Source organism: Juglans regia, chromosome 3 (assembly GCF_001411555.2).
Source record: "Juglans regia cultivar Chandler chromosome 3, Walnut 2.0, whole genome shotgun sequence".
NCBI lineage: Eukaryota > Viridiplantae > Streptophyta > Magnoliopsida > Fagales > Juglandaceae > Juglans > Juglans regia.
In genome coordinates, this window is record NC_049903.1 from 17,007,334 (window position 1) to 17,079,422 (window position 72,089).

The 72,089-nt window shown below is 36.3% G+C and overlaps 2 protein-coding genes across 4 annotated transcripts; one reads left to right on the forward strand and one right to left on the reverse strand.

Moving 5' to 3' along the window:
* Positions 1-1,770: 1,770 nt before the first annotated feature.
* LOC108996949 (alpha-glucosidase) lies at positions 1,771-8,504 on the forward strand. The gene is made up of 5 exons (XM_018973004.2): positions 1,771-2,091; positions 3,691-4,415; positions 5,886-6,116; positions 6,205-6,851; positions 7,467-8,504. The coding sequence occupies exons 1-5, from the start codon at positions 1,802-1,804 to the stop codon at positions 8,343-8,345; spliced, it is 2,772 nt and encodes a 923-aa protein (XP_018828549.1). The 5' UTR covers positions 1,771-1,801; the 3' UTR covers positions 8,346-8,504.
* Positions 8,505-22,531: 14,027 nt separating this feature from the next.
* On the reverse strand, positions 22,532-59,361 carry LOC108996942 (vacuolar protein sorting-associated protein 54, chloroplastic). Of its 3 annotated transcripts, none has more exons than XM_018972990.2 (18): positions 58,087-59,359; positions 57,037-57,099; positions 51,596-51,675; positions 41,218-41,335; positions 40,185-40,259; positions 38,684-38,840; positions 38,501-38,589; positions 36,183-36,436; positions 34,204-34,375; positions 34,030-34,113; positions 33,516-33,937; positions 33,070-33,223; positions 32,727-32,808; positions 29,597-29,838; positions 25,130-25,197; positions 24,601-24,681; positions 24,202-24,465; positions 22,532-22,858 (listed from the first exon to the last, which is right to left on the reverse strand). In XM_018972990.2, exons 1-17 carry the CDS (start codon positions 58,867-58,869, stop codon positions 24,327-24,329), a joined length of 3,063 nt encoding a protein of 1,020 aa, XP_018828535.2. In that variant the 5' UTR covers positions 58,870-59,359; the 3' UTR covers positions 22,532-22,858; positions 24,202-24,326. The 3 variants fall into 3 exon arrangements, with proteins under 3 accessions (XP_018828535.2, XP_018828534.2, XP_035544298.1); XM_018972989.2 differs by having other exon boundaries at positions 40,185-40,262; XM_035688405.1 differs by lacking the exons at positions 22,532-22,858; positions 24,202-24,465; positions 24,601-24,681; positions 25,130-25,197 and having other exon boundaries at positions 29,706-29,831; positions 40,185-40,262; positions 58,087-59,361.
* Between the last annotated feature and the right edge of the window lie 12,728 nt (positions 59,362-72,089).

Here is a 72,089-nt window from a genome sequence, read left to right on the forward strand (position 1 = left end):
TAGCCATTTTTCTAAGCAATATGGGATTTGTTCATATTATTCCTTTATTTAATTGTTGGGATGATGTTCATTTTGTTGTACCCTTTGTTTGTATTAGGAACGAAGTCATGATTTTCTTCTTTTATTTTTTTTTAATTTAACATGAATTTGCGATTATATATATACCTTATGGGAAGATAATGTCTCTTCCTATTCTAAGACTATAAAATCTTTTACGACCATATGAAATTACAACAAAGTAACAACATTTAAACATGAATTCTCAAAGTAATTATTTAAGCAACATAATCTAAAAATAACAATCAGATGAAAAATCAGAATTTTATATCTTAAACAATGAACATAAAACACAATATATATATATATATATATATGTATATTTCACATTTTTCAGTTGATTTGAAGTTTTCAAACTTTTTGTAAGAGATGAAAAATGATGGGAGTTTCTTTAAACGTTTTAAATGTCAAGAAAAATGCTTAGAAAAAAAAAATGCCAAGAAAAACACTTAATATTTTTTTTTTGGAACTAAAGCATTGCTTTTAGATTTTTTTAGAAATAAAAGAAACTCCATACCCCTCTATGATGTCGTAAATGGATCGCTAAGTATGTGAATAAACTCAAATTTATTTAAAAATAAATGAACTAATCATGAACATAAAATTATAATTTGATAATAAATTCAAATTTGTCTCGTATTTAAATTAAAAGAAAAAAAAGAAGGAAGCTTTTTCATTTAATACTCCACTCGATTCAATTGCAGCCCTGCCACACCCTCATTGCCCTAGTTTTAAAATTCTTCTAAAGATAATATTTCAGTACTGAGGCACTTAAAAAAAAATACTAATATACCCACTCTATTTGACACTTCCATTTGACCGTTTGTCTTTTTTTTTTTAATTAATAATTAAGGAAGTGATTTTAAATGTATTGATGTATTTTTTATTATTTTTTAAATATATTTAGCGGTCAAGATGGGATGGCATAGTAGCCGCACCCTAAAAAAAAAACAAAAAAGTAATATTTTATATATATACTCACACACACACTTAGGGCAGGTTTGGGACACAAAATAAAATACAAAATTCTCATCTCATCTCATCATTACATTTTTTTCAAATTCTCATACGAAATATGATAAACAATTCAACTTTTTCAAATCTCAATACACATTTTTCAATTCCTAAAACAATAATAATATTAAAACATAATATTTTAAACTTCAAAACAAAACACAAAATTCTCATCTCACCCTCCAAACCTGCCCTTAATGTTATATTTGACAAGAACTTAGATCTCTCTTCTTGCACAAACATATTGGAAGATTACACAACTTTTTGGTACTATGAACTCACCAAAAGAAACAAAAATATTATTATTATTAGAAAAATGCTAGTTTGCCTCTTTATTTTAATCTCTCATTTTAACTGCTTATGTATTTAATCTTTTTTTTCAAATTTATTTTCTACTTAATGATTAAGAAATTAATTTTTAGTGCAGAGTAACCCGACTCTTATTATTATTATTTTTTGTAAATTAAAAATGTCATCTTTGAGAGATTTGAGATTTGTATAATAGATACGCACAAAACGACCCATGATTCCAACTTGTCTCCATTGTCTCTTTCTTGATCCATCCAAGACTTTATGGATAAATAATAATCATGGATTAATGCACACAATTGAATGAAAATGACAAAAACAAAGACTTTGAGGGCATGAAGCTTCCGGTGGACCAGATTTCAGTGTGTATATATAGACAGACAGAGTCACTTTAATTTCCTCAACAAACAGAGAGAGGGTTATGATGGGGGACAACAATATAAGAAAACAGAGGTCTTATCCACAGCTTCTCCCTCTTCAAAACCACATGACCCTGCTTTTCTTCCTCTTCTGCAGCAGCATCTTCTTCCTCTGTTTCTTGGCTCCACCGCTCAGCGCAGAAAAGGAAAAGAAAACGCCACTTGGGTACGGCTACACGGTTCGATCGGTGACCGTTGATCCCTCTGGCAAGTCCTTGAATGCTCACCTTGACCTCATCAAGAGCTCCTCCGTCTTTGGGCCCGACATTAAGAATCTCAATTTCATCGCCAGGTATGTATGTATGTATGCATGACTTCGTTGATTTCCTAAGTTGTATTGTCTTTTCGGAGAGGAAAATTAAACTTTTTGGGTATCGCCAATGGAGTAAATCCACCTAGCACGTTTATTTGATGCAAAGGAATGCTTTCATAAATGGAAAATGCTATTCCTACAGAAGTTTTCCACCGAAAACTTCTACCGAAATTGTATTTTATTATTTTTTATTTTTTTATTTTTACTTAGTGATTAAAGAATATTTTTAAATGAATTTATGATTTTTTTATATTTTTTAAAAATATTTAAAGTGTTTAAAAAAATGATTGAAAAAAAAGTAAAAAAAAAAAAAAAAAACGTTTTGCCTTTCGGTAGAAGTTTTCGGTGGAAAACTTCTGTAGGAATAGCAGTACTCTTCATAAATATATATATATATTTATATATATATATTAAATTATGTTTTAAATTAAGAATATTTTTATAATTTTTTTTATTTATTTATAAGTTGAAGTATATAACACAATTCGTAAAATATTTACATAATTTGATTAAAGGAGAAATTTTAAAATCCAAATGGTTAAAACTTACTATTTATGTAATTTAGATAATTAGTTTTATACATCAATTTAAAAATAAAATATTTTTTAATATTAATTTTATAAATTATTTTATAAAGATATCATAATTATTTAAATAATTATATATCTATTTTTCTTATATCTTCTTTAACTTAAAAGTGGCTATAAATGATGTGAATAATAAACAGTACACAGTATTACAATAATAAATAGTGTTGAACAGTCCGAGTAGTATGAAACATACTACAGTAATCAACAGTGCCAAACAGTATTACAGTAATATGCTACAGTGATGAACAGTGCTCATAAACAGTAATAAACAATACTAAACAGTAAAATAAATGATAGAATTTTATTAAATATATTTAAAAAAGTAAAATCATATAAATAATTAGAGTTTTTTAATATAATTTAATTCTCATAATATTCTTAATTAACTAAAATTATTCAGATAAAATAATTTTCATATAGAGTAATATAAAAATAAAAGATTCTATATTTTTTCAATTCTCTTTGAGTCATTGAGTATTGTGGTTGAATTCTACACAATTCATATATTTTGCTAAGAAAACTATTATTAAAATATCTAAAATCTTTTAATTTTTATATTACTGTAACGTTTTGTTATCATTATAATGCTTGTTAAAATTTATTTTCTTACTCCTGTGCATTAAATTATTAACTAACTAATTTTTTTAAAATATATTATTTTTACCCATCATATTTTTTTTTGAACATATCATTTTCATTTAGATAAATGGACAAACATGCTTTGCATGTTATATAACCACTAGTGTGTATAGATATATATATATATATATATATATATATATATATCAATAAATTGTTTGTTATACGTATTTTTTATATATATATTCTATTCTTGATTTAATTTAGTTAGAAATCAAGATGTTCTTTCGCTATACTTATTTTATTTTACAATAAAGCAATAGTTTTCCGATAAAAAAAATATAAAGCAATAGTTTTATTTCCTAAATTGTAAGTGATTGTGAGTATTATTAATTGATCTGGCCCGCAGCTTTGAGACCGGAGATCGGATCCGAATTAAAATAACCGACTCCGACCACCATAGATGGGAGATCCCTCAAACCATAATCCCCCGCGAAACCCACTTTCCACACCGCCTCCTCCCCGAAAACCATACCCCGAAGAGGTCCTCACCGTCGAAAACCCGCTTCGTCCTCTCCGACCCAACCTCCGATCTCATCTTCACTCTCTACAACACCACCCCGTTCGGCTTCTCCGTTTTTCGGAGATCATCCGGCGACGCCATCTTCGACGCCTCCCCAACGGCAGACTCTTCCACCTTCCTCGTTTTCAAGGACCAGTACATTCAGCTCTCTTCCTCGCTCCCCAAAGCAAGGTCCTCTCTCTATGGCCTGGGCGAGCACACCAAGAGCTCCTTCAAGCTTCAGGCCTCCAACGAGGCGCAGACGCTCACTCTGTGGAACGCCGACATTGCCAGCGCCAATCTCGACCTCAATCTTTACGGTTCCCACCCGTTCTACATGGACGTCAGGTCGCCGTCCGAAGATGGCAGAGTGGCGGCTGGGACAACTCATGGAGTCCTGCTTCTTAACAGCAATGGCATGGATGTGGAGTACAGTGGGGATCGGATCACGTACAAGATGATTGGTGGGATTATTGACTTGTACATTTTTTCTGGGCCGTCGCCGGTGATGGTGATGGAGCAGTACACGGAGCTCATCGGCCGGCCTACACCCATGCCGTATTGGTCTTTTGGTAAGTTTGAAAAATGTCTTTTCTCTGGTTTTTACCTGTTGAAATTCTTTAACTTTTGGGGTGCCAAGTATTCTTCCATATTGATGCATAGATTTGTGTCAAACCTGCTCAAAGTTGCTCCAATTGCTTAGTCTCACTCTTTAAAAGCCATATGGTAACCAATCCCGAGATAGCAATCTCCATTCTTTTTATGAATGCCACAACGAGGAATCTTCTTGACAAGCTAATCCCATTGGGCTTTTGATAATGCCTTTTGTTTCATCTGTTTTCAATCGTCCTGCAATTGACATAAACGCAATAGTGAATATATATATATATGTGTGTGTGTGTGTGTGTGTGTGTATGTTAGCCCTACTCAAAACAGTGTCTTTTGGATCTCTAATTCCACTGATTGGCATCGCCTATTACTTTCAATACTTCCTCTGCTATCTGAACCCTTTTGGTTGGAAATGAGTTAGGAAGAACAATAATATGGTTTTATAGCCAAGTTGTGTTTTTGCTCTTAAAACTTATGATGAAGCATTGGGTTTGTCATGTTAGCTTCTCTAGTTTATTGAGAAAAAGGCTTTGGCCAATTGGATTAAAAACGCAATAGTAAAATCATTGTTTTCAAAGCATGAAAAAGGAGCATACTTTTTTTCGTAGAAGATATCAATTTGTTTTTTTGATAACCGAGGGTGTTCGGGCTAGCTTGCGCTTACCTTGACTGATCCCACAGGGCCTGAAGTTAATGAACAGGTAAACCTCCAGTGGCCCTAAGGGGACTCGAACTGGTGACCATTAGGGAGCAAACGCCGGACCAGTTGAGCTACCCCTCAAGGTTCGTAGAAGATATCAATTTTGACGAGGACTATAAAAATAGCCTTATTTTCCTTTCTGAAAATTTGTTTTGTGAAACATTTGAATGGAGCATATAATTGTTCTAGTTTCCAATAAGTATGGATCATAAGATAGCTTGTTATCAAAATGCGAGCATATTATTCAGTGCAGAGTCCTTTAAACATATGAACTGTTTTACGAACATAAAAATATAACTTATAAAGGCGTGTTTGACATGAGGATACAATATTAGGTTTATGTCATTTTTTCCTGAGTTAGTGTAACATTCAGTATAAACTTAGTGATAATATATGAGCTACTGCCCTGAGCGGTGTAAGGCATAGCACATGACAAAGTAGAGAGGGATGTAAGGTGATACTAGGTATCAATATGTGCAAAATGTCAAATTGCTGTAAAAGTTTATGTTCATGCTATGATTGAAATACCTATATACACACTTGTCCTTTTCTAACATTCAATATTATGTTCTATGTACTCTTTAAAAAAAAACATACTACTCTATATCATACCCTTTATAGGGATTTTCTCGATCTGACCAAACTAAGCATGCCAATTATTTATGTTTTTTTATCATGAAACAACTTTATAAGAAATTCTCACCCTCTTGAGGATTGTTATCCATATGTGAAGGATTTCATCAATGTCGATATGGTTACAAGAATATTTCCGATATTGAAAGCGTGGTTGCTGGCTATGCAAAAGCTCATATACCTCTTGAAGTTATGTGGACAGATATTGATTACATGGATGGGTACAAGGATTTTACCCTTGATCCCATTAACTTTCCGGTAGAGAAAATGAAAAATTTTGTTGATACTCTTCATCAAAATGGTCAGAAATATGTGCTTATCATAGATCCTGGTACGTTGTAGTCGACATGTAGTTTTTCTCAGCTGAAATCCCTCCCCTCTTCTCTCTCTTAATTGATGTAAAATATATTACTTCACAGGTATCAGTGTGAATAAGACATATGGTACCTACATTCGAGGAATGCAAGCTGATGTCTTCATAAAACGTGATGGTGTCCCGTACTTGGGTGAAGTTTGGCCTGGCCCAGTCTATTTCCCTGACTTTTTAAATCCAGCCAGTGAAGTATTTTGGGGTGGCGAGATAAAAAATTTTCGAGATATTCTTCCTGTTGATGGTCTTTGGCTTGACATGAATGAGATTTCCAACTTTATAACTTCTCTTCCCACTCCAAATTCTACTCTCGATGATCCTCCCTACAAAATTAACAATGCTGGAGTTCGCCGGCCCATTAATTATAACACTGTACCTGCAACATCCTTACACTTTGGTAATGTTACCGAGTATAATGTCCATAACCTATATGGACTCTTAGAGTGCAAAACCACTAATGCAGCCTTGATCAATGTGACTGGGAAAAGGCCCTTTATACTTTCTAGGTCGAGTTTTGTTAGCTCTGGCAAGTATGCAGCACACTGGACTGGAGACAATGCTGCCACGTGGAATGATTTGGCATACACAATTCCATCAATTTTGAACTCTGGGATTTTTGGAATTCCAATGGTTGGTGCAGACATCTGTGGTTTTTCTAGAAATACAACTGAAGAACTCTGCAGGCGCTGGATTCAGGTAAAAAGTTATAGTAAGAGTGAATAGATAATTTACCATCTTGTTTTGGTTTCTTCTCAGCTTTTAATGCGAGTATTATACATTTCTTAGCACTTGGAAGGTCTATGCAAGTATTTTAGACCATTTTTGTTTTGATTTTACCAAAGAAGATTGAAAGGGTTCGTCATTTTTTAAATTGCCAATAGAATGTAGCAAGTCAAATAAAGGTTTATCTTCCTCATCTACAAATATCCAAATTTTGATGCATAATACCTTGTTTATATTTTGAGTGGTATAGGAATAATAATCAATCTTCAGCACATGAAGGATTGTACACCTTTCTGATTTTGTGAAACCTTTTTTTCCCTTACTTTATTTTTTTACTTTTTATTTTAATTTATTTGTCAATATTATAAAAGTGATGCTTCCAGATTTTCTGTTCATATTTGTGGTTTTATCCCATTCATGTATGTCTGTCCTTTTTACTGGTATTAGAAGTCATTTTGCTGTAAAATGTCCAATATCTTTGCACATGCTATGGGGAAAAAAGTGATAGTGGGAGTTCCATTATTTTAAGAAAGAGTAGCGATTATAAAAATTAGCACTAATATCACTATTTTTTTTTTCCAAATGCAGCTAGGAGCTTTTTATCCCTTTGCAAGAGATCACTCAGAAAAGTATAGTATTCGTCAAGAACTCTATCTTTGGGAGTCTGTTGCTGCAACAGCCAGGAAGGTTCTTGGGCTCCGCTACCGGCTTCTACCCTACTTTTACACATTAATGTATGAAGCACACCAACGAGGAACCCCCATTGCGCGTCCCATTTTCTTCTCGTTTCCTCAAGATATCAACACGTATGAAATCAGTACTCAGTTTCTGATTGGTGAAGGCGTAATGGTCTCACCAGCATTGAAATCAGAAGCAATTTCAGTTGATGCATACTTTCCTGCTGGAAATTGGTTCGACCTCTTCAACTACTCGCATTCTTTGAGTGTTCATTCAGGAAGATATATCAGGCTCGATGCACCGCCTGATCATATAAACGTTCATGTTCGGGAAGGTAATATTTTGGCCATGCAAGGAGCGGCCATGACAACGCGCATAGCTCGAAAGACTCCATTCCAGCTGTTGGTGGTGGTCGGCAGTACTGGAATTACTACTGGAGAAGTTTTCTTGGATGATGGAGAGGAGGTGGTGATGGGAGGAAAAGGAGGGATATGGAGTTTAGTGAGATTCTTTGGTGGAATAGTGGGCAACAAGGTATCAGTCAGTTCAGAGGTTGTGAATGGAGGATATGCTTTGAGCCAAAAGTGGATCATAGATAAGGTGACTTTCATAGGACTGGAGAAGGGTAATAGATTGAAGGGAACAAAATTGAAGGGAACAAAATTGAACGGAAAGCCAGTTGGAAAGACAAATCTCGACAGCCATGGACAGTTTCTTGTGGTCGAGGTCTCAAAGCTATCACTTCTTATTGGAAAGGAATTCAAGTTGGAGCTAGAATTTCTTAAATAAATCATTATTAGCGGCATATAATTATTGCTCGCCTAAAGTGTCAACAAAAATCGATTTGCCAATAAGCATTTGTGGCTTCGAAATTATATCTTTGGCATATGATTAAAAAATAATTACCTCAAGTTAAAATGCATTTCTTTGTTCCATCTAGCTTAAAAATTTGTGTCCAAACGTTGAGAAACTTCAAAAATTTCACATCCATCTTGTCAAGAATGGAAACGAGAGGGTGAGGTTATATGTTCATCCCATTCGATCATGGCACATCTTTTCAATTATTTTTATGTCGAACTCAAGAACTTTAGATTGGTGTCAGTAACCCACTTAACCCTATTTACCCAATCTGTATACCATGAAATGGATTGATACGTAGTCCAAATTCTAATAACACCTAAATTACATCAAATTTAGTGATTTCTCGAGTTCACTAAAAAATCATAGAGAGACGCTTCCAACCCAATGTCCTGAGCATCCTCGTTGGATTATGTAAATGCAAATCTAATGAGGAGTTTGGCTAATAGACCTAAAAAATAGTCTATATTGGATTTGCAACTTCAAAAGGATATGACTTTTAGCTACAGTAATTTGAGATTGGTGGTTATATTTGGTGGTCACTATAGCATGACCAAAAAGAATAAAAAATATTTTCTTCCTTGCAATCTCTCTCTCTTCCCTCAATTTTTGCTTCTAATGAACTTTTTTTTTTTCTTCACGTGTTCTTCCTCTCCAGCAACACTTGTGTTTCGTTGTCCTTTTTTTTTTTTATCTTTTTTTTTCCTGTTGCATTAATAGCAGCAATTGCTAAACCCAATTTTTTCCTTGTAGCATTAAGAGCATTAATTGTTGTATACTTAACAATTGTATTAATTTTTCAATTAATGTTTGTCTCATGAATGGTTGTATACTCCAAGTCTCATATTGTATAACATTAATATTTCTATGTAACTCTTAGTTTAGAAAAAAAAAAAAAATTAATAGAACAAAAAAATTGAAATTTTTTTTATTAAATTTATATTATTTTATTATTATTTTGACTAATAGATGAATAATACAATGTAGGAATAAGTTTTGAGTGGAATATCCAAATGCAAAATCATGTCGTATTATGTAAATTTTACATTTGCATTTGCATAATCCAATGTTAATGCTCACAAATCCATTTTTACACTTCAATAAAAAATGGACACAAACTTTTTATATTACTTGCAGTAGAACTGATCTTAGGTGATTGTAACAAACTCTCTCGAGCTTTTCTCTTCCTGCGTATTCACTCTCTCTCTCTCTCTCTCTCACACTCTCCTCAACACCCGCACCGAAGGCTGGGAAAGAAAAGAAAAGAACTCAAGACTTCATACTTCATGAGCATACTATCAAGACTACTAGAAATGAGGTTCACAAAATGTAACAATCGGGCCAGGTGAACCATATGATGAGGAAGATTGCGGAAGAGAGGCTTGGTCTCGCGAAAGGAATGAGAAGAATAGAGTTCGGGTTCAAAAGGGAAGAACATGTGTCGGCTTGTACTTGCTGTCGAAGAGAAGTGAATTGAAGACTCTGCTTCGGGAGATTAGGCATATGAAGATAAGGGCTTGGGATGGACCAAGTTTATGATGGGCTTGATGGGGGTTGTCGTGGGTCACAACCAGTTTGAGTCTTAAGAGTTTAGTGGTCTTTAATTAGTAGTACTGTAGATAAATTGGGCCTTGGGCCGTAACATTGGGTTTGTTTTTATTATATTTCCTGCTTTTAGTCTTGTAGAGTAGGCCCACGTTGAGGGCATCAGTATGTAAGGGTTTGTCTATCTATTTGAGGGCATCAGTATGTAAGGATTTGTCTATCTGTTTTAGGGTTTTATCAGAAAAGTATCAGAACTCTCTATTTCTTTCTTACAACTTTCTCTGGAGGTACTCACCTTCGAAGTGAGATTTGCTTGCTATTAATACAAGTTTATTTTATAGATCTGTTACATTTTTGGTATCCAAGAGATACGATCTTTGTGCAAATACAAGCTTTTTCTATGGTTGAAGGGACAAGACTAAACCAGCTCCAAGATGGCTTGACTGCTCTGAACAAAGCGACTGATGCTCAATATGGCAAGATGGAGAATTAGTTCCACAGCCTGGAAGGTTAGTATCACAACTTGGAAACTGAGATGGTAGCCCTGAAAAACACTGTCCAGCAACAATTAGCAGCTTTAACTCATGAGCTATAGAAAAAGAATCAAGGCCCTCACCAAGGAGAATCTTCCTCGAGGCTGCATTATCGAGATGAGAATAACTAGTCACATGGGGAGGTGCACACAAGGTTAGTCCGCCTGGATTTCCTGGTGTTTCAAGGAGAGGACCCAACTGGATGGCTCTACAAGGTAAATCACTTTTTTGCTTTTCACAACACACCACCCACCCAACACATGAGGTTAGTGTCTTTTCACCTGGAAGGACAAGCTATGATTTGGTTCCAAGGGATGGAAGAATTGGGCCAGATATCTGATTGGGATGCTTTTGTGAGGGCACTAGTAATAAGATTTGGTCCTAACCCATATGATGACTCCATAAAGGCCTTAACTAAGCTAAGACAAGTAGGGTCAGTGGAGGACTATAAGTCCAGGTTTGAAACTTTATCCAATAGGTTAAGAGGCTTATCTGACACCTATAAACTCAATTGCTTTCTGAGTGGACTAAATGATGAAATAAGGATGTATGTGAGGATGTTTAACCCATCAACTTTGTCTACTGCCTACATCCTTTCCAAGCTACAAGAAGAAACCATGAACTTGTAAAAAAAACCTAACAAAACCATTTTTTCCCATCCACCAAAACCTGCCCATTCTAGCCACCAGAAAAATCCTTACCCATAGAAAACCTCAATACCCATCCAGAAAATCAACCAAAACCAAATGAAAGAGAGGAGGGATAAATGATTATGCTACCATTGTGATTCTAAGTGGATCCCTAGTCATAGATGTCTAAATCCTAAGTTATACCTCTTGGAAGAAGTATTACACGAACTCAAAGAAGACATTGGGCATAACTTAACCACCCCTGAGATGGAAGGAGAAATGGAAGTGTTGAGGTTAGATCCTACTCAGGATAATCCGGAAATCTCTCTATATGCCATTATGATTATGGGGTCACACAACTCCAAAACTATGAGGGTTAAGGGGAAGATAGGGGCCACGTGGGTGACCATTCTCATTGATACTGGGTCAACCCATAATTTTTTAGACCCTGCCATTGTGGAAATAAGTAAGTTGTCTCTAAACATTACTGAAACAGTTAAGGTAAGGGTCGCCAGTGGAGAATTACTGCCTAGCTGGGGCAAAAGTGAAGGAGTAGGAGTATGGATCTAGGGTGTGAAGTTTCTCTTGGATGTGCATGTTTTAACCTTGGCAGGTTGTGATATGGTAATGGAAGTCCAATGGCTCCAAACATTAGGCCCAATCCTATGGAACTTTGCGTAGTTAGCTATAGGGGTGTAACCGGTCCGGTCCGGTCCGGTCCGGTTTTGGATTAAATCTAGGACCGAACCGGTATGTACCGGTTTTGTATTTTTCAAAACCGATTAGGCACCGGTTACCCTCCTAAACCGGTACTTCCGGTTTTACAGGTTTCCGGTCCGGTCCGGTTTTCCGATTTTTTTAAAATGTAAGTTTCACAATTTATCATTAAAAATTTATTTATAATTTTTTTTATTTAAAAAAAGCTGTTTTATACTTTTATTAATATATTAGACTATATAATAGTATTATTATTAGACTATTGGTATAATTATAAGTTATATATTAGTATTAGTTATAAATTTTTAGTGATTTAGTATTAACATTTTATGTAATAATTTATAAATTATAATAAGAAATTATTTCATATATGAATATATATATTATATATAAAATTTATAATTATACATTATATATATAACTTATATATATTAATATTTAATATATATAAAATATTTTGTATAAAACTTATATATAAAAATATTATTTTTTTATTTTTTTTAATCAACCGGTCCGGTCTGGGCCAAAAAATCCTAGAACCGGAATCGGCCAGTTTTTACATTTTAAAAACCGGTTCCGGACATGATCGGTTCAAAACCGGTAAAATCGGTCCGGTTCGGTTCGATCCGGTCCGGACCGGTTTTTCGGTTTGAGTTTACACCCCTAGTTAGCTATGAGATTTTCTTACAAAAGAACAACAGTGCAGCTAAAGGGTCTAGTTGCGATTCAACTAATAGAAGAAGGGTCTCTAAACTAGGGGAACAAGTTGGAAAATAAAGGGGTCCTACTACACTTGATACAAGAAACTGAAAATGGTGATTTGCTGGAACAAGAAAGTCTAGCAGCTGAAATACAGCTATTGCTGGAGGAATTTTTTGTCATTTTTTGTGAACCTAAGGGATTACCCCTACTAGATCATTAATTTGTTACCTGGAACAAAGCCAATTTCAATAAGGCCCTATCGTTACCCCTACTACCAAAAGGATAAGATAGAGAAGATTGTGAAGGAACTCTTAGCTTCAGGGGTTATACAACCTAGCCAAAACCCTTTTTCATCCCCAGTTTTATTGGTGAGGAAGGCGGATGGCACATGGTGCCTTTGTGTGGACTATAGGGGACTCAATAGCATTACCATTAAGGATAAGTTTCCAATCCCAGTAGTTGAAGAGTTAATGGATGAGCTCCACGGTGCTAAAATCTTCTCTAAGCTGGACCTAAGGTCGGGTTACCACCAAATTCGGGTTAAATGCGAAGATATTCAAAAAATAGCTTTTAGAATCCATGAGGAGCATTATGAATTCTTGGTAATGCCTTTTGGGCTAACCAATGCCCCTCTACTTTCCAAAGTCCCATAAATGAAGTTTTCAGACCACATCTAAGGAGATTTATTTTGGTCTTCTTTGATGACATATTGGTGTATAGTAAGAGTGAAGAGGAACACCTGAGGCACCTAAGAGTGACCCTGGAGATCCTAAGGCAGCACCAACTCTTCGCCAAGAGATCCAAGTGCAAGTTTGGTAGTTTGGAAGTGGCATACTTGGGACACAATCTTTGGACAGGGGGTTAAAAAAGATCCTGAAAAATTGCTGGTTATGAAACAATGGCACTTCCTATCATATTCTCAAGGCTCTTAGGGGTTTTATAGGCTTAACCGGGTGCTACCGAAGATTCATCAAGGGATATGGGGACATTGCTACCCCACTTACAGAAATGTTAAAAAAAGACAGATTTGTATGGTCTGAAGAGTCTAGAGAGGCATTTCAGAAACTGAAGGAGGCCGTTATGCACCCTCATGTACTTGCCTTATCGGATTTCTCATTATCCTTTACCATAGAATGCGACACGTCAGGAATAGCCATAGGGGCAGTTCTAATGCAGAGGGGACGGCCCAAAGCTTTTTTCAGCCATGTCCTAAGGGGGAGGGTTCGGGGTATGTCAGCTTACGAGAGAGAATTTTTTGCCTTGGTGTCGACAATGCAAAAATGGAGACCCTACTTATTAGGAAGACCCTTTGTGGTGAAAACAGGCCAACAAAGTTTGAAATATCTGCTGGACCAGAAAGTGGGCACTCCAATACATCAATAGTGGATAACCAAACTGCTGGGATATGATTTTTTTTTTTAGTACAAGAAAAGTTTAAAAAATAGGGTGGCTGACGCTCTGTCCAGAAAAGAGGAATTGGAGGAATGCTCTCTATCACTTATATCCTTTCCCACTATGGATTGGATGGATGAGTTGGAGGCGGCATATGGATGTGATGAACAACTACAATTGCTCATATCTCAGTTTAAGGAAGGGAAGTCAACTTCAGTTTTTTCAATGATGGATAATATCCTACTGTATAAGGATAGGCTTTACATTCCCAACCAAGAAGCCTTTAAAACTAAGTTGTTGGAACTGATGCACAGTAGCCCATGGGGGGCCATGTCGGGTTTGACAAGACTATTCATAAGCTCAGACGAGAGTTCTATTGGTCAGGTCTAAAAAGGGAGGTCAAGCAATTCATCCGGAACTGTGATGTATGCCAAAGGGTGAAGATTGATAACACCATTCCAAGCAGACTCTTACAACCCCTACCGATACCCCACCAACCTTGGATGCACATCACTATGGATTTTGTGGAAGAGCTCCCTATCTCTAATGGGTGGTCGTGGATAGGCTAACCAAGTATACAAGTATAGCCACTTCACCCCACTCAAACACCTCTACACAACCATGACAGTAGTTGAACTATTTTTGAAACACGTCTACAAGCTCCATGGGTTGCCCTCATCTATAGCGTCGGATCGGGACAACACATTCACTAGTAACTTTTGGAAGGAGCTTTTTACGCTTCAGGGGGTCGAAATGAACATGAGCACATCTTACCACCCTCAAACAGATGGTCAGACTAAGTCAGTTAACAAGACACTGGAAAATTATCTGAAATGCTTCACTAGAGACCATCCTAAAGACTGGTCACAATGGATCCCACTTGCTGAGTGGTGGTACAACACCACACAAATCCTATCTACGAAAGTTAGCCCTTTTGAAGCTTTGTAAGGATACCAGCCCTAGTGGATCCTTAGCTACGTGCTTGGAGCAACAAAGCTGGAAGCAGTGGAGACCACTCTGAGAACAAGGGGTCACATATCCCTTTTACTGGGGCAAAACCTACAAAAAGCATAGGAGAGAATGAAAAAGTACTCTGATCTAAGGAGTAAGGAACAAAATTTTGAAATAGGTGACTAGGTGTACCTAAGGCTCCAGCCCTACTGCCAGATCTCAGTCGAGCACCACTATAATATCAAGTTAGCCCTTAGATATTTCGAATCTTACCAGATCTTGCAAAAAATTGGTGCTGACGCAAAGAGGTTAGATCTCCCTCCTAATTCTCGAATTCACCATATGTTCGTTTCACAACTAAAGAAGAAGTTGGGATATAAGATTACCGTGGTGCTGTCATTGTCTTCCGTTGATCAGTTTGGAATCTCGAAGCCCAAACTTGTGGAGGTACTGAAATGCCGCATGTTGAGGTTCAAGAATAGACCCAAGGTGGAGGTCCTCGTGCACTGGCAAGGGCAAACCGAAGAAGAAGCTACATGGGAAGAGTTTACGCATATGAAAGAAGCCTATCTCGACCTTTGGGCAAGGTGCTCTGATAGGGAGGGTACTGTAACAATCGGACCAGGTGAACCATACGATGAGGAAGATTGCGGGAGAGAGGCTTGGTCTTTTGAAAGGAAAGGGAAGAATGGAGTTAGGGCTCAGAAGGGAAGAACGTGTGTCGGCTTGTACTTGCTGTTGAAGAGAAGTGAACTGAAGACTTTGCTACGTGGGATTAGGCATCTAAAGACAAGGGTCGGGGATGGGCCAAGTTTATGATGGACTTGTTGTGGGTTGTCGTTGGTCATAGCCAATTTGAGTCTTAAGAGTTTAGTGGTCTTTAATTAGTAGTATTGTAGATAAGTTGGGCCATGGGCCGTAACATTGGGTTTGCTTTTATTATATTTCCTGCTTTCAATCCTGTAAAGTTGGCCCATGTTGAGGGCATTAGTATGTAAGGGTTTGTCTATCTGTCTTAGGTTTAATCAGAAAAATATTAGAACTCTCTGTTTCTCTCTTACAACTTTCTCTAGAGGTCCTCACACTCAAAGTGAGATTTGCTATCAATGTAAATTTATTTTATAAATCTGTTACACAAAAATACAGGTAGGGAAAAATTACATAAAACAAATAAAGAAGCGGATTGAACTACTAAGAATTGGTAGTTACCTCAGTTTTTACTAGTAGGGGTGTAAACTCAAATCGGAAAACTGGAAAACCGGACCAGACCGGACCGGTTTTACCTGTTTTGAACCGGTCCGGTCCGGAACCGGTTTTTAAAACTTAAAAACCGGCCGGTTCCGGGATTTTTTGGACCGGACCGAACCGGTTGATTAAAAAAAATAAAAAATAATATTTTTATATATAAGTTTTATACAAAATATTTTATATATATATTAAATATTAATATATATAAGTTTTATATATAATGTATAATTATAAATTTTTATGTGAAATTTTATATATAACATATATATTCATATATGAAATAATTTCTTATTATAATTTATAAATTATTACATAAAATGTTAATACTAAATCACTAAAAGTTTATAACTAATACTAATATATAACTTATAACTATACCAATAGTCTAATATTAATACTATTATATAGTCTAATATATTAATAAAAGTATAAAACAGTTTTTTTTAAATCAATTTTTTTTTATAAACAAATTTTTAATGACAAATTGTGAAATTTACATTTTAAAAAAATCGGAAAACCGACCGGACCGGACCGGACTGGAAACCGGTAAAACCGGAAGTACCAGTTTAGGAGGGTAACATGTGCGTAATCGGTTTTGAAAAATACAAAACCGGTACATACCGGTTTGGTCCTAGATTTTATCCAAAACCGGACCGGACCGGACCGGTTACACCCCTATTTACTAGAGACAGATTGGATCTGAAAAAAGGTAATAAAGTAAAACTAAAAGAGATTCTGGATGCTAGAGATAGATTGGAGAGGCGTACATAATCTAAAAAATCTGGAGTTAACCTGGGGAGTGGTTCGGCCATTAAAGTTAGAAGAGCAGCCCTCCAATAGCCCTGCGACATGGAAGAGGTTTATTGTGTTTATTCTACATCTGCATACACCCTATTAGAGACTCTACACCCCTCCCTTGCTCCATCGTTTTCCATGTCTCCCTCACTCCTTCGATTATCATTCTCAGGCCTTGTGTTCAAAATGATAGGTCCTAATGTTTTTCATGATTCAAAAGCATTTTCATGGAAATAGCAAAACAAGAATAGTTCTGAGAGCATATATCTTGGCAAGCCGACAGATTCACATGATGTTCCATAGGGCCATTGAAATCATTAGCAAAGTAGCCATATCGTAGGCCAGTTGAAGATACGAAACTGAGGAGTTGAATTGATTGCCATTTCTATTTGCATTATTCTTACAACTTGAATGTAGAAAAAGAGAAGTATCGGTTGGAATGCATTCACCATTTGCTTGAACACGAAATCCCGACAGACAAGAGCAAGTTCCACTCGGAGGCTTTCTCGTGCAGAATCCAATTTTCCCACAAAAGAAAGGAATATGGCAATCATCGACCAGACTAGATAATTTTGTCACCCAATTGTCGCCGATGAAGCTGATGATGACAAATTTGCCTTCAGATCCCAACTTTCCAATCCTAAAATCCGATGGACTGCTCAAAGGTACCTGAATCACAGTCATGGATCCATCACTTTGTAACAAATACAAACAGGTACCATTTATAGCCAGGAACGAAACCTCCCCATATGAGTTCTTGAAAGCCTTTTCACGTATCAAAAGCTTGAAATAAGTCATCTTTTTCCATTGCAGCAACAAATCCCCGTTGGTCACCAGAAGTCGATAATCATCGACTGGGTGGTGCGAAATCTGTGTGGCCGAGAGCTTGGAGAACACGATTTCTGTGACTTTCTTGTGATGATTGTGTGGTGAGGTCTAATTAGTTTATTGTGTTTTTGTCTATGTGTCGCCGTGTGAATGGAGGGCTGCTCTTCTAAGGTTAATAGCCAGACTGCTCTGCAACGGCTTTGAAAAATCTGCCCTTCTAAAAAATCAGAAGAAAAAAGATCCGGTCATGCGAAGCACTAGCCTTGATGTTAGATTAAACCAACAAGATCCCTCTCCAAAGTCTCCCTACAGATCAATGACCGAGCTTTTAGGAAAATAAAGGAAAAAAAAAAAAGAAGATACCGAGAGAGAGAGAGAGAGAATCTTGAGAGCATTTCATGCAATCAATTCTACTGTAATTACTATAGAAAGCTTACGTGTCCAAATCCTATTTGAAGGTGTAAAAATGAGTTTATCACCTCATCTTGTTTAAAGATCATTTTCTCAAAATCATAATATAATGCGTATTCTCAAGAAAAAAAAAAAAAAAAAAAAAAAACAGGGAAAGGAAAAAGCTTCTACAATACATATTGTATATTAGGGCTGACAATTTATAGTATGAATATATGTTGAAACCTGCAAAGATAGAGATACGAGTGCCAAAATATGAGATAAAAAAGATATTTACAAATTTGAGTTAAGATACACATGAAAAAAATAAAGGGGTAAAAAAGTAAATCGAAAAAAGAGTATACGGAACAAATCTAAAAGGAGAAAATACACAAATTCCTCAACTAGCAGATGATAACTATCAATTTTGACAACAATCCCCTCAAACTTATAACTTTTATAAGAAAAATAAAAACATTGAAGAAACATCAATAATTTTTTCAAATAAAAGTTCAGAAAAAGAGAAAATAGATCATTTTTTGAAAATATCTTTTATTTAAATAACAAGTTCAAAAATAATTTTAAAACTTAATAGGTTATACTGTCTTCTTCAAGAATCTTTGTAGTTGTCTTTAATGAGAAAAAGGGGTACATTGAAGTTTTTGGTGGTTTAGTGGTTATTGTAGGAATTGATAGTTTGGGAGGTGATAGTTTGAAATTTGAAGAGAGTTTGGGTATTTTTTTTTCCTAATTTAAAATAAAAAAAATAGATAAATGCCATCCAAACTTAAAATAACAGAAATTACATCGAGTTAAATAAAATTACAAGAATACCACTTCAAATTCGAAAACTCCAACAGCACAAATTCTAAAATAGACTTTAAGTTGAAGTTTAAAGCAAAACAAAACAAGGGGTAAAATATCTCAATTATTGATACTTTGTAAGATAACAATTTTATTTAAATTACACTTTATGTTGAATACGGTTTCATGCATGAAATTAGGCTGAGATTCGTTTTAGTTTTCCGAATTTAAAGGGTCAGTTTCATTGTGAAGTTTAAAAATAAAATATGTTTTTCCTCTATTAATAAGTCACTAATAAGTAGAAAAATTTTACTCATCATCCCCTACACCATACATCAACATGTGATTTGTTATTTTTATCATTCTATTTAAACATACACATATTGATGTGTAAATATGTGTTTAAATAGTACAAAAATAACAAATCATATATTGGTGTGTGATATGAGAATGATAAGTATAAGTAATATCACGAAAGATTATAGCCTTACCACACCAACATCTCGGTTGCCAAGTACAAGTCACTTCGTAGTCTGTACCTTTTTTTTAAACAAGTATATCATAGATATAATAAACAATTACAAGAAACAAGACTCAATAGGGTAGGAGCCCTCAACAATCATCCCAAACCAGGAATTACAATACAAGAAAAATAAAACAAAGAGGGATCTGGAGCCAATGACTTGGCTCCCACCCATTTCTCACAAAGGAGAGCTGGTTGAAGCGGTTTTGACACAGTCTGATAAACAGACTGTAAAAACTATGACTGGAAGCCACAGAGGATTGTTGTGTGCCGCAATTTGCTGGTCTGGGTTGGCTGAAGGAGACTTTCACTACCATTTTATATTGATCCTTAGTTAGGAAAAATGGAAATATTGGAAAATAGCAATTGGAAGATGGGTCGAATTGTAGGCCACACGCCACTCTTGGAGAGAAGATAATGGTCGGATCTAAGAGATCTGAGGTCATTGACCCTGATGGTGCCACGCGTGGAGGCGATAGACTCCCCATGGTGAGGTGGCGCGTGAGTTTCATACACGGTGTGAGTCGCGCATAAGACGCACACGCCGCTCTTTTGGTCGATTTTCTTCTACCTTCCAAAGGAGCAGCGGTTAGAAAATCTAGTGGTGGGGTGCGTGGCTGTTGTAAGAGGTCGGTAGGCAGCAGATTGGCGCATCTTGATGCTATGGACGGAAAACAAACAAAAAATTGGAAAAAAACCGATGGATAGATCTGGAGTGAGCCAGACAGGGGGAGGGTGGGTGGAGCTTTGCTGAAGCTCAACCCCCCTCCTCTGGACAGAGATGGGAGGGTTATTCTGGTATATGCTGGAGAGAAACTATCAAGTGGAGAGAGAGAGAGAGAGAGAGAGAGAGAGGATGTTTGTTGGTTGAAATCTAAAATTTTCAAATATTTAGGATCCAAACTATGAGTGCAACTAAAATAGTATCTCCACCATTCTTGAGGTCGAGGCTGTTCAGATCGCTTCTATAGACTATGACTAAACTCACAGTCAAAATATATTGTTTCCATTTTATCTTGGATGAATATGAAGAGGGTAAGGTTGGAACATCTACTACGATGGCAATAGTGGGAGACAAGCAAAGCCAATAAAGCACCTAGAGAAATGTTTTAGCCACAAAGAAATTTCACAAAAATAAACACAAACTGAAATTTGATGTGGTATGTTAGATTATAAAATTACTTTTATTAGAAAGTGGATCTAACATATCATATGAAACCATGTCAGCTTGTGAGTTTACTTTTGTAGAATCTCTTTATGGCTTTAGCAAGTCCCAAGCATTTGTATTGTTGAGCCTATTGTGATTTGTACATAAGTTGAAGGCAATTACTAAATTGTTCGAATAAGATATACCAGTCACTAATAAAAGGAGAAAGCCTGAGATTGATTGAATGAAAGAATGATTTGTGGGTGTGTCCATTTTGTCTTTCGGTTTACCAATTGCAGGGGCTATTCTTCTTCCAGTGAAGCAAAGTCGTTCGCTCTACAGATTGAACCCTAGCTAGCTCTAAGTTGATTGAGTCTAGTAAAAGACCAATGAGACTTTTGTGGTTCTGGCAATCCATAGGGTCAATAAATTGTAGAAACGAGGGGAATTGGCTTGAGGCCATAATGGAATATCGTATGTAGTGTAGAAGCAGGTTTTTTCTTTATCTCTATTCTTAAGAAAGCAGCTAAATATTAGAGAATGCATCATTAGCTTGACTAGGGGTGGATAACGTGACCCTGCAACCTGTTGCCCCACCCCCACCTGCTCGGGGCGGGGGATCAACGCCACAGATGTGGGGTCGGGTGGACCCGCTCGCATTTGGGGCCTAGGGGACATTTGTTGAGCCTTGAATCTAAAACTATTTTTTTTTTTTTTGAGTTATGGAGATTGGAGGAAGGTTGAGTTTAAAATGGAGGAGTTGGAGGATGAGATTGTGTCTTTGTGAACCGTGTGCTATGGAGATTTGATTGTGCATGTGTTTTGAATTTTTGATGTTGTGATTTTGTGTAAATTGGAACCATAAATTAGTTTAAGATTCCAATACTTTAGGGTTTCAGTGAAAGAAATGAGGATCTCCCTCAAACACTTGTGTTTAGATAATTTCTCATCATTCAAAGAACAAAGTTTCTTGCTCTTATTGTATCGCACTTGGACTGAATGGAGTTAGTCATGATATTTTCGTGAGGAAAATGCTGGGGAGACTAATGAAGTGCTTCTGTGTGTGCATTTTTTAAAAATATTTATAGAAAAAAAAAGTGGTGATCAACCTGAATCTGATAATCGTTGATTTCATTTTATTATTTTGATTTATATTTATTTTCTTAATTTCAAATTTAATTGTTGTAACAATGCATGAGATGGCGTCTACCTTCGTTCCAGAATGACTTCACCATTGGCCTCCCACCCCAAATGTCAAACAACTCACTTAGTAGTTATTAGTTAGTTCAACTGTCTTTAGCAATTCAGTTATTTATAATGTTGATATAATGTCCTTTTTATGTTTGTAATTATTTTCTCTTGATTTGTATTCTTGTAATAGGTTAGTTATTATTATTAATTTATTAGGTAGGAGTAATACTTCATAGTTCATTTTCTCTTAATTTGTATATTATTTTTATCATTGTAAATTCAGTTTTGTTTTTTATTTATATATTTTTTTATTAATTTTTGGGTTCAAAATGGCCCAAAATTTGGTTCCGGTACTTGGATGGGGTACCTTGCCTCCGCACACCGGGAGCAGGTGCCGGGGGTGAAAACCCCACCCTCGGCCAGTGCAGGGCAGGGGGTGGGCTATGCCACACCGTATGATGTGGGTAGCACCCCTAACCTTGACGAGCATGCAGCCTTATTGTGGAGTTTAAAAGAGTGTGATCAAGTGTCAAGATCAACCGAAAAAAGCCTCTCTTTTCTCTCCCCCTTGACTTGAGAGCGGGAATCAGGCTAATTTTGGCCACTTCAGTCCCAAACAAAGTTGCTCAACAACCTTACCAGTTCAATTTTCAACAGAGTGAATGAACATCATTGCCTGTAGACGAGTCGGAGTGGTCAGTAACAGTTTGGATCAAAACATCGGAAAAGGAAAAATTCCAATCAACGATTCAAAAAAGCATATGTAAGCTAAGCACGTAAAGTTACAACGATATATAACTCAGCCCCCGGAACAACCCTAGTTGCTTGTTCACTAAATCAACAAATCAATTATGTTCCACCTAACCCCATAATAACTACAGCAAGGGGAACAAAAACATTAAAAAAAAAAAAAAAAACCAAAACAATTATCATTACAAACCGTATATGAAGTGTGAGCATTACAAAACTTCTGCTTAGAAGACCCTTCCTGCCGCAACATGTTGATGGGATAAAGTAATTTATAAATCTACCTTAAAAGCAATTGAAACCTGGGCAAAAAAGTTCCAATCAGCAAGCCGACTTCAATATGATGTTGGACAAGAATAGTTAAGTGGTATGTAGCACAGATAAAAAGATCAACTATCCAAAGCATACAGACACAAGCACAAATGAGTTTCCTACTTGTTCCGAACCACAAAAGGACACAATACACCCAGGACGTATACAGTAAGTATGTAACCTAAAAAAGCAATGAGAAAACCTTCAGAACTAAGAGCACTAAAATTTCTGACCAGGTGCTCGGAAGTACTTAAATGTACAGCAACATTTCACATAAAAAAACTGCTCCCAAACTAAGACTATACCCAAAAACCTAAAACAAAGCTTACAGGTATTCACATTATAGATAATGCTAACAATGAAAACCTTAGAAAACATAAAACCAATACCTGGCAATATACAAAAACAGAAACATTGAACTAAAGTGAAGGTTGCTTCAAACCAAAAGGAAAAAGGAAAAGATCTAGTTATAAGAAATGTGAATGTCTCAACCCTCAAATGCAAATATAGCTATAATAACCCACATCACTTGGTTAGAAGCCATCTAATTTTAGAGGCAAATATTACTTCAAGACATGAATAATTACTACAACTAAACAAATTTGTTAGAAGGACAAAAGTACATGTTTCAAGCCCTAACATAAGATATCATAATAAACTGTAATCAGAATCTAAGATTGGAATGTCACTTTACAACATTTAAAAATTTGATGCATCATTATCATAGGCTTTCTCCATGTCCACTGTATTTTACTTAGTGCAGTCTAATTTTCTATGTTCTGAGCTCATGTCATAATTTTTTATTTTATAAGTTCGTGACATAAATTAATGATTAATATAACTATAACAGGGCAATATTGATTACATACATCAGTGCTTAATATATCGGAATTAAATAGAAAAAGGATCCGTCCAGACAATTTGGAACAACCAGATTATAACAGGTAGCAAAACAAATTCAATCCAATAAAATAAAATACAAACTTGATCTATCAGGCAACTTCTAAAGGGCAGTCATAGACAGTGTTAATGTTTGTGACTAGAATCTATCATGTGTGCTAGAATCATATCTGAAAATCCAAAAAAAGAAAACAAAATACCAAACAGAAGTATAAACCTCTCTTAAGTTTAAGATACTGCAGCGCATTAATCAACTTGGGAGCATAAACATTCATAGATGCATATGAACTTAAAAGGGTTCACATTTTAGCTATGATTTTTTTTCCTCTTTTTGTGTTCTCTCTTTTCTATTACACATTTTTTGCGAAAGGAAAATTAAATACATGCAACAGATATATTGTTTGACATTTAAAGAGTGTAAATGCCTTATTACCTCATTAATGTAATTGTACAAGGTAAATGTGTAGTCTGAAAATTGGTTCTGACAACCCCAAACGGTCCATTGAAATCTGGTAGCCTTCACCAGAAAAGCAATCAATTTGCTACTTATAATAACATCTATTGGCCAGCTTCGGACCCAAATCTTTCCACCAAAAATTCATCAAGTTTCCCCCAGTTTGGAGTACCAGAATTGCTCAAATCATCGGAAGGCAATGACCGAATACACCCAAGAATGTGTTTAACATCTAGATGCAGTCTGGTTAGACAGAAAAAGCTACCTTCTTAGAGAGTTCAAAAAATAGAAATATTGGTCTATAGAGACAAAGCCAGATACCATTGAAATTTAAACAGAATAGTATTTGATGCTCATGAAGAAGTTAGAAGGTCATACCTATTCTTTGCTTGTGGACTGTGGATATCTAAGCGTGAAAATGCTTCTGAAATTTGTGAATGAAAGATAATGACCACTTGCCTAAAATAGCACACAAAATAAGTAGTTCAGTAGCAGGAATTATATTGAATTTGTGCATATTAATGCTTTTCTCCTCAATAATTGTCTCAAAAAAATAAAAAGTCACCTATTTTCCTTTTTTTATTAGAGAGAAGATATTTGCAATTGCGAATTGTGCAACAACCGCATAATCGCTTTGAAAAATGAATAAAACATGGGACCCATATGAAAAAAATTAATTTTTTAATAGTAGACCCCACTCTTTTTCAAAACAATTACGTAGTGGTTACGCACTTCACGGTTGTATGTAGAATTACTCTTTTTATTATAGGTAATAGGACATTTTTCCTTACAAGTTAAAAGAGTAGGGAGGAAAAAAAAAAAAAGGAAGTTCACATAGCAGATTGTATTGCAGTTATGTGCATTATAAAAAGTTTATAATAAAAACTAACATGATGATGAACCTCACCTGAAAATTACTTGAACATCTACCTCGTGTAAAGTCCGAGATAAAACACGTTGAAGAAATCCAACTTCCTGGGGATGAGAAGAAGAGCTACTCAGGTCTAGTCAATTCACTAAAATTAGATCAAGCTAAATATAGTCTATCATAAACCCCCCCCCAACAAAAAAAAAAAAAAAAAAAAAAAAAAAAAAGAAAAGACTCTAAGAATATATACAGAAGCCAACCAACTTTAATCAACCTTAGATAATTGGTACTTTGTTTCACAGGAGAAATCTAGCAGCTGGGCAAGCAAACACAACTCAGAAAAAGTCACCCAAATCAATATTTTGTGTTCATTACTTCCTGATCAACAAATCCATTTTGGCCAAGGCCCAAGATCCAATTTAAAAAATAGCACCCTTTAGGTCCAAAGTTAAATATGGGCTTGCAAATTTCAATTCATGTGCCTGAGATCCCACACATCTGCAATAAGTTTTCACGGTATTCTAAATAATGACCACCAAGTCGATTCCTGGGGGCTGGGTGCAAAATTATGAATCAAAAGACCTTGTCCTATTGAGGCTGGACACGCTGACAATGGCAGATTCTCCCTCCTCTTCAGTATCACGCACATATGTACAAAACATGCTTCTAGAAATCTCTATTTCTTTGGCAAAAGCCCAAGCAGACCAGTATGTTTTGGCTCAAATGATGCTGCCTCATATAAAAATGAGGTGGAGGGTCAGGTTGTGGGATCACTCAAAGCATGGAACTTGGCATTAAAAAGGATAGAGTACGTTTAAAAATTTCCGCATTTACTTTGGTTTTATGGATGCAACATTCTATTTTTGAACTTTTGGTACTTTCGAGGCTTCATATAAGATTGAACCAGCATTTTGTTTTGGTAAGTAATGTAAGTTTAGTGCAAAGGGGTGCAACTCTAATACACAGGAAGAATACAAAACCATATATCCAACTAGCACAAAATGACTATTCACCTCTCATTTTAATTACTCATTAATAGCAGTTTGTCTCAAGGAAATGTCATCACGAAACTTTTAAAGAACCAAGGCCAAATATTACTAAAGAGCTAAATGTGAAGGCCGACTTCTTAATTTCATCTTTTACTTGGATTAACATACTCTAGATTCTCGAGGGTAATTTATAATACTCTTCTCTTACTTTTTTTAAATTAATAATACTCTTTTCTTGAATTTGGAAGTGATAGATCTTAACATGACAAAAGGTCCTACCATTGAATTTGAAAGCAATGATTGAGGTTTAAATAAATCCGCCTGGTAGATTACCTTTAGAAATCTAAAGGATCTCGATCCAAAAGCTGTTTAAATATGAAGAACAACCATAGTCATAGACACTCCAAATTATTGAAGAGATCCCCATGCCACAAATGAAGAAGAACTCCCATGCCACAAATGAAGAAGAAAAGTTCAGACATGCGCTAGAATGCACTGACTAGGTTCAAAGCATAACAAGTAGCTTAAGATTTTTTCTGTCTTTCACCCTTGAAGTCTTTTAAAATGAGCTTTTACTGCCAAAGTTGGCCATAACAAAGCATACTAACAGCTTCCTCACACTAAATGAACATGGCAACAGATCACATAGAGGTTGGGGGTCCTTCTCTAGCCACACTAGGCTGAGTATGGAGGATGGTAATAGAATCAGTTTTTGGCATGATGTTTGGGTTGGAGACACGGCTCTTAAGGATGCTTATCCCTCTATTTTCAGAATTGCACGGGAACAGGATGCTTTGGTGGCAGATTTGAGGGAAATTACTAATTGCTCACAGCAGTGGAATGTCAGTTTCATTAGGAAGGCACATCATTGGAAGGTTGGTGTCTTTGTTGAATTCTTTAACTTGTTATACACCATTGGAATTGATGATACAGTGGTGGATAAGCCTGTTTGGTCTCCTTCTAGCAAAGGAAAATTTTCTGTAAGCTCTTTCTATGAGGTTCTCACTACTCAAGCTAGTAATCATTTTCCTTGGAAGAGCATTTGGAGGAGTAAAGCACCTCTCAAGGCTGCTTTTTTTGTTTGGATTGCATCCATAGAGAAAATCCTGACCATTGACAACCTAAGGAAACGTGGGTTTATCCTTATTGATTGGTGCTGCATATGCAAAAATAATGGTGAAACAGTAGATCATTTACTTCTACATTGTGAGTTTGCAAGGGCCTCATGGAATTAGTTTTTCAGCAAAATGGGATTAGCATGGGTTATGCCGGGGAGGGTAGTTGACCTACTAGCTAGTTGGAGAGGGATCAAGGGGATACCCAGAGTGCAGCTGTGTGGGAGATGGCTTCCATTTGTCTACTTTGGTGCATTTGGAGGGAAATGAATGACCGAAATTTTGAGGATCGAGAGAGCTCTTTGGAAGAGTTTAAGGCCTAGTTTGGTTATACACATGAAACCATCCCATCCCAACTCATCTCACCTCATATAATCATTAAAACAAAATATAATAAACAATTCAATTTTTTCAAATTCCATAAAAAAAATTATAAAACTTTCACAAACTCCCACACAAAATATAATAAACAATTCAATTTTTTCAAATTCCAAAACAAAAATTATATTCTAACAATATTTTATTCAACTTTCAACTTTTATCTCATCTTATTAGTGTAACCAAACGAGGCCTAAGAGCTTTTTCTGGAAGACTTTATTTATGTGGGCCATTGTTAAGACTTTAATGGTCTCAACTTTCATAATTTCCTTGTATCCGTTTTTAGTTACTAACTAGGTGTAATCACATGTATACTTCCTATGTACTCGGGCAATGCGTATTTCAATATCAATAAAATATCTTCTACTTATCAAAATAATAATAATAATAATAATGTTGCCAAAAAGTGTTAGAATGTTGGGATGCAAAGTGGCTACTCTTCCTATGAAATACCTTAGACTACCTTTGGGAGCTTCTTTTAAAGCAAAAAATATTTGGGACGGAGTCGTAGAGAAGGTAGAGAAAAGGTTATTAGGTTGGAAGTGGCTCTATCTTTCAAAAGGAGGGAGAGTGACCCTCATTCAAAGTACCCTTTCCAATCTCACCCTCATTCAAAGTACCCTTTCCAATCTTCCCACGTATTCTCTCCTTATTTCCTATACCGGTGGGGGTGGCTAATCGGATTGAAAAGATATTTAGAGCCTTTTTTTGGGGAGGCACGGGTGAAGATCATAAATTTCATCTTGTGAATTGGCAAAAAGTGTGCAGTCCAAAGGAAACGGGAGGATTGGGGGTGCGTAACTTGATCACTTTTAACAAAGCCCTTCTTGGGAAGTGGTTGTGGAGATTTCAGTTGGAAGGGACTTCGTTGTGGAGAATGGTTGTGGATCAGAAGTATGGTTGTGATTGGGGGGGTTGGTGTTCCAAGGAGGGTAGGGGGTCGTATGGAGTGAATCTTTGGAAATTTATTCGAACGGGTTGGATGGTGTTTGTAACACATATTAACTTTGAGGTCGGTGAGGGTACAAGAGTTAGATTCTAGTTCGATGAATGGTGTGGTGAGAGAGCTCTTTCTTTAGCTTTTCCAGGTGTTTTTAGATTGGCTGGAAATCAGCAGGCGCTGTCTCAGAAACGCTGTGTCGAGCTAACAGTTCAGTGCATTGGAATATGATCTTTACTACAAATGCATAGGATTGGGAAGTCGAGGAGATAGCAGGTTTTTTCAGCTTGCTTTATTCCGAGAGGGTTGGTGGTAATGGTTGTGATAGAATGGTGTGGAAACCTTCGGGGAGCAAAAAAATTTCTGTTAAATCCTTCTTTAAGGTGCTGTCAAATTTTCAGCCCATTGTGTTTCCACGGAAGGGTATTTGGAGAGGTCATGTGCCTTCCAAAGTTGCTTTTTTCACTTAGACAGCCGCCTTAGGTAAGATTTTAACGGCTGACAACTCAAGGAAACGGGGGATGATCGTCATGGAGTGGAGTTATATGTGCAAGAACAATAGTGAATCGATTGACCATCTTCTTCTACATTGCGAGGTGGCAAGGGAGCTTTGGGATGGCATACTTAGTAGAGCTGGGTTGTCTTGGGTTATGCCCAAGAGTGTGGCAGAGCTCTTAGCTTGTTGGAATAGGCATCATCATAGCCCTCAACTGGCCGCGACGTGGAGGATGGCTCCTTTGTGCTTATTATGGTGTATATGGATCGAAAGAAATGAGAGGTGCTTCAACAAGGAGAGAGCTAGGGGGGAATTATGGAATTTTTTTGTCCTTTCTTTGGTTCAATGGCTTTCAGCTATAGTTTTAAAGGGAGGGAATGTTCATGAATTTTTGCTTTCTTTTCAGCTTTTTAGGATGTAACTAGGTGTCTCCTTTGTATATTTCCTGTGTACATGGGTTTTGCCTAGTTTTGATCAATGAAATTTCTTACTTATAAAAAAAAAATTAAATAAAATAATAATGTTGCCAAATTTGGATCTCCTCAAGTTCAAGTCATAAATGTAAAAAATCTTAGCAGAGAAAGTTACCTTGGTAAGGGCACGGGCAAATTGACTGGGCTGTGGGTCTGAATCTTCAGGTCTATTCCAGCTCTCGACAATTTGAGGCAAGCCACGCAGATGAACCAATAACCTTTCTCTCATTATCTGAACAAGTTTTGTATGTATTTCATCTCGGTGAACTTTGAAATCCTGAGCAACTCGGTCAATCTCTGATACCAACAATGCTTTCCGTGTCTCTGGTACTTTCAGAAAAAGAATCCTCCTGATATCTTAGTCCAGACACAAATAAAATAGTCATTAACTAGTGAAATTTTTCTTCCAAACACCATTGGTACAAACAATGAAATTTTCACAGTCAACATGTTTATCAAAGGAAAATGTCCTAAAACCAACAATAGTCAAAGATAAATCAAAACACTAAAGTCAAAGTTAGCATATTGATAAACAACCAAAGAGCACGCACAAGGTTTTGTCTCATGATTGAAAATAAAATTAAATAGGAATGCCACAAACTAAGCCACATCATTCAGAATACATCATTTCAAATTTCATCATGATTCACTAGACATAGAGCTAAGAGTACGTTTTGGAAAATCTAATTTCTTATGTAAACATTTTTATGTCTCACTGAAGAAAGTTTTATGACATTAACGTTACAAGTCCGAAAAGGTTAGTCTCTCACACCTATATGCTCTTCACCTGCCAATTTGACCTAAGCAGATCACTAGCTGTACGTGACTATGATGGTAACATTTTGGTGGTCATTAATTGTGGTTTTCTTGATCTATATATTAATAGAGTTCTGTTCTTTCCCAAGTTTTCTCAATCTAATAAGATTCTGTGCTCAATCATTAATATAATAATACACAAGAAATAATACGCAAAACACAAAATGGCCATAAAAAACATAGAAAGAGCACCTATAAGATATTTTTTTGATAAGTAGAAAGAGCACCTAAAAAATATGGCAAGAAAACCATCCATACTTGATATATATCTCTTTTTTTTTAATGGTAATAATCCATACTCGATATATATGGGATTTAAGAGGGATTCTTGTATGCCTGGTTTTTGCCCACTACACATGTTGCTTTCAGCTTTCATCAGATGATTATATTGGGTTACACAATGTAGGCAGACTTGCCCACCCTGAAACCCTCCTTGAAAAGAATTATATTTCTTCATTTACAAGTTACGATATAAACAGTTGTATGTGGAGCTAAACAGGGAATATAAGGACCTATGAGGAACATGAAAATAATATTGAAAGTCAGCTCCGCTACAGTGTCCTGGTAGGATTAGCTTAAATGAAGAGAAAATAAGAACACTATAGACTGTCAAAGTTCCATGTCAATACTTTCTATTTTATTTGTTTGGATAGGCTAAACTACATTTTACCCGCTTGAACATTAAGGTTGCCACCAATTTGGTCCCTCAAAGTTTCGAAACTTACAACACACACCTTGAAGCTTTTAATTGCTATATATGTGATCCTTTTGTCAAGATCCATTAACTATTGGTCAAACACCGACGTTTTAAAGCATCCCAATGTTTTGGGTTTAGCCTTATAATCAGCTTGTTGCTTCACCATCATTATCACCACAGGAATCAACCAATCATAAATATACCTATGCTTCACTGTTTTTTTTTTTGATACGTAACGTATGCTTCACTTTTGTATTAGGATCCTATTAGTTTTGTAAGTTTTTTATTTCATCTCTGGATGGAGCAAAAATGCTGATATTTTGTGGCTTCATATTGTGGGCACCACAAGGACATGAAGCCCACTTTCCATGCTCTGGTCTTCAAGTTCACCAAAGTTGAGTTCATAAGATCAATGTCAATGAATTAATTACTTCTTTTAATTTATTCCTGTACAATCCGATTATACAAGAGATGAGTCATGAAGGTCATATAATTAAGCTGTTGATTATAATTATGAATTATTGATTTCTTTTTGCTTTTTCTGTGTTTGGTTTCTGGGAAACAAAATGCTCATAGTTGAGTGGGTTACAGGATATGGCCCAGGAGTTTTAAGTACAAGAAATGCTAATGTTTTTGTAGTGAGGAATGTGAAGTACATGGCCCTCCAAGCTGCTATTAGATGCATTTATGTTCGTATCTCATTTACCATATATTTGATTTGTCATTATAATTATGATGATGAATATTTTACCTATAAAAAAATGATGATGATAAAGCAGAAAACTAATTTCAAACAATTTTGAAGTGGTGTTTGTGAGTTTCTAAAAGAGGAAGAAGAAAGCGAGGCTTCAAGTGAGGAAGAGAGGGAAAGGAGCTGGGCTGGAGATAAAAACCGAGAAAAGCATTGAAATTTTGAAAAGCAGCTAAAACGTCATTGTTTTGGGCACTAACAGGCCTAATGGTTAAAGAGATCCAGATAGAAGGGCCAAATTGCCATCAATTCAAAACTTCTAAATGTTAAAAGACCAAATTTGCAAACAAATTCAAAGTTAGGAACTAGGATGTATCTGAGGCAATGAAATTATGTCAGCAATTTCAAAGATGACAAAAGTCCAAACCCATTTTTTTAATCCTTCTTTCTTTCTTACAATTTTTGTGTGGAATGCATAGGTAGTAATAGAGAAATATGACAGTGGGACCTTGGTTGAGAGAAAGGCTACAATGTCAAAAAACTTTAAAACGGAAAAGGTCAACATTTAGGGCATTTAATAGCAAAAGGTTAACTAATCCTAACATAAGCGTCACATTGACATCATTCAAAAGTTCAAGAAGATAGAACTGCATGTTTTGAAATTTAAAGGAATAAAATATATTTTAGCTTTTACATATTAATATGATTCAAAGGAGCTAAAAGTGGACACTGCAAATGGATAAAAGAAATATGAAGAAGAGCCATCAACAAATTAAAAAGACCAAACCAGCTCCCCCCCCCCCAAAAAAAAAAAAAAAAAAAAAAAAAAAAAAACAAAAAATAAATAAAAGAAGAAGAAAACACAAGCATACAGGCAAAATCAAGGCTAGAAGCGTAGAGTAGAGTTCAAGTTGTACGGTGCTCTGGAATAGAAACTATTTGTTACAAGAGTTAATTATGCTTGATTCATTTGGATCAAATTTCCATAAAACTGCCAGAAACTTCACAAAAGGAGAAGCATTTTAATTTGGTATCACCTACCGGGGATAGTAGCATATGTAAAACCAATTACTTGACTTGCCAAGGCCAAGTGTTTAGAAGTGATAGACTTCAGACCAGACACCTGCCATACCATTTCGAGCCAATTAAAAACTAGAACAATGACCACCATCTAAATTGGGTTACACTGAAAGCATCATAGAAAATAGAACCAAGAATCAGACATATTAGAAAGAAGATCCAATAATTTATTTACTATAAAAAAGGCAATAAGGATGAACATATTTAAATATCTACAAATGTCACCAGAGTTCTCAAATGTCAATTTCAAAGAGAGAAAATTTGAGAATGCATAAATCAGCTATATACAGATCAAAATTAGTACCTGCATGGCACCAGCACCAAGAACAAGCTGACATGTTCTTGTATTGAAAAATTTTAAAATTTCGACAACACGATGAACAATTTCTGAAGATAGTGCTGGCAAATAGTTGTTCATATCAGTATACTCCGACAATATCTTCAGCAATATTAAGCCGCTGGAAGGCAAAAAAATAAAGAAACAAAATCACTGCTAATGATAGTAAGTTTTTATGTGAAATTAATGTTACAAGACAAGGATCTCAATATTATAAATCAACAAACAATTTCACCTAAAAGTGAGTTATCATACAATATGAAGCAGTGCGAACAACACAGTAAGTCAACAGCACTATAAAAGACAAATAGATGCCACTAACTAACTAAGCATAAAACTGCAAGTATCAACAATATGTGGACTACCGTTAAAAGTAAAGAAAATAAAAGAGAGAAAGAAACAAGAAAACTAACCAGTTTACCATGTGATAACCAACACCTTTATACATAAGAGTATGAGAGGCAGATTTTCCATGCTCCATTTTACTATTGTTATTATGAGCCGAATAAGTTGTGGTATCAGCTTTATTTTTTCCAATGCCCTGAGCCAAAGGAATAGATTTCATCTCTTCCGAATTCTCAATAGATATTCCACTAATCTTAGTCTGATCAATTTTCTGTTGAGATTTCAGTGGTCCAGTATCTGTAATGAGTGAACCATCATTGTTTATGATCACTTCACTAGAGCTTGTTTCCACATTATTTTCAGCATGATGGGGGTTCTCAGAAATCAATTCTTCAGAACCAAAAAATGAAGCGACAATGGCCTGAAATTCATCAGGAACATCGACTTCCACCCATGTTTCTTGGTCAAGCACTGCCTTAATTTTTGCCATCTACAATAGCAACAAAATATTTAGTCCAACAATTGCACACATATAGTCCAGATAAAAAGACTTAATGCAAGTAATCATGTTCAAGAACTAACGCGAGATTCATGCTGGAATTCGACAAAGGCTTTGGCCTGAGACTGCAGTGTTCCACGTATGCTATATCCCAACCTTCCACCAATCTGTTTATGTTAGCAAGATCAGCATCATAAATATAAACAGAGGAGTTTTATCTTTCAATTATATTATAATATTAAGATGTACACCAATACCTTCTCTGTAGCGGTTATAAACTCCTGGGTGATGTTGTATATGCTTAAAAACTCCTGTAATCTCAACTTAGGATGAAGAAGAGCACGGACACCTAGGAGCTTTGCCCATCTTCCATGAGCAGCATCACAAGCTGCAAAAACAGCTTCTGTGTTCTCCCGCAATACATCAGCCCTGTTTGGGGATTACATTGGTTCAGAGTGTTATATTCATTTGGCAAAGCTTTTGATACGAGGATGGGATAGAGTTAAACTGAACACTTGATAAATGAGCCACCAAGATAGATAACAACCATTTAGGTTGGAAATAAGGTCTTGAAAAGACCAATTGGAAACCGGGTTCAAAGCCTATGTTGTAAGGTCTCGCCCAACAATTGCCACAAGGGTACTGTACTATGACAAGGTAGCCATCAGTCATGTAGAAACCAGTGCAATGACATGACAGCTCTCATGGTTTGATACGGAAAGGATGTCTTTAATCTGGTTAAACGTTGGATCCGTGTAAGAATTGTTTGCATTCAAGGGTTTGACCCTTAGACTTGAAGGGAACATATCCCCAAGACCAAGGCCTTTACCACTTGCGGCAACCCCTTTGGTTTTCAGGAAATACCATAATATCCCAATTACTAGTTACTTAGAAACATAAAAGTGAGTTTATGATCACGAGAAGAAGCTAGAACTTTTGGGATATTATTACGACGATGATGAGTGCTCTTGTGTGTGCATATATATGTATGTATATGTATATTATGTATATTATATATATTTTGTTGTCTACATTTGTGAATAAATATATGTTACAGACAGCAATTCAATTTCACACCTATTAAATGTGCAAAAAAGATATGTTATCAATTTTGATAGGAATAAAAACAAAAGATCACAGCATATTTCTTGTTCACATTTTTTTTTCATGGAGAAAACTACTGATTGAAGGGAACTTGGGGGAGAGTATAAAAAAAATAAGAAACACATGTTTAAGTTTGAAAAAAGCGCACCTTTTGGATTAAAAAAATGCGAGATTTTTAGGTTTTAAAAAAAAAAAAAAAAAAAAACAAACAAACAAATTGCACAAGTATCTAGAGGCCAAAACTTTGGGTTTTAGAAAAGTCGTATCCTCAAAACTTTAAAAAGTATCAGGGACCAGATTTGTTAGTTTATTCTATAGAATTTATAAACATATATACACAAATGTTTAGACTAAAAAACTTGACATACTTCCAAATTTTTGTAGAAATGGTTTTCGTAGTTTTTGAGGAAGGTCAAGAGATTTTGAAATTTTTTGGGAGGCCAAAGGGAATTCGTTTTCCAATTTTTATAAAAAGCCAGCAAAAATATTATTTTATGTTAGTTTTTGGGCTTTTTTCGTTTTTTTTTTTTTTTTTTCCCGGGAAGGGGGGTTAACATGGCTGCCAGTGCAAACACAGAAACATAAGTAGAGATGGTTATCACTTTCATGTGAACTGTAATTCTCTTTAACCACATTTCTTATATCTTCGCTCTATGAAATGGGGATCACAACCAGATTCCCAGACTATCACACAGGTAACTGCTGCAGTACAGCAATCCTTGTCATAGGAACACTGCTTTTTAACATTGTCATTTAATACATGACCTCGCAATGAGTTGATTACAAGTACTTCATTTCTCTCAGGCTAGAAAAGGAAACAGAACACTCAAACATTAATGCAACTTACTATGACCGCATCGCATCATCAATACAATTATTGGTAAGTTAAACACATACCCAATGAGTCTCAAACTCACAACAACACCATGCACCCCACTTAGTAATCCAACTATTTTTTCAATAGTACATTTCCATTATGACTACTTTTCAAGCAATCCTAATAAAATATTTGTTTTGCGAAAACAAAATTAGCACATAGCATAAGCACCCCATTCCCAGAACTTTCAAACTGATGTTTAATCAGATGTAAAGATAATCAGAAAAACAAAACAACCAACAGAAAAGGGTCCACCTGAAATTTCTCGACATATTTGAGGGACTTATGGCCTCATTTGATTTTCCCTGAAATGAAGGAACCTTAGCAGCTCTCTGAGGTGAAAATGGTAAAAGCGAACCACGCTGACCCTCACTGTCTTGTGATGTTTCTGCAGTTGCAGCACCAAGCGCAATTGCAGCAGCAACTGAATCAGCAGCATAGTGACCATCAATGTTGGACATGATCCACTCAATGGCCTTTTTCACTTCAGCAGCCCGCACTAAATGTGTCTGCAATCACTAGAAGAAAAGAAATCATATTACATCACTTAAATATTAGAGTAATTCTACATACAACCATGAAGTGCGTAACCGCCGTGTAATCGCTTTGAAAAAGAGTGGGGTCCACTATTAAAAAATTAATTTTTTTCACGTGGGTCCCATGTTTTATTCATTTTTTTCAAAACGATTACGTGGCGGTTACGCAATTCACGGTTGTAAGTATATTTTCTCTAAATATTAATAGGAAATATGAGATGTTGAGAAACATTAAATGAATTTCTTGATTTTTCAAAAGAATTTTATCTATGCAGAAAATATATGGCTCTAAAGATGATGGGGTTTGTCATAGGCTATATTTCAGCATCGGTAACCATGAAGCCTTATTATGCTGCTGATGAGTTGGTGAAGGCACTCTCTCTCTCTCAGCCAAGTCTCCTTCCAAACTTGGGAAACTTTTTGTGTATTTTTGGTAGGGATATATCCTTGGGCTTTTGTATAGCCTTTTCCTTTTAAAAAGACTACCTTTCTACTTAAATTTTTATATACCTTTATTAATAAAGTACACCGAGAGTATACATTAGAAACACCTAGTTTGATTTCTTTTAAAAAACAAATCCAAGACAACTTTATAGATACTGCCATCCAGTACTAAAAAGATATATAAGACAAAAAAAAACCATCATTTAGCTCTTCCATTCTTCTCATAATTCTCTAAACACCAATCGTTCCACTTCTTCCAAATACAACACAATAGCATATCAGGACCAAACATGTTCCATAAAATCTTACTGTGAAGGCTGCCCTGTCAACTTTCCAACAAAGGAAAGGGTCTACTACCCATCGTGACATGACCCACCTCATTCTAGAGAGGCTAAAAACAGCTTTCCATAGAGCATGCAATAATAAGAGGTCCACAGTTTCCACATCCCTAATGCACGTGTAACAATGATTTATCACTACAATATGTTGTTCCTCGTGCAGTCCAATGTGAGGGCTTTCCCTACGGCTGCCTTCCACGCAAACACTGTCTCTCATTTAAGCTTTACTCCAAATGCTTTTCCATGTGAAATGTGTAAACAACCCAATGACTTTACATCCGACACCCCCTCTTAGATATGGCCCAACATATCTCGTCTTCTCTTCCTCCACTCGCCCGAAACAAATATATCTGGCATAGAAAGAGGCCAACATGACCAACTCCCAATTATGTGCTGCTCTAATAAATTTTACTTCCCATATATTAGAGCCATTCGAATTCTCTAGATTGTTAGCCACTAAGCTGTCCATTATCTTTGCTATGTTGATCAAAGACAGGGAAGGCCCTCTTCACAGGTTGGGCTCCACACCAAATGTACTAAAACTTTACCATTGGGCCATCTTCCAATACAGAACTCCCCTCAGCCCCAATGTATGTTTTTCCACACTCCAGAAGTATCATTAACCTCGTGGGAATGCCAAACACCTCACACACCAGCATATTTCATGTCTATTACAATTCTATAAAAGCTCTCCCTTTCATTCACATGGCCCCATATCATTTCCCAAATTAGGCACAGTTGAACAGAATCGGTTTCCAGATAATCCAAAAGGCACGAGCAGTCAACATTTTCAAATGAATGAGCCACAGAGCTTTATTCCAAGGGAAAAAAATCTTCGAAATATAAGCTATTACCAGATGCCACTCTTGTGCCTCTTTGTTAAACACTACATGCAGTTAATAAATTACAAATTGTTAAGAACCAACGAAAGCTAAGCCACATTTGGACCATATACTCCGAAAGGACTAATCGAGATTACAATTGGCACCCTTAGAATCCTTATATATACTGCAAGAACTTTTCCATCCAAGGAAATGTGGGATCTCACCATTCACATATTTTCAATCCAGATTATTACACAAATAATTAGAAGTAGTAAGCTTGTGGGTTGGATTTCTTGTCTCGGTCTAAAGCAAAAACTTATGAAATAAGCCCTTTATAACTGAAACATTCAACATTTTAATTTCATTTCAGTAAAGCAAAAATTAAACTTCAATGAATATAAAGTACCCAAGTATAGTCAAATACACATTACCCGTACAATCTTGAAAATAGCACTCAAAAGTTGAACAAAGCTTTCAGATGATAGGCTCCTCAACTTGCTTGCAAGTGATGCACCTCCACCTGAGTCACCACACAATCAAGGCTGAAACAAACAGATCACGAGCACAAAAGAATCTATTGTATCTGTATAAAAGAGTGGCAATAAACTTCTCACCATCAGAATCAGCTGTTCGTTCTCCAGTGGTGAAATCTGACTCCAATGGCCGGAGGAGGAGGATGGGAAGCAGCTCTGCAACTGCAGTCTTAATAGCAATTTTCATATCAGCAGTAAGCGTGTCTCGGTAGATCCTCAACACAGAAGGGAGCTTTGCCTGTTATTGATCACCATATCATGAGATGTTTACCCTAATTGAATCCAGGTCTGACTTCCATACGTAAATTAAATAAAATACCAGAAAAACAGCATAAATATTAGTGCTCAGTGGATCAGGGTAAATGTTTTTAATAACAATTCCATCAACAACATTTTTTTGATGAGTAAACAATGCCGTCAATAGCATTGACAGTAAAAAGATTACATTTAAAGCACCTAGAACCACATGTCATAAGCATTGACCAGCAAATGGTGTTTGGATCAAAATGATAAACTGAATACATCAAACCTAGCATGTCAAGACATTCTGCAAAATAATTTAAGCGAGACCATCCATCAAACCAAACTTTTTACCAGAGTGCTTAACTTCATTCATTTATCATAATACAGAAGTCATGATTGCAGAAAATCTCAAAGATTGCGCTGAATATATTATTGTTTTTAACAAAACTTCTGTCTTCTCACCTTTCTTCTTTTCCAAAAAATCATTGTCTTTTCACCTTTTTTATATAATTTTTGTACCATATTCCTCTAACATGTTTGAAACAAATACAAAATTTAAGTGTTGACTCCTAAGTCACGTAGATAAAATATATAGAGATATTTGCAATCTTCAATAGCAACACACAAGATACGCAATGCTAATTTTGTAATATCCAGAGCCTCAACTGGAAATCATTGAGGCTCTCTTGCATATAACCAACTTCACAAACATTAGTCAGATACTTTGAATAACCTAAAAAGCTTCTATTAACACATTAAATTCAATTAAGAGTCCGCAAACATTTGCAATTCTAAAATATATTTAAGATTTCAAACCTCTCTTGTATCTACATTCTTCATCTTGTATGCATAATATCAAAAATAAAAATCCAAAATTCTCATTTTCCAATTTTACAAGCGAACTCTTACATATTACTTATGTCCTTCAAGACCATGGGTAAAGTAACGACACCAGTGATCACATCATTAAGGATACAAATAGAAAAACTATTATTAAAGAATATGGCATGTTGAAAATTAAACAATTTTTGTAGGCTTAATAACAGCCAGCATCACCATCTAGGAAGCATGAACTTAATTACAAGACTCATGGAATTTTCTCTGCTACGTGAAAAGTATTGGTCACTCGTACACTTTCTACTTTCTTGACAATGCAGTGACTCTTACACGTGAGTAACAGGAATGTTTAAGAGTCGGACAGCATAACTATTACCAAATTCACAGCTTAAGAGAAAATTTTAATTTATTATAAAAAACAAGGTACATGATATATGTACAGAAAAAAAGGATAAGTAATATGGTCAACTGTCTAAACACAATCTTACAGACGATTACTCACAGTTCTGAGCAATCCAATTATGATGGGAAGAAGACGATCCTGAAAATTAGTGGTCTCTTCTTCATCCAACTTAACCTGCTGACATGTCAATTTAGTTATCAGTTCACAGAGTGCATCCAAAATTAATCCTGAAAGTCACATGATGAGATTCTAAATAAAATTACTTATAAGGAAAACAAGTACAAACTTTTTTCTTTTAACTTACAAAAATAAATTCATAACAAATTTGATATAAAAGCAACCATATAGATAAGGAAACAGTGAATGAAAATTCTAGAACATCCGAATCCATACATGTCAAAACCAGGACATGAAGTGCCACGATTTGGGTGCTAAACCAAACCAGTAAAAGTAATCATGTATTCAGGCCCTCACAAAAGCCCAGTACATTTTATTCTGCAATTGTGCCAATAACACTACATGAACCAAATTTATGTTTACCCGGAATGGGGAATATTAATGGAAGGGCAGAGGCTGTAGGAGAACATAAAAAGATGAATAAAACCAGAGATATGCCAAAAATAAACTTTTTTTAATATGTAATATGCCAAAAATAAAACTGTTGATTAGAAAAATATTGTAGCTAGGAGAAATAGTCAGAATGTCAGAACAAAATATTAATGTCTTTAAAACTGGTTGCCGTCCTCAAATATAATTGTTTCAGGTACCGAGAAAAGATATTTGCAACCGTGAATTGTGCAACCGTCACGTAATCGCTTTGAAAAAAGTAAATAAAACATTGCACCCACATGAAAAAAATTAATTTTTTAATAGTAGACCCACTCTTTTTCAAAGCGATTACGCGGCGTTTACGCACTTCACGGTTGTATGTAAAATTACTCTTCAGATACCAACAGATCAAGTTGGCTGACATGCAATCACAAGACATGTTTCCTCCGTTTCGTACAAAGCACCATAGTGCAGAAAATTATAATTTCTGGCATGGACAAAAAAGTGTTTTTAAACAAGCCAATTAGAGAAACCAGAGCATTCAATCTCAAGGGCAGGCAAAAAATGAAGCCACTAAGCTTACATCATCATCTTTTCCATTTGTCGGAATGGAAGCCCTTGCTTTCACTTGGGACAAAATTAGAACGTCTGAATCTCCAGCATCATGTATTGAAGCGCGCATAAATTCTGCTGAAAGAATGCTACAAAAATAAATGTAATCAGTTACTACTGGCTGATCAGTATGACTCCATTGAACCTAAAGTTCGCAAAACCGGGTAATGACAAAGAGCCAGTTAATGATAACTATAAACTATAAGGAGCGGTTCAATTAAAAACCCAACAAATAGAGAAATGGGTATTTCATGAAATTATGGCATACAGAAGGTAAGTTTACCTAACACCACCACTACAAACCAAAATTTTGTCTATAAAAAAGTTTGATTGGAACATTATATAAACCATTATGGGTCATAACACCCGAATCAGCACATAACTGCTGCAAGCATACCAAATTATTAATTTGAAAATGCCCATGTGGTATGACATAAATCCCAAAACCTGCCTTCTTTGTATAACCAAAAAATGTAAAGAAAAGTCAATTAAGTCTGCTTGTTTTGGCTGAAAAGGTTTTCAGTAAAACGTTTTCAGCTTTTCGTGTGTTTGTTAGGAGTGGAAATGGAGTCAACGGAAAATGTTAGGTAGGTCAACAAGAAAAATAGACTTCGGGGCATCAAAATACCCTCTCGAGAGCCATAAACATTTTTTGGACCACTCTCTCCAATTTCCTCATTTCCAAATCCAACTAGCAGATTTGTCGACCACTATAGAGCAACGCAACCACCTCACTCCCCAGCTAGCTCCACCACTCCGCCTACACTACCCCTTACTGCCCACCATCACTCTGCCTATGCAAACTCCTGCCACAGCTCTGCCCACTTTGATCGAAAATTTCTTATTTTCCTCATTTATGTGGAAACAAACATAGCCTAAAAAAGCAGAAAAATGGGGAAAATAGTTGTAGAATACAACATAGAGGAGCAATCATGGTCTTAAAACTTAATTCCATGGGATTGACCCAATTTTTGGGTACCAATGGCTGTTGTCGGTAAATTCTTGACTAATCAATAAACAAAGATACCTTTTTCTTTATTGGTAAAAAATGTTGTATTGATCATAAGGATAGGCAAGAGCCCAAGTAAACGGGAGATATACAAGAGCAACGCCTAGGCATGATGTTCCACTGATACAAGAAATTCATGAAAGTTCATGCCATTAAAATCAATTACAATCAACCAATGGCACAAGGTATTGAAAAAGAAAGTTCTAATCTCATCCATTAACCACTCATGATCTTCATTTCTCTCGTTCATCTCCCTCAAAAGGCACCACCATAGGCAAATCGGAGCCATCTTCCAATATTGCGGCAATCTGAGAAGTGCCTTGAAGGACTCTCCATGAAGCTAAGAAATCGATCACCCTTGTTGGCATCACCCAAGCTACACCTACCCTAGCAAAGATGTCATTCCACAACGTTGGGGCAGTCTCACAAAGTATTAGTAGATTAGCAACTAACTCCCCACTCCTTTTGCACAAATAACACCAATCCAAGACTCTGATTTGTCGTTTTCTTAAGTTGTCTATTGTGAAGATCTTCCCCAAAGATATAAAAAAGGTTGCCTTTAAGGGGGCCTTTGTCTTCCAAATACTCTTCCATGAGATAAATTTGCATTTTGTGTATTCATGGATTGGTAGGAATGGACAGTGAATTTTCCTTTCACCAAGGGGCGTCAAAAATATTTATCTTCAACTCCCCCCTCATAGGAATAGAGTATACTAGGTTATAGAATTTGGAGAAAGCGTCGACTTCCCAATTTTTGGGTGGCTCTAAAAAATTGTGGCATTCCATTGAGGAGTGTAGTTGGATTGATCTAGAAGGCCTGCAATCAAGGCTTCCTTCATTCTTGCCATACCATAGAATTCTAGATAAGCTTCCTTGAGTGCCCTTTCGCCACAACATACGTCAAGCCAGAATTTGATTCTAAACCCATCACCCATCTCAAAGCATGTATAACTAAAGTATGTAGTCCATTCTCTTCTAATGTGCTTCCAAAGCCCCACCTCATATGGTCCACTCACCTTGTTCAAGCACCAACCACCCCATGCTCTACCGTACTTTGAATCTATGACGGTTCTCCACGAGGCTCCCCCATTCTTGGTGATATCTCTATAGCCATTTGCCCAACAAAGCCTTGTTAAAAAATTTCAAATTTCAGATATACAAACCTTCTTATGAAATTGGGGAACAGGCTATGGCCCATTTTACCAAATGAAATTTTTTTGATAATTAATAAAATTTATTGATCATCATAATTAGGCATAGCCCAAGTACACAGGTAGTATACAAGAGAGAAATACCTAATTACAACCTACAGACAAAAAAAGAAACATAAAAGTCATTAAAACTATCCCCCTCAAATACAATAGCCTTAGCCCATCAAAAATAAAAAAAGTAACAAAGACTGTAAAAATAAGTCTCTAATCCCCCCCAATGATCATTCTCTATTTTCAAAACATCTTCCATTCCTCTCATTCCATATACACCACATAAGACAGAGGCACCATCTTCCAAACAACTGTTATTTGGTGATTTTCTCATATTCCACTCCAACAAGCTAAAAGATCCACCACTCTCTTAGGCATCACCCAAGCAATGTCCAGTCTTATAAAAATTCTATCCCATAGAGCCTTTGCCACATCACAGTGGAAAAGAAAATGATCCGTCGATTTGCCATTCCGTTTACACAGAAAGCACCAATCCATTATGAAAAAACCACACTTCCTCAACTTGTCTATGGTCAGAATTTTCCCATGAGGCCAGCCAACCAAAAAAAGCAACTTTTAGAGGCACTTTGCTTTTCCAAATGCACTTCCAAGGGAAGACAATGGAAGTATAAGAAAACATAACATTATATAAGGATCTAACTGCGAAATTATTATTCCCTGGATACATCCCAAGCAGTTTATCCTCCACACCACAGTCTAAATTCAAAGCATACAAGGTGCTGTAAAAATCAGAAATGCCTCACTTCCGAGTCTTGAACTGCTCTTATAAATGATACATTCCACTGCAGCAGGCCATTCAAGGAAATCATATAATCAGCAACAGAAGCTTCCTTATGCAATGCAATTCTGAAGAGAGAAGGATAAACCTCCTTTAAAGCAACGTCTCCACACCAAACATCAACCCAAAAGCTGACACTAGTACCATGCCAGCCACAAATCTGAAATTTCAAATGAAATCCTCCAGCCCTTCCTTATAAATTTCCATACTCCCACACCATACGATCCACGCACTTCATTAGAAATCCAACCTCCCCAAGTGCTCCCAAATTTAGCATCAACCACAATCCTCCATAGTCATCTCTTTCTTGGTGGTACATCCACAACCATTTCCCAAGAAAGTCCTTATTGAAAATAATCAACTTTCTAAGTCCCAACCCTCCACAAGAAAGGGGTGTACAAATCTTGTCCATCAGAAATTTAAATACATCATTCATTACCCCCCGCCCCCCGCCCCCCCAATAGGAAATCTCACTGAAGTTTCTCTATATGGTGAGCCACCTAGGAGGGAAGCGGAAATATTGATAACAAAAAGATTGGTAAAGTGGAGAGGGTATTTTTAATAAGTGTGACTCTACCACCTTCAGAAAAGTACATCATCTTTCAACTAGCAAGTTTCTGCTGCATTTTTTCCAGCACATCATTCCAAATTGATATCAATTTGTATGGAACACCCAATGGGAGGCCAAGATATTTCATTGGCAACTGAGATATCTTGGATCCCTGGATGAAAGCCATACTTTCCACATTATGAACATGCCCCACCAAAACTACATCTGATTTGGCCAAGTTCACCTTCAATTGAATCAGCTTTGAAGCATAGAAATAGAGCCTTAAGGCATCATTTGTTTGCACAACCATTTTTATCTTATCTCATCTAATCATTACAACTTTTCCAAATTCTCACACAAAATAAAATAAAAAATTCAACTTTTTCAAATCCCAGAACAAAAATAATATTAAAAAAAAATATTTTAACAATATTTTATTTAATTTTCAACTTTTATCTCAACTCATCTCATCTCATCTGCGAAAACAAACGAAGACTAAGACTCAAATACAGTCATGGCTGGCCTCACAAAATATTAGGGTATTGTCAGCGAATAAGAAATGAGATACATTGAGAGAACCACTATTTACCTCCCCTACTGAGACGCCGAATAAGAAACCACCCTCCACAACACCTAAGATCATTTTGCTAAATGCTTCCATTATGAAACCAAATAGTAATAGGGGCAGAGAAACTTGCAATTGAGATGCAATGTTTGATCCATGAGCATCGTTTCACCCCAAAATCACATCTCTCGAGCATATATATTAAGAAGCTCCAATTGACTTGATCATAAACATTTTCCATATCTAGTTTGCAATGAAGCACTAACTCCCCGACTTGAGTCTACTATCCAAGCATTCATTGGCAATAAGCAAAGAATCAACCATTTGCCTCCCCTTTACAAAGGCATTTTGGGGCTTTGATATTAACTTCTCCACCACCATGCTTAACCTATTCGCCAAGACTTTTGAGATGATTTTGTACATCCCACTCACTAAGCTAATGGGGCGATAATCGTTAACCTCAACCACACCCAGTTTTTTTGGAATGAGAGCAATGAAGGTTGCATTGAGGCTTTTTTCGAACCTTCAATTTTCATGGAATTCTTCAAAAACCCCCATGATATCACCCTTGATCATTTCCCAAAAAGTCTGAAAAAGAACACCATAGAGAAGCAATCTAGACTTGGGGCTTTATCACCCGCCATACTTTTTAACACTTCTCGAACCTCCATCTCTTCAAAAGACCTTTCAAGCCATCCTACTTCTTGTGAGTTGATAGCATCAAAAGTAAGTCCGTCTAGGTTTGGTCGCCAAGAAAATTGTTCTAAAAGCAAATCTTCGTAGTAGTTGACAATGTGATCTGTGATCCGTGATCTCAGGTTGGTTAGAGATCCGCAATCTCGGGTTGTTCCTCCTATGCGAATTAGCCACTCGGTGGAAAAACTTTGTACATTTATCCCCCTCCTTCAACCATAAGGCTCTTGATTTTTGTATCCAAGATATCTCTTCCAAAAGAGAAACCCTTTGAAGTTCCACAGATGCTTCCCTTTCCACTTGTATTAGTTCCCTTTCCTCCACCACACCCTCCAATCCCTTAAGTTCCTCCAAGAGTGAGTTCTTCTGGCCTTCCACATTGCCAAGCACCTGTTTATTCCAGCTCTTCAAGTCTTTCTTCAGTGCCTTCAGTTTGCATGCCACGATGTAACTTGGATTTCCTTGGAATTGATCAAAAGACCACCATTGTTTGACTCTATCAATGAAGCCCTCTGATTTCAACCACCGATTCTCAAATTTGAGGAAGTACCTTGGGCCTTCATGTACACCTCCACAATCAAGAAGGATAGGAAAATGTTCTGAACACAATCTGGGAAGTTGCTTTTGAATAAGATTCGGATAATGTGTTTACAAATGGTCTTTGAAACAGCTACATACAATCCTAGCATAGTGTTGAATCTCCTTTACTTTGTGGAGGACCCATTTCGAAGTTTGGCTATCACTGGGGTGTAAGAAATTCAAAGGGGTAGGTGCCTCCAAGAATTCCTCATCCATGGGACTCGACTAAAGTAATAATGGACCATCTTCCTTCTCCAGCTCAGGACTCAACACCTGCCAGTGCTCCTTCTCAGCCCCCATCAAAATCATACATAACCAATGCACCCATGGAAGTTTCGACCCCTGCTATGACCACATCACAATCCCCATCTTCATTAGAAGCCTTACCCGACGTCAAGTCTTCTTCTAATGGAAGTTTCGACCAATTCTGCGGAGACACAAGTGAGTTCTCATCGTCATTGGCCTTGATTTCATCTACAATTTATACCTCGGAAACAAGTACAACTTCCTCTGTTATTGCCGGTGCCATCGCCACCACTATGTATAGGCCGGTATGTCATCCACCAAATTGCCCTCCTTTGTCGATCCTTTTTGTGCCATCCCCGTCCGATGATTCATTGGCTCCAATGTCGATTTCGTGATTTTGGAGGAAGACCTGACTTTGAAGGAATTGAACAAGGTTTTTTTTTACCCTCCAACACTGGGTTGGATGGCCTGAAACCGAATGGGCATTCATCTTACTTTTTTCAGCCTGTGAGATCCGAGGCCCATAATTCCTTCTTTCATTTGCTCCCGAGCCCAATCCACAGCCCATAACTTTCAAATACCAAGTCCAGCCCCATACCCTTGTTTACCATCCGAATAAAGCCACTAACCATCTCCCTCAAATCCATCATCTTCTTTTGTAGGCTATCTAAAGTCATATGCTCTGCACCGTGACATTGAGCAGAGCGCCCCCTCCCTTCTTGCCTAAGTTTTGTTGGCTGGCAGCACATCAGACTACCATGTCCGACACGTCTCTTTAACTGTAACACCTTGCTGCTTCGAAATGTCCATATTTATCTTAGAGCTCTTAAACAACTGCCCATTTCTTCTCGGTGCTTTCTCTAGCATGCAATGGACTTCTTCAACGGTAGAATCAAGGCATGGGGTCAAGACAGCCTCCGTGTACGTCTTGACTAAGCCTTCCGCTGAATTGTTTTTGTTTGATAGTTCCATCCAACCCCTTCCAATTCCTTTATCCCAGTTTTTCCCACAATGTCATGTACCTCATGAAGCTCCATGGCCATTTTTCTCCAACCCTTACCTTCCACTACTTCAAGGATTATGATGACGCTTCTTCTTCCACCCCATCTGCATTCAACTATAGTCAAGAACCTTCCATAATCAATTAGATCATCATTGTGCAATAAACACATTGATGCCGATAGGGTAAGTTTTGAAAAATTCATTTTTTTCCATTTGATCTGGCAATAATGTTTTAAATTCCGTTCCAGTGATCACTCCGGTTTAAGTACTGGAACGGAATATTTTGGTACCAATGTATTTCAATGCACCGTTTTGGGATTAATTATATATTATATATAAATATTTATATGTATATATAAACTAACAACTATTAGAATAAATAAATATATATATATATATGTAAGTGTGTATCATGTATATGTGTATATATGGAAGAATTGAAAATTTATAAAATGAATATATGTTGAAAAAATCACAAACTTGAGTCGAGACACAAAAACAAAGAAAAAAAAAGAATAGAGAATTTATTAAAAATAATGATATTTAAAAAAGAGAAAATGAGGGGACATATTTAAAGTTACAAAAAAATTAAAATTATATAAATACATTTTATATTCTAGAATTAATTAAATACCATCTGAATTTAAAATGTACAAAAATGTCATTCAAGCACAAGAAAATTACAAAAACAGTCCAAAACGGAATAGGGACCGAAATGCCAATTCTAGCCGGAATTTGACAAGAATGGCCGGAACGGGCCGGAATTTGGAGCAAAACGAAACGAGGAGGTATAGTATACCGGATACTACACCGGAACAAAAAATTCCAATCGTAACGACCGGAACGGAACGGAATTTAAAACTCTGTCGAGCACACTCCTCCAACCACTGCACGAGCCATTTCACAGCTGAGTTTCCCAGGACTAACTCTTTCACTACCTTTCTACCTCTCTCTACAATACACACCGATCAACCACCTTCAATAGAGAGCTCAAAAATCTTTGTTCAATAAGAATCATTTTTGTATATCCCATCTTTATGGACTTGAGCCTCTTTAACAGCAAAAAGATGCTAGATAGGATGATGATCCTCGACAAACCATCATCGACAAATTCATAAGCATCACAAGTAACAAAAATACTACCAAATATAGAGCCAATTTCCTATAATTGGGCAAGTGTTAAAAACAAAATACATTGGGTCTGCTATCCATAATCATATTTTCTTACCCCCAGGGGGAAAGGCCCTTCACTTTTTGGCTAGTTGTAAGCGAGGATAGATTTGAACGCCCGAAACCATGGTTCGTCGCCACGTGCTCTTATTAATTAACACTAGCCCTAGATCCGTCCCCTAAAAATGAATCAATACTTTTTACTCGAGCTCCATCATGATCATGAGATATTCTTTTGGCAAGTATATATGCATTCAATTGAGCAATAAAAATAAGAGGAATAATTTAAGTACACTATGCACACTAGAGTTCTAACGTTACAATTAAGAATGTGGTGAATTCAAAAAATCGAGTATAGTCAAGGAACAATTGCGACCTACCATCATAAAAACATGGACTTAATGCGAAAGTATGATGTTGTAGTTATAACTACCAAAAAATAAAGAAAATTACTAAACACCCTTTTTTAATTGCATACATAAACACCCACTCACATAAACAAGGGGTTGGGTAAGAGACAGAGAGTGAATAAATATTGATGGTTAAAGAAGTCCATAGACCTTATAAAAAAAAAAAGTCTGCAGATATAGCCATTCATATTTGGCTGATAAACTACAAAGCCTATAATGTCAAAGACTACATATTGTAATACATTCTTCTTTGTTAGAAAACAAGACAAGCAAAAGTACATAAGAAGAACATGCTTAAACATGGTTTTTGGAAAGATTCGCTTTACATGCATGAGAAGAACATGCTTAAATATGTTGTATTATTAGGGATTCAAGAGGGACAAGTGACTAGTAAGAAAGGACATGGATAGAAGAAAGAAATTTAAGTCAAATCTCACATAACCGAGGCCCTTTTTTACGTAAGTAATAAACAGACGTTTAAAAACCTAAACAAGACAAGATCATTAGAATTGATCAAGTCTGTCTACCAAAAGGGCAGCAAAGAAAAGCAAAGCAACAACCAATAGGACCTAGGCCACTTTGAGGTGAGCCCAAACCCACATTTCATATATAAAATCTCAACCTAAGTTCAACCAAAGACTAATATCTGCGTAAGCACAGTTACTGAACTCAACCCAGATGTGGCAATGAGCAGTCACAATCCAATTTGGCCCAAATTTAACACCATATATCTGCCAAACAAATATCAGTCCCAAGGAGTTGGAAAGGTCTATCTTCTTTGAAGTGGGTTAGAGGCAGAAGTCAAGGATCTCGTGGTTCAAAGAGGGATAAAAACACTAAATTTTTTCCCTAGGTGGCAAATTCTCATCACAGAAATGATTTAGTGGATTCTTTAGTTATTAAGGGTCTATAGTTTTTGAATCTACAAACTATAGGGAGAACATGATATAATTCTACAAGAGCATGTCTACTAAACAATTTACATGGTGACCAAAATTGGATGGCCTTCCATTCCCATTTACTGATGCGGATAAGAGATCAGTTGGAAAGGGAGTTTAGAAAAAATAAGATATGGTGACAAGACTCTGGTTCCTAAGTTTCACTATGACTTTCTTTCCAGCAGTAAGTAGGATGATGAATGCTACAGTGAATAGAGGATCCATTATGACCATTGTTGTTTGTGGTTTATCGCAGGCCAAGGAAAGGAGTCGATTAAAAACAATATAGGCCTAGTTGTCGTTTCTGATAACCAAGGAAACCAGAGATAAAGTGTTATTTTGAAGGAGAGAAGAAAACAATCCACCCATGTTTGGCAAGGAGTCGATTAAAAACAATATAGGCCTAGTTGTCGTTTCTGATACCCAAGGAAACCAGAGATGCAGAGTAATTTTGAAGGAGAGAAGAAAACAATCCAACCATGTTTGGCAAGAGAAGTGAGAACGAGAAAAGAAAATTGGCAAAGATTCAAAGTCCAAACAAGTTTTCTAGCCAGAGCAAGTCCATCAATTGGATGTTTGATAGAGAGAAACAGTTTCTAAATACCAAACAAAATGTACCACAAGGGCATGGCTCCCATATTATATAGCGTAGATATATCAATTACTTTCACTGTAATTTTGGAGATTACATCACACTCCACAAGTAGAAGTCCATTTAATTCAACTCTGCTTTTATGGCAAATAAACTATTTTACTTTCCCCTCTTTAATCAATCCAGGATAACTGTAAATGAGCAAGCCACCAATTTATTTCCACCATACTTCGTATAATCGCCTGCACACTTGTCATGCTACAATCTTCAGATTCTAAAGTGCAAATCTCTAATTTTATTTCTAACATTCTCTGTTTAATCACACCCACTAGGAAAGGACACCATGAGACATTTTTAACTCGCATCCCTAAAAAAGAAATGTGGAAAGAAAAGAAAAAAAAGAAAATAATATAATAATAGAAGTCCTCCAAGAAAATGCAGCACTGTCTTACAACTAGTGAGAATGATTAAACCCCCCTAGCGCTCAGAAACAACAGAGAGAAGCCAAGAGTTAATGAGGAACTCCAAAACAAATGCAAAGAGGGGCGGGCACATGTTTCTTCAACAAGTGTTATCATTTTTACAAAAATGTACCTGTTTATGGACTCTATTGAAGCTGCTACATTATCTCGTAGGTGACGAAAGCAGTGTAAACCTGTAAGCTCATCCCCATCCTATCAAACATAAAGAAAATCAATAAGAAACCTGAGTGGTGGTCCAATAGATTCTCGTCTCCTTTCTAGCAATGTGACAAAAGGTATTTATTTTTAACTATAGAGAGCAAGTGACACTTAAAAGCAATTGTGGGGGAAGAACAGTTGCACAAGAGATTCTAAAATAAGATTAAAAGAACTCAGAATCAACTTAAATAAAGCCACCTAAATTAAAATGCAACAGGAGGAAATAGGGATGTAACTTGTTCTCTTTTTTTTATGCCTCTAAATGCTCTTGTTTCTTTCAAGTTGCAATGTGGTCACTATTAATTGGGAAATAACAAATAAAAATTAGACGCAATGTACACATAGATATCAAAGTCAAATTCAACCCCCAGCTCTTCAACTTCAATCTTCCCCAACTCTAGACATTCCTCCAACATAGCCATTTAACTTCAGTGGCATAGCTGCCAATACTAATTTTTCCACCTCAATTTGAACCATGAATGATATATCTACCCTTCCACCCTAAGAACTCTAGGGCCAAAAAATCTTAACCGTATCTCATTTACTTAAACATATTGTAGACAGCTCCATAAAAACACAGCATTACAATCCTCCATCATAGCCACAACTTGGACCATAAAAAAAGAATTAATTCATGATCAAGGAAGTTAAAATCTTGAGAAAGATTCAAGTCCACAGACATAATTCAATAGAAAATAACCCTTGCCAATTGAAATATATATTGTTACCCCTAAGCCCTAAAGCTCCAAAATCTGGAGTGCGCTTTTGAAATTAGGCCCACGGGCAAACTATTTTCTACATGTGTTCAAATATGGGGTTATGTGGGGTAGTTGGTGTTCATTTGAACACCACATCCCCCACATACCTGTATTAAGCAATAATACAGGCTGGTAGGGAGTGAACCAAGGCCTAGAAAGAAAAACATATTGGAAAAACATATTGGAAAAGCTTTAAAAAAAAGTGTCATGAAGAGGAGAAATCAGTTCTGCCCCTTAATATAAAAAGCAACTTTTAGAAAGATTTGACAATAGGGAAGCATGAATGATAGAAATAGGTATTAACATAATATTTTGTAAATTGGGTTTTGTGAAGCTAACAAGAGGTAAGTAAATATAATCATGCATTTTTTTTATTGACACCGAGCGTCCGGGAGCAGCGTCCCGACTAATTCTTGGGGTGCACAAGCCCTCGGCAAGAAGTTTCCCGCAAGTGCACCTTGGGTAATTCAAGGGAAAAATCCTCCAATCTGACAGCCCCTAAAGATTGTTTGCACCCAATGGGATTCGAACATTGGACCTTGGAGGGAGCATACCACCAAGACCAAGGCATTTACCACTTGAGCCAACCCATAGGGGTTAATGGAAAAAGGCATAGCCCAAGTACGCAGGTAGTATACATAAAATATGCCTAAGTACCACTAATCATGTCTTTACGCTTCAATATAATTGAGATGTTTCTTTCTAAAAATGTGTGTTAATTAATATGATGTAAAGATTGTGAATGTAAATGAATTATATGTACGCTTCCACCATGTGATGTCATGTATCTCTAATAAAAATCTACATTAAATAATGAGTGAAAGAAGGAAAAAGGGGGAAAGAAAAGAAAAAGTAAAGTGACTGTTGAAAGTAGAGGATGAGGGGCAGATGGCAATGCCAAGTATGGCACACTCGAGTGCACCCGGTATATCAAGTGATGTCCATCTTCTTTGACTAGGTTCCACATGAGGTCTCGGGGTCCAAAACTATAATCTTTAAAATCCATACACAAGGCATAATTGTATGTTTGCCGCTGAGAGATTAAAGGATACGCATGTGATGTGTATGAATTATGCTGCATGTTATTTAAAATTTGAAAACTTATTTATCATATTCTTTACTATATGATCTATTTGCTTACCGAGTATTTGACTCTTTGTGTTGATGTTCTAAATATCTCAAGTACTAAGGACAATGACAATGGGTCTGTAGGCTAGGCTTGGCACATCTAGACCATGACATAGTTTTCCACATTATCTAAATATTGGAGAGAGTTTAAGTTATGATGCCTATTATAACATTGGGAATATTTATGTTCATGTTGGAAGCATCCCTAGCGCTAGTGAAAGGGGGTGTTAACATACACACTGACTATGCTCCTACAATTTCTATGTTATTCCCACAAATGTTTCTAAAAGTACATTATAGCAGGTAGTCAAATCCTCTTCAGAATTAATTTTCAGCCCTCAAATCATCCTATTCTCTATTTTTAATTCATGCATGAAATCCATATTCCATTTCACTTTATTCCAAGTACGTTGTAACGACCTAAGTAAAACCTAAGCCACATCTAATTATCTGGAGAAAAAAAAAGAGAGAGAGAGAGAGAGAGACCTAAGCCACATCTTTACCTATATTCCAAAAGGATTAGTCAATGTTACAATTTTTGTATAGGTAAAATAAGATTTTATTTGATTAAGTAAATAAGCAAAGCCCATAGTCAATGTTACAATTGAAGTCATTATTTTTACCCATAAAAAAATGTTACAATTAGGCCTTGATGACTTGCATAATTTCCTATATTTTATCACTTCTTAACTTTAAACTTTAATCTAATTTTATTTATTTTTGTTGATTTTTCGCTTCATTGTCATCATTTAAATTTATTTCAAATTTGAAGAAAATGAAGATCCAAATTTTAGAAGCCTATCGTCTAAGGACTCTCAGATTTAAATGAAGATTTATTCGAATATAAGAGTTGATCACCAGTGCTATTTGGGAATAAAGATCAAGTTAAATTTTTGAAGATGCTAAAGAAAGATGAAGATTTACAAATTCAAAAGGAAGAGATGTTGGCAAAGAGAAGTGATTTGAATCTACTCTATTGGCGTCTAACTACCAGGAGGAGAAAAAGTAAAAAAAAAAAGATATTCATCAAATTCAAAAAGAGAAGAGACGTGATGCTAATTGCTAGGAATGGACTTGGACTTATTCTACCAACTATCCCCGTACGAGGTGGAACCAAGGATTGAAGAAAAAAAGAAAGGAAAGTGAGAAAAGAGAACACCGGGGACGCGGCCCATCAGAGAAGTGAAAAAACAAAGAAATTTTGGAGAAGAATTGAAGAAGGGACTCACCTACGACGTCGAGCAGAGACCAATGCCAGAGTAAAAAAAATTCGACAGTGCCTGAGACCTTTTGGATTTTCTTTACTCAAAAGAATTATGGTGAATTCGTTGATGTTGAATTTATTTTTAGCATAAACTAAATTTTCTTTAGTCTAAGAAAACGAGGTAATCTAGTTTCAAACTATGCTTGCTTTTCTATACTAATTTGAAATAATTATCTTCTATGTTTATCTGATTTATTCTGAACTTATTGCTTCTAATTGACCGGTCATTAATTAGATGATTTTGATCTTGTGATTTGTTATCGAAAGAGGGAATTATAGGATAGAACTAGGATATTTCAGCATAGGTAATTATAGATATCGAAAGACTTATATGAACCTATGTAGCCTTAAAATCGTTAGTCTTAATGATTTCTTGCTTTATTAATTTGCATACTCTTGTATAAAATGACGAACAAGAATATTTCGAATTGACTATCGAAAGAGGCATTTGGATGAGTTTGGAGATTTTCCTAACAAATAGAGAGAATTAAATTCAATTAGTTAGATGAGAAAAGTATAGTGAGAGATTAGGTGAAATCGGATTCCTATAAGTTCTTTTTCTCATTGATTTGATCATTAAACAACAACTCTCCTTTCCTCTGAATATTTTCTTTGAATTGATTTCATTTCAAATTGCAATTACAAAAATCTTAGTGACTTTTCTAAATAAAGTCAAGGTTAGTATAATTTCGGTACTTGTCAAAGTGAGATACCAATCCCTGTGGACGATACTCTTCTTATCACTTTACTATAAAACTACGATACTATGCACTTGCAGTTTTGCACTAATCAGGCATCGTATTGTTACACAGATGAGATGAGAAATCTATGAATAGTAATGAGAAAATTTGTGAATAGTAATGAAATAGTTTGATTTAAGATTTTTATGGCGTTTTGGAAAATGAGAGATAAAAAGTTGAATAGAAAATTATAAAGTTAAAAGAGGGTTAGAATATAATTTTTTAATATTATTTTTATTTTTGGAATTTGAAAAAATTGAATTATTTTTTGTATTTTGTTTGGAAGTTTGGGAAAGTAGTAATGATTAGGTAATAATTAGATGAAAAAATTAAAAATTTGAAATTGAAAAATATTTGTATTTAAATGATATTTGATGTTGAGATGAGACGAGATGAGATGTTTTGAAAGATTTGTGAAACCAAACTAGGCCTTAGAGTCCCTTGGAATCCATATAAAGGGTGAGAACTTCTACCTATCAAAAAAAAAAAAGGGTAAGAACTTCTCCTTCCCAATTAATGTGGAATCCTATTCTTTTTTTTTTTTTGATTGGTCAGAATCCTATTCACTCCCTTCTTAGACTCAATACGGGATATTACATACAGGATATTACAATCTTTCCTAAAATCTCTTACGTCCTCATCAAGCCATTCCATCATAGGTGGCACGGCTCATGTCCCATACTTCTGGCTAGGGTTGGCTCTAATATATTTTATAACGACCTAAAGAAGGCCTCAAACACATTTTGGCCCATAGTCCAAAGCGATTAGTCATGTTACAATTGGAGCCCATTGGAACCCTTACAAAAGGCAAGAACTTCTCATTCTCAAGCAAAGCATGATCCCAATCACCATCTTTTTATACTCAATATGCGGTATTACATTTCTACTATTACATGTATCAAGCAATTCAGAGCTTTGGGGTTCTTCATTGCCACATTGTTTTGATTAAGGCTATCTACCCAACCTGAGAAAAAACCTTTTTCTTTCAACCCCTCCATCTTATGATCCTCATTGTTGAGGATGTTATGATGTTTCTTCAAAATGAGTCCATAGGGTTTAGATGTTTCTGATAATGAAGAACTTGATACAGCTAATAGCAGAAACTTGGAATAAAGTGTTACGGAATATAGATTTCATGCATGAATTAAAAATAGAGCAATATGTTCAATGCAATTGGGTAAAAAGTCCAATTCTTGGCCCTTATGAACTAGTAACAAACCCTCCTCTGTCTATTTACGTTAATTGGGACTCCCAGCAATTGGAATGACAGAACAAATGGACATAGAAAAGTCAACCATAATTATCATTAACATTATGATAAACAAGGGACAACAAAAAAAGAAAAACAAGAAAAAATATTACACCTACAACCTTCAGAATGGACATCAATTGAAATTACATAAAGTGAACATCCCATATAGGGGGCAAAAAAAACAAAAAGCATTACATAAAATTGAGAGCATACCAGCAAATGCTGCAAATCATCAGTGATGTCCAAAGCTCCAGCACAATCTGCAGATGTAACAAGCTGTATGACAGAAAAATATATCATTTATAGCATATTTACAAGCACCAATAAAACTTTTTTTGGAAGGTAAAATAAAATCATATTGATAGAAATGTAGGCATAACCCAAGCTTCAATAAAACTACTGCCTATTATTTTTTTTTGATAGGAATAAAACTACTGCCTATTATTCAAATGAAAGAATCTTTACCTGATTCGTCAAGATACGAATCTTAAGCATAAAGTAAAGGGAAATCAAGCTATGACACAGTAATTTCATCATCAGCGTGTGTGCGAATGTGTATATATATTGTAAGTATCAGACCATATGTCATATAGGAATATCTGTGGAATAAATGCATTGTTCATACACGAAAACTCCACAAGGAAGTGCCAGTAGGTGAAATTCTGAGGATTGTGGGTGGAGATGCACATACTACCTATCATTTTGTAAAATGTGTAAAAACATGGGAAAGAAACGCACTGAGGGTCCACAAAACATATTTCAAGAAATTGAATCTGGGCACCATTAAACTACTCAAAATACAATGTTCTAATATTTTTCCAGATAGAAATAAGGAGTCACCAGTTTTCGTACCGAGCTGTTTCTAGATGTAGCTCATTGAGAAACTCATTCTCAACATAAATTCTGCTGCTTTTTTTATAAGCAACAATAAATTATGCTTCTAATCATTCGCAGAGATAAAAGGCTGTGTTGGTGCCCACCATTAGGCACCGAAATGATTAAGAAGGTATAATATATTCATGGTTGCTCCTTGACGGCCACCAGAATTCGGCACAAAATTTGACCGGTGGTCTCTTCTATGTGTTGAGTTCCTACTTTCATGGTGGTAAGTGGCAAAAGCTTCAGTAAGAAGCAAGAGGAAAAATTTCTATCTACCTATGTTGCAAAACAAGACACGTGCATCCATGAATGCTGAAAGCAAGGAAACAAGAAAGCTATGCATTTTAATTCACTCAAAAGTGGCAAAAAGAGAACCCTGAGTACCAATTTAAGAGCCGACAGAGCCTGGTTGACGTATAATATAAGCCTTAATTTCTGCTGAAGAGCCAACAAGTTGCTCCTCGTGGCATTCAAGTCCTGAATCTGTCTGGCGGAATCCACCAAATCCACATCCAAGAGCCTTATCGTCTCCTTCAACTCCAAAATCCGACTACAACCTTCCACGATCTTCACATTCAAGTCCTGCAGCTGCCCCTGCGCCTCAAAGAAGGAATTGGACCGCAGAGAGATCTCCTTCACTAGGTGCAACTCCACCACGTCCAGGTAGTGCGACAGCTTCTCCTGCAGCACCAAGTTCTCCGTCACGTTTGAAAACGGACACGCCGCGCGGAACGTGGCCCCGTCCTCCAACGCGAAATCCTCCTTGAAGTACAGAGCCGGAACTTCTCGCAGGCACGCGACGAGCGCTTCGCCTTGGCCGCCGATGTTCTCCAAATCCACATTCTCTTTGCTCGCGTGGTTTAGGATGTCCTCGAATCGGTGATATGACTCCGAAATCAAAGCCAAATAGCTCTGGAAATCAGATCGTGAAACGTCGGATGAGGAGATTAAGGGCGCGAACTCGGGAGGGGCTACGTTGGTGGAGGAGGAGGAGGACCACCACCAATCTGATTTGCCCACGTGAGGGTTGTTGAGGATGGATGACAAGCTCTGGCTACTAGCATCTGAATTCGATTTCGTCAAGGAGGAGGAGACGACGTTACTGGCAAGGTTGGGAGATTCTTCAGATGGCGGGGACCTTCCCGATTGGGAAGGCTGCGAATCCATATTCAAGATCTTAGAAGCATTTAGACTTAGAGCATCAAAAACTTCAAAGAGAGATCAATAAACGCTAGAGAAACAAGCCTCAAGAAATGCGATCTAGAACTTGATGGATCCACATGAGTATCGTGCTCTGAGGCAGTTTGTGACGATGGAAAAAGGGGATTTGGATCTACAGAGAGGTAACGGAGACAAATGGTGAGCAAGGAGAGACACGAAAATGGCGACCGGCGAGTACTCGGTGACCAGACCGGTGCTACTACCGCATTTGACAGAGTATGATGCCTATGCCCAGACGCACACTCCGCAGTTGGATTACGGCAATTTGCTTTGGTCTAATGTAACGTGCTTCAGTCCAGTCTTGCACTGATTCCACCTTCCAATGATAAACTGACAGCTACGATTTGTACTAAATCGAAATAAGATACGCACGCACGTAATCACTCCCTCCCTCTCACTTTCCACTCTCCCTCTCTTCGAGATCTCTCTCTCTCTCTCCTCTCCCTAATCTCTCTCTCATACATCCGCTAGTCGCCGCTATAGGTTTCCGGTTAGGCAAATCTTCACTTCTATCTATTTTTATTTTTTCCAAAAAATAAATAGGAAAGATACCATTAGAGGTGTACAAAAATAGTTAAAATCGACCGTAACCGCCTCATATCGGCCTAAACCAGCAGTAAAATTATGTCAAAACCGCCTTCAACCGATTTAATCCCAATTTGAAGTTGGATCAGACCACTAAACCAATATATTATATATATATAATATATTTTATATAACTATTTTTATAAATTATAAGTGAAACAGCATCGTTTTACATGTATTGGTTGGAAAAAAAAATTAAAATAAACACCATTTAGTTTCAGAGATGAGTTGAGATGGTTTTAAATTAGTTGAATAAAATATTGTTAATATATTATTTTTAATATTATTACTGTTTTGAGATTTGAAAATGTTGAATTGTTTATTATATTTTGTGTGAAAATTTAAAAAAATTGTAATAATGAGATGAGATGAGTTGACGTGAGTTGAGTTAAGTTCTGAATCCAAGCAAGGCACACCAAATGGTTTTGTTTCAATTTAGGTTTAACCCCCCCTCTTCTCTTCTTCTTCTTCTTCCAATTCTCTCTCTCTCTCCTCTCTCACGCGTTACGTAGAGCCGCAACAGCGCATCTCTCTCTCTCTTCTCTCTCATGTTTGATGCGCCGCAGCAACGCATCAAACATTTTTCTTGTTTGAACTCTTAACATTTTGAGAAAAGCTAATCACTTTCTTACGTCTCCATTTTCCCCTTAAGTTCTCATGAGAAATGAATAAACCAAGAAAAAAAAACAGAGATTTAGGTCAAGAAAGCAACAAATTAGACCCAATTGAGAGAAAGTAAGCTGCCATTTTCATTTTAGAATAAATAATGCAATTTCACTTAAGTAGAAACAGGATTACCAAACTCTAGAGAATAAAAATTCATGCTTTTTGTCATATATCTAGAGTGGGGGGCAACAAGAGATCAGAGAAGGCGTGGAGTCTCAAACGTGAGATTAGGGCATCATATGACTATTGGGTTGGATGGATTGAATTAGTGATGGGTTATGTGCAGTGGGTTGTTTTAGTAAAGAAATAAATTATAAATAAATGATGGATTAAATCCCAAAATTGTAATTGGCCCATAATGGCTTACATAGTACATCAGAAGTATATAAATAGACATTGATCAGCATATGGAATTAATCAAGAAAATAAATATCAGAACTCAAATTCTCTTTGACTTCTTCCTTATTCTCTCTCTCTAATTCTTTCTATTACACATTTTCTCTCTCTATTTCATGGGCGTGTGACAAGTTTGGTATCAAAGAAGTAAAGATTTGTTATTCTCCATGGTTGAGGGAATAAGGTTGAACCAGTTGCAAGATTCTTTTTTTACTTTCAAGAAGTCTTCAAAATCCCATCAAAAGGCTTTAGAGATGGAAGTTGGGTCTTTGAAGAGATCCTTTGATACGCAACAGAGAACTCTGGAGTCTTTGGTGATGCAGTTGAAAGGACTCACGACAAAGATGCAAAGGGTGAATCTGGGAAGGACTGGGGGGAACATCATCAGCAGGCAATTATAATGGGGATACTACAATTGAAGTAAGTAATGGGGCACATACCCGGCTCGCAAGAATTGACTTTTCTACCTTCAGTGGGGAGGATCCTGCAAGTTGGTTGTATAAAGTGAACCATTTCTTCACTTATTACAACACTCTTCATCAACAAAGATTATCTCTTGCATCGTTCCATATGGAAGGCAGAGCCCTTATCTAGTTTCAAGATTTGGAAGATTCGGGATTGTTGACAAATTAGGATGTGTTTGTTAAGGCCTTCTTACTAAGGTTTGGGGCTAGTGCCTATGACGATCTAATGGAAGAATTAACGAGACTTTAGCAGACTAGCTCTATGGAGGATTATAAAGCTAAGTTTGAAGCTTTATCTAATAGGTTAAAAGGTTTATCAGCAAATTATAAGTTGAGTTGTTTTCTGAGTGGCCTTAAAGATGAGATAAGATTATCTATTAGAATGTTCAACCCAACAAGTCTTTTAGCAGCTTATGGTATTGCTAAGATTCAAGAAGGGCATGTGCAGATTAGTAAGAAACCACAAAAGTTTAATAGCAGTTATGCAGGAGGGGGATTTACCAAGAATCCATCGACTTTTGGGGTGGATGGTAGCAAGAACAACCTACCTGTGCAGAAGCTTTCTCAAGCCCAGATGAAAGATAGAAGGGAGAAGGGCCTCTGTTATTACTGTGACTTGAAGTGGGTGCTTGGGCACAAGTGCAAGAGTCCTAAGCTATTCTTGATTTAGGAGATTGTTGATGAGTTTCCTGATGCATGCAACAATGAGGTGATTGAGAAAGAAACATATGTGCCTAGTCAATCTTTATGTTACTTAGATGAGATTAAAAGGCCAAAAAATATCACTAAATGTTATTACTGGAGCAATAGGGTCTAAAACCATAAGAGTGGTGGGCAGAATTGGAATGCAATGAGTAGTAATTTTGATAGACACTGGGAGCACTCAAAATTTTGTGGACTCAGCTGTTATCAAGAAGGGGCAATTTACAGTCAATATGAAGGAAATAGTGCGTGTTAAAGTGGCAAATGGTGATCAAATTGTCAATGAAGGAAGTTGTGGAAAAGTTCCAATGTGGATACATGGGACTTTGTTTTCTATGGATGCCTTTGTTTTAATATTGGCAGGTTGTGATGTTGTTTTGGGTGTCCAGTGGCTTCGAACACTAGGCAATATATTGTGAAATTTTGAAGAATTGAATATGCAGTTTGGCTATTTTGGGAAAACAGTTGTATTGAAGGGTTTGAAACAGTCAACATGGGTAGAAGAAGCTTCGAATTTCAAGCTGAAGGATTTGAAAAAAAAAAGGTAGTATTACAGTTGATGGAGAAACAAGTAGAGATTGTTGACATTCCTCAAGTGATTCAAACTCTTCTATCTACATATAAAGATATTTTTGCTGAACCTAAGGGGTTACCCCCTAATAGGTCTCATGACCATGCCATACATTTAAAGCCTATATCTAAGCCAGTATCTTTTCGACCATACAGATACCCTTATTTTCAAAAAGAAGAATTTGAGAAAGGGGTGATTCGTACAAAATTTGAGAATGGGGTGATTCGTACAAGTCAGAGTCTATACTCTTCTCCAATTTTATTAGTGAGGAAGGTGGACGGTGGCTGGAGAATGTGTATAGACTATAGGATTTAGAATAATGAAACAATAAATGACAAGTTTCCTATTCCAATTATTGAGGAGTTGCTTGACAAATTGTTTGGGTCACAGATTTATTCTAACCTGGATTTACGATCTTGTTATCACCTGATCAGAGTCAATGCAAAAGATATTCATAAGACGGCTTTCAAGATCCATGAGGGTCACTATGAATTTTTAGTCATGCCTTTCGACTTGACTAATGCACCCTCAACATTTCAATCTTTAATGAATATCATTTTTAAACCCTATTTGAGAAAATTTATTTTGGTATTTTTTTTATGATATTTTGGTGTATAGTAGAGATGAGGTTGAACATGTCCAGCACTTGAAGATTACACTGGAGTTATTGAGGCAGAATCAGTTGTTTCCAAAAATGAGTAAATGCAGGTTTGGGTGTACTGAGGTCAATTATTTAGGCCATTTGATTTCTACAAATGGAGTCAAATCTGACCTACTAAGTTGCAAGTCATGGTTGACAAGCCAGTACCTACAACAATTAAATCTTTGCAGGGGTTTTCTAGGTTTAACAGGGTACTAAAAAAATTTATTAGGGGGTATAGTGAGATTGTTGCTCCCCTTACTGTCCTACTTAAGAAGAACAGTTTTGTGTGGCGTGGAGAGGCTCAGACAGCCTTTGAAAAGTTGAAAGAAGCAGTTACTAAGCCTCCAGTCTTGGCTCTTCCTAACTTCTCCAAAAGCTTTTTGTGATTGAATGTAATGCTTTAGGTACAGGTATTGGGGCAATTTTGATGCAAAATTCAAGGCCTTTGGCTTTCTTCAGCCAAGCCTTGAAGGGTAGAACTTTGAATTTATCTACCTACGAAAAGGAATTCCTAGCATTGGTGTTTGCAATACAAGGTGGAGGCCATATTTGTTGGGTCAGTCTTTTGTGATTAAGACTGACCACCAAAGTTTGAAGTATCTTTAGAGCGGAGGGTGGGTACTCCTATGCAGTAGAAATGGATCACGAAGTTGCTAGGCTACGATTTTGTTGTGGAATACAAAAAAGGGCAAGAAAATCGAGTGGTAGATGCCTTTTCCAAGCAATTTGAAGAATATGCTTCCTTATTTCTTATTTCATTTCCTACTGTGAATTGGTTGTCAAAACTTAAACAGAGCTATGCTAATGATTCTTTTCTACATGTATTGTGAGAAAAAGGTAACCAAGGGTCAGATGCCATCTCCTAGTTATACTGTTAAGGGAGATCTGTTATTTTATAAAGGAAGGTTTTATATACCTAATGATCTCATCTTTATTCAGAAAATAATACATCTACTGCATAGTAGTGCAGATGGTAGACATTCTGAAGTTGAAAAAACTCTTTATAGGTGAGGAGGAATTTCTATTGGTCGGGCCTTAAGGGTGTTGTTATGAATTTCATACGAAGATGTGATGTGTGCCAAAGAATTAAGGTGGAACAATCCTTGCCCAATGGGTTGCTTCAGCCCCTTCCTATTCCTAGTAATCCTTAGACAAACATCTTGATGGATTTCAATGAGGGTATGCCAGTTTCAAAAGGTTGCTAAGTCTTCTGGGTGGTAGTGGATAGATTGACTAAATATAGTCATTTTATTTCATTATCACATCCATGTATTGCTAAAACTATTGTCCAATTGTTCATGCAACATATATTCAAATTACATGGATTTTCTAGATTTATTGTATCTGATCGAGATCCTATTTTTACAAGAAATTTTTGGAGAGAACTTTTTAAGATTCATGATGTATAGTTATGCCACAGTACTGCGTACCATCCACAAACAGATGGCTAGTTAGATGTTGTTAATAAGAGCCTCGAAAACGATCTCAGATACTTTGTTGGAGATCGTCCTAAGGACTGGATGCAATGGATTTCATTAGCGGAGTGGCGGTACAATACCTCGGTGCATAGCTCAACGAAGATGACCCCTTTCGAGGCTGTGTATGGTTTTCCTCCACCTCGGTTGGTATCTTATATGCCTGGTACCACACAAGTGGCATATGTAGATCAACAACTGTTGACTCGAGATCAAATGCTACATTTGCTTAAGGACAATCTGCACCGTGCACAAGATCGTATGAAGAAGTTTATAGATATACAGGGTGTTATAGTATAGTTTAGGATGTCGATCCATAGGGAGTCGGAAGAAACACAATAAGACTCAAGCTTAAAAGAAAAGATCAAATTATAATATGATAAGAATCTGAAAATTCTATCCAAAGCACGTAATTAAAATAAGATTAGGGCACGGATAAGAAGGCAAGTGAAGCTTTAGGACTCGTTTGGATTCGTAAGTGATCTCAGCTCATCTCAACTCATCTCAGCTCATCTCAGCTCATCTCACTACTATTCAGCAACTTTAACTCATAAATCTCACTACTATTCACAACTCATCTCATTACTATTCACAATCCATCTCAGCTCATCTTAGCTCATCTCAAATCATCTCAGCTCATCTTCCATCAACCGGATCTAATACTCTGACTTTTTCAATCCAAACGATATACACATTTAAGAATTATAGCATCAAATTCCTAATTGAAATATATGACATTATATTCATATACTTTCTCAAATTTAATTCTAGAATCTATTCTCCATTTACATACCACAGTTTTTATATATAAAAATGAATATCAGATCTATAGACGACACTATGTTCACAAATAATAATGCAGCAAAAGATCACATTAATGGCATGAAAAGCCTGTTTCAGTCACAATCATATATTCATAATCCTATAGCTCAACAAAATCAAACCATAACAAGATTTAATATAATTATCTCAAACTTATAATATCCAAAAGAAATAGATAATTGAATCCTAGATTCTTAAACAATAAAATTTAATCTATGAATTAAAATATAGTCAAAGTTTTTTCACCAATCAATTTCCGCCTTAGACTTTACCTAAGATTTAGTTCTCCATAAAAGAACTAAAAAATAAAAATGTTATTTTTGTCTTCTCTAGACCTGTGCATCCTTCCTTAAAAAACTCCTACATTTTGTTCTAATAATATGCTTATATAGGATAGGAAAGAAATCTTAATGTCTTCATGATTTTCGTATAAAAAATGGCCTAAATTTTATGACTTAGCTTGGAAGCCACATACGTGCTTCAAAATTTTGATTTTAGAAATCCTTATTAGAGACAAATTTGTGCCCTTTAAAATAGCTTTCCAACGCATCAATAAGTGTATCAATCGGATGTATGAGTGAAAAGTTACGATCAAAATACTAAAGTATATTCAGGCTATCTCCTAGCAAATTTTAGACTTGAACTTATTGCGGTTTCCTTTTGTGATTTTTTCCTTTTTTTTATTGATCCAAATTGCTCTTAAACCCCATCATTATTCTTATTTTAAGAGTCCTGCATTCGTTGAAAGTTCTTAACTTGTTCTAACATTTTGTCCACTTGAAAGTCCTCATTTGAATTTGACTAGGCTTTGACTTGCTCTTTCATAAACTCTGAAATTAAACATAAAAATCTGTTTAAGAGTATCACAAAGTATATAGAAACTCAATTCAATAATACACTTTAATTCTTATAATTTCTATTCATATTTTAGCATTTTAGTTCAATAATAGGATCAGCTGAGGTTCTTCACAGGCGGCTATAAGCATCAAAACCGAGCATTGGTGGAGTTGTTGGTGCGATGGCAAGGCCAGTCAGCTGAAGATGCCACTTGGGAAGAGTTCCATTCACTCACGGCGGCCTCTCACACCTTGTGGGCAAGGTGTTTTGAAAAGGGAAAGGATTGTCATGTATCGAGTGTGGCGACTAGGGCAACAAGAGATCAGAGACGACGTGAAGTCTCAGACGTGAGATTAGGGTATCATATGACTATTGGGTTAACTATTGGGTTGGATGATCCAAATTAGTGATGGGTTATGTGTAGTGGGTTGTTTTGGTAAAGAAATAGATTGTAAATAAATGATGGGTTAAAGCCCAAAATTGTAATTGGCGCATAATGGCTTACATGGTAGATTAGAAGTGTATAAATAGACATTGATCAACATACAAAATTAATCAAGAAAATACATATCAGAACTCAATTTCTCTTTTCCTTCTTCCATATTCTCTCTCTGTAACTCTTTCTATTAAACATTTTCTCTCTCTATTCTTGGGTGTGTGACACTTTTAGTCAATATAAAAGAACAATATCAATCCTCGAAAATCTTCTATACAAGCTGTGAACTTTGAGGCTAAAAGAGACATCAAAATTTTGCATTCCAATTATGAATTGAGGAGCGAGAGATAGAGAGGAGAGAGAGCGGCAAAGAGTGGGTTTCACGTCACTATGAGAGAGAGAGAGGGAAGAAAGAGAGGGAGACCGAACTGGGTGTAACGCTTCTACCATAAATTGTATACGCTACACACGTGTTACACTCCTATTGGAGTGTGTAAAGCACCCAAAAGTCCCACATCCGGTCTGTGGGGCTTTTGATTAGGGTTGTAAATAAACCAGTTTGTTCAATAGCCCACTTGGTACTCGCTCGATTAAACTCAAATAGAACTCAATTCGTGGTGAAAAAAAAAAACTCACCCGTGAAAGCAGATACCCACTCGATTAGTAAATGACAGATATTCGACAAAACTCGACTCAACTCAGCTAAGGCTAGTTAAGACCTGATCATTTATGTCCGAGTCGACTCATTAGCTCGATTCGATTAAAGTTCATTCATATATTGATAAATATCTACATACACCTATGTGTGTGTGTGTATGTATATATATATACGTATTAGCTAATAATATAAGCATATCACTTTTTATAACTAAATATACAATATGTAACCTAATTACTTATGTCTATATATTGAATATACTTCATAGTTATATTTATAATTTGTACAATAATTAGATGAAAAGATTTAATAATTTCATATACTAGTATGCGAGAACCATATATAAAATAGATATATGTTATCATATTATGTGTATATATTAATAATTTATGTATGCATATAATATATTGCTATTATGGATAAATATCAACTATTTAGATATTAATTATTTATAAATTTATAAAATCTTATAATTTAATAGAGGTTCTACTTGTCAATTGTACAAATTCAATATTATATTTTTATTTTTTTATTTATCTAATCTATTAATTATTAAATTTTATTCAAAAAATAAAAAATTTGAGTAGAGCTCGAACTTGAGTTGGAAATTTAGCTTACCGAATCGAGCTCGAGTAAAGAATAAATAAAAATCTCGAGCTCGAGTGTGAATATTTTGAGTCGAGTCGAGCTCGACAAGTCAAAAAGAGGCTCAGCTCGGCTCAATTACAACCCAACTTTTGATATAATAGTAGTGAGTCTCTCCAGACCGGATGTGGTACTTTTGGGTGTTTTACACACTCTAATAGGAGTGTAACACCTGTGTAGCAATGACTTCCATGGATCTCGTTTGGTTGTAGAGATAAGATGAGATGAAAGTTAAAAGTCGAATAAAATATTATTAGAATATTATCTTTTAATATTATTTTTATTCTAAAATCTAAAAAAGTTGATTATTTAATATATTTTATTTAAAATTTTGAAAAAATTATTATAATTAGATAAGAAAAAATTAAATAAGATTAGATCGTTTGTGAAAACGGTTAAGAATAAAGTAATGTCCTTGTGATTTGAGTGATAAACTTAAAAAAAAATTAGGAATAATATAGTGCTAAAGTTGAGACGAAATTTATAAGTTTTATTAAATTTGTGGGCTCCACCTTGTGGGAGCCATGGGTCATTAGAGTTCATTTTTAAATGTTTGGTATTTTTTTAGTTTTTAATATTATTTTAATTAACTAAGTGACCATATGTTTAGACGAAGAGTGAAATGTTTTATGGTTTGTATGTTTGAAAAAAAATGGAAAACAGAAAAGAAAATTATGGAGTGAAATTCACTAAAGAGCATAATGAAAATACTCGAGCCAAACATGCAATAAGGGTGCGTCTAGGAACACAAATATTTTTAAGTATTTTAAAATATTTTCAAGTATTTCTAGATATTTTATTTCCAAATATACTTAAATACAAAATATTTTCAATTTCAATTTTTTAACTTTTTCATCTAATCATTATCCAATTATTACAACTTTTTCAAACTCCCAAACAAAACATAAAAAATAATATAATTTTTTCATATTTCAAATAAAAATTATATTAAAAAATTATATTCAAACAAATTTTAACTTTATAATATTTTTGTTCAACTTTTTTTTTATCTCTTTTCACAAAACCAAATAAAACATTTTAATTTAAACTATTTCATTACTTTTCTAACATATTCTAAGTATCCAAACTAGTTCTAACGCTCCCGTCTCCTCTTCCCCTCTCCCTTATTTTCTCCAGCCTTCTCTACTTAAGCTCCCCAACCAATAAGAAAATCTTATAGGAAAATGAAGAAACCAGCTCCCACTCTTGTTTATATCTTAGGGGATGTTTGAGGAATAAGTTGAAATGAGAATTTTGTGAATAATAGTAAGATTATTTGTGAATAGTAATGAGACAGTTTGAGTTACGTTAAACCAAATTATCTTATCTCATATAATGATTATAGCTTTCACAAACTCTCACACAAAATATAATAAACAATTCAACTTTTTAAAATTTCAAAACAAAAATTGTATTATAACAATATTTTATTCTACTTTCAATAAATATTCTCATCCCATCTCATTTTATCTGAACTGAGTAACCATATGAGGCCTTAAATATTTTTTAGATTTTGAGAAATGAGAGGGAAAATAATGAATAAAAAAATAATATAAAATTTAAATATTGTTAGAATATAATTTTTTCATACTCTTTTTATTTTGAGATTTGAAAAAGTTATTTTTTTTTTGGAAGTTTGATAAAGTTGTAGTGATTAGTGTAAGAGGATTTTCTCCTTAAGGCCCAAGTGGCCAAATTAAGCCCGGCTCGCAGCAGAAAGCCATTAACTCGGTCCACTAGGAGGCTTCTCTGTACATGACATGTAGGAGGGATGGTGCTGCAGAGGATGTGACCCATTGATCTGAGGACCCCAATGGGAGTGTCCAGTCCTCGAGTGCCCACCTGCACAGTAAGCATAATAAACGGAGAACTGTTGATCTACTGACAGAGAAGACATAAACGAACCAGAAGGAAGGTAGACTGAAAGGAGGAGGTTGGAGAATCATGCCGCATTAATGATTTTGCCACCTGGACAACATGTCACATTAATGATGCCATCTCAGAGCCACGTCGCTTTTAAAGATTTTGACAAAAGAAACAGTACGAGGAACACAAACTTTATGAAAGAAGGTACGGTCTGCTTCTCAACCCTATAGTATAAATAGATGATCCCAAGTACGAGAATATATCTCTGATCCCTAGACTTTCTTACTGATTTACTATACTCAAATAATATTTACTAACTTTGGTATTGGAGGTTACTCGATCCCAAGGCCGCCCTCTTAAAGTCGCACTTTCTTCTACCTTGCGCATGGCCTTTTTTTAAGACCTGAGTTGTCGGAGTTTGGCCCAAGGGTATGCGAAATACAACGTTAACATTGGCGCTGTCTGTGGGATTGTAATAGATCTTACGTGTCATTCTCATGCCTGCGACAACCCGTTCTGAACAACTCAGGAGAAATATGAGAGATGCCATGGAAGCAAGGTCGAAAACCATGGAGGAATGGGTGACAAAACTAATTGGTGAAGTGGAGACACTCTGCAAAGAGAATGCAGAACTCAAAAAACCTCAACGGGAGCAAGAGAGTAGGACGAGATCTAGCGACACTGAGCACATGGGATCCCGAAACACACAAGCAGGACCTAACAAGGGAGAGAAGCAGTAAAACATGCAGAGCGAGCTCTGTAGCCTCAAATGGAAGTATGAGGAAATAGTAAGGAAAGTGGGCATGTCGTCAACGGTAGACCAGTTGCTCACAAGCACGAGTCTACCCTATACTGAAGAAGTAATGGCAGTTCCTTTGTCACCAAAATTTAGAGTCCCCTCCATGAAGATGTATGATGAAGGAAGGGACCCCCTTAAGCACCTGGAAACTTTCAGGGCTCGCATGATGCTGCATGGTTTCCCTAGCAGAAATAGCATAATAGCTTGCAGGGCATTTCCGCTAACCCTAAAGGGTTCACGCGTGTATGGTTTAGGTCGTTAGCACCTAAATCAGTGGACAGCTCCGGTTGCGTACCTCCTCACTATTAAACAAATAGAGGGCGAAAGCCTGAAGTCCTACTTGGCTCGGTTCAACAAAGAGCTCATGACCACTGACGACCAAGACGAGAAGATAACATTGGCAGTGCTCCTGGGAGATGTCTAGCCACTCTCCCAGTTTATGGCAGAGCTAGCCAAATGGACTCCCGCGACATTACGAGAATTCATGGACTAGGCCGACAACTTCATCAATGCGGAAGACACTCTCTGAGCGTTAACAAAGCTACAAAGGAAGGAAATAGAGTGCGCAGAGAGGAAAGAGAACCCCAACTAAGGCCAAGCCCCACGAGAAATGGGAGAAGGGTTCCTAGGAGAAGTGGCGGGAGGAAGTCCTAGCAAAAGGACCTGGACCATGGTACGATCGGCCCACGTTCACCATTCAAAAGGAGGATGACTGGGGAACAATGTGCCACTACTGCACCTACCATCGGTCCACCTCACACAACACCGAAGATTGCTTCTCCCTTGGAGGAAGGAAGGAATATGGGGAACAGCAGAGGCGCCGCCTCTCCCTGGCCAGAAGACAAGAGCAAGAGAGAAGGGGAAGATCGAGGGAAAGGAGTCAGGACCGAGGTGACCAGCACGGATGGGCGAACAACCCTCAACGACTGGCAATAAGAGGGCCACCATCAGGTTGCCCCCATAAGCCACCAAGGCAGCAGCCCCTTAGAGAAATTAGAACCATAGTTGGAGGGTTCACAGGCAGGAGCATCACCTCGTCGAGCAGGAAAAAAAATGCCAGGCAGCCCTGATAGTATGAGGTATACTCGGTTAAGTATCATCCCGCCAAACAAAGAAGGGGTGACCCTCCTCTGGTAATCTTGTTCACATAGGCCGATAAAGAAGGGGTTTTGTACCCCCTCGATGACACCCTAGTGGTCACAATGCTCGTCGCCAACTTCACCACTCGTAGAATCCTCATTGACAACAGGAGCTCTGTGGACATCCTGTTCTGGGAGGTCTTCATCAAGATAGGTATTGAAGCCTCCCGACAATTGTCCGCCCCCATGCCATTAAAACTTCGTTGATTTCCTAGTGGTGAAAACTCTGTCGACATACAATGCCATCATCGGGAGGCCCACCCTCAACAGCTTAAAGGCTGTCACGTCGATCTACTACCTCAAAAATAAGTTCCCAACTTCCCAGGAAGTAGGAGAAGTCTGAGGAGAGCAGGTATCAATCAGGGAATGTTACGTCTACGAGCTGAAGTAGAAAGATGAAGGGCCCGCCTTGAATGGCAACAACGGAACAAGATAGGCCGGACACCATTGAAGAAACTACAG

What these genes read in the sequence shown, in the direction of transcription:
- LOC108996949 (XM_018973004.2), top strand. Translation starts at nt 1,802, where the DNA reads ATGATGGGGGACAACAATATAAGAAAACAGAGGTCTTATCCACAGCTT. An exon ending in AATCTCAATTTCATCGCCAG is followed by an intron (nt 2,092 to 3,690) that starts GTATGTATGTAT and finishes TCTGGCCCGCAG; the next exon opens with CTTTGAGACCGGAGATCGGA. An exon ending in CATGCCGTATTGGTCTTTTG is followed by an intron (nt 4,416 to 5,885) that starts GTAAGTTTGAAA and finishes CCATATGTGAAG; the next exon opens with GATTTCATCAATGTCGATAT.
- LOC108996942 (XM_018972989.2), bottom strand. Translation starts at nt 58,869, where the DNA reads ATGGATTCGCAGCCTTCCCAATCGGGAAGGTCCCCGCCATCTGAAGAA. An exon ending in CTCTGTCGGCTCTTAAATTG is followed by an intron (nt 57,100 to 58,086) that starts GTACTCAGGGTT and finishes TCTGTCATACAG; the next exon opens with CTTGTTACATCTGCAGATTG. An exon ending in GGTTATCACATGGTAAACTG is followed by an intron (nt 33,224 to 33,515) that starts GTTAGTTTTCTT and finishes TTTGCCTTCCAG; the next exon opens with CGGCTTAATATTGCTGAAGA.